We start from the raw sequence: 72089 nt of genomic DNA, 5'->3' as shown, positions 1-72089 counted from the left end.
TTGGTGTGTCTTGGGACCCACACCCTCAGGCCAGTGGTAGCCTCCTTCAGGAGAACTAGGATCATGTTCCATGTGTATGTCTACCTGGAAAACCCTCAGAAGTACTGATAACCTCAAAACCTAGCGCCCTCTCTCTGTGAGTCTGTGAGGTGGGATAAAGGCACCCAACTCAGAGGACTACTGTTAGGATTCATGAGGTATCACAGGAAAACTGCCTAGCTCAGAAGCCTATGCATAGTTGATGCTCAGAAAAAAATCTTTTTTCCAATATTAACCTCTGCTCCTGGTTGACTTTTACCATAATTTCTTATATTACAATCAGCTCATCAAGAAATAAAACAGCCTCACCCTGGGTGTTGAAGATGGTAAATAGACTGCACAGTTTTTGCTACTGGCTAGAAAATGATCGATTTTGCATCTACTGCATACAAAGCACAGCTTGGCTAAGGGTACAGGGAATGTCACCATATGCACTCTCCTGCCTGCAAGTTCTTACCAATATGTGAATGACTTCAAAATTTACAGCTCTATTCTCTATTTCACGACTAAGCTCCACACCTAAATTTCAAATTTCTTTCTAGACACAGCCACATACAAGACCAGTTAGCATCACAACTCTTCCACGGACCACCAATCCCCACCAAGCCTGCTTTCTTTATGTCCCTTATCCTGACTAACGGCACCACCATCCCACTGGTTTCCCAGGAGTACGACTTCTATCTTCACCCTTCACCACACCATAGACCCTTTAAAAATGCCACCAGAGCCAACTCCTGGGGTTCTCCTTTTAAAATACCTCAAGCATCCTTTATACCCCAACTGCTGTGCTTCACTCTCACATTATTTTTCTCTGGCCTATTATGTCAGCCTTTTCAATGGTCATCCTGTCTCAACTGTGACTTGATTCCAATTAATCTTATAGTCTTTACTCTCATTTGATCTCAATTAATTCTATAGTCTGTTCAGCATTTAATGGTTTGTAACAAAGGAATCATCCTAAAGCATAAAACTAATTGTGTGTTGCATTTGAACATAATTCTTTGCTCTTCCTTATGTCCACATCCTTTAAATTATAACTTTGCAGCTCCTCCATTAAGAGAGAAAGCCTCTTTTGCCATCCATTGAATATTCACTGGCCTTGTGACTTGCTTTGCCCAAAAAAATAAGTATGGCAAAAATGTCAGTGAGTGGGTTCTAACTCTGGACATTAAAAGACCTTGCTCACTTCCACTCTCTTTTGAAATCCTTAAATCTCCAAGTGAATAACCCATACTACCTACTGAAAGATACAAAACTACAGAGCATAGAGAAACGTTTTACTAGCTGATGCCATTCTAGACCATCCTACCCCCAGCCAACCTTGCAGCTGACCACAGATAGATGAACAAACTGAGCCAAGACCAGAAGACCAGAAAAGCCACCCAGCAGAGCCCAGCCCAAATGGTTAGCACTCAGAATCAGGAGCCTGATAACCGATTCTCGTTTTAAGCCATTCATTTATTTTCGGCTGTTAGTTGAGCAGCAAAAACTAACTGATACATTTATTCCCTTTGGCCTTGAGCTTGTGACATCTCTCCACTGAGATGAAAAGAGACTAAAATCAGTCTGATTTTCAAAATACCCCACCTCAACCCAAAGTATATCCAAATTTATTTTTCAAGATTTATCTCCTGCTATGATTTGGATATGGTTTGTTTGTCCCCACCAAGACTCATGTTGAAATTTGATCTCCAATGTGTTGGTATTGAGAGGTGGGGCCCCATAGGAGGTGTTTGGGTCATAAGGTGACTTTGCCCTCATGAGTGGCTTGGCACCATTCTTATGGTGAGGTTTTGCTCTTATAAGGCTGGATTAACTCTCTCAGGAATGTTTCTGCGAGAATGGGTGTTTATAAAATTAGAAGGCCCCATGGGTTTTGCCTCTTCACACATGTTTTTCCCCCTTTGGCCTTCTCTGCCATGTTTTGACTTGTGTGTGTTGCCAAGCAAGACCCTCATCGGAAGCCAAACAGATGCCACCACCATGCTTCTCATACTTCCCAGCCTGCAGAATTGTGAGCTAAATAAACCTTTTTTCTTTATGAATTACCCAATCTCAGGTATTTCATTATAGTAACACTAAATAGACATACTCTGTTTTTCCATTCCTTCTCCTACACAGCCATTATTAAACTAATTGCCAAATTTCAATCATTTTCCCCATAACCTTCTCAATTTTTGCATATTTGTTTATCCCTATTATTACAGGTTGAGCATCCCTAATCCAAAAATTCAAAATTCAAAATGTTCCAAAATCTGTAACTTTTTGAGCACCAACATGCCAGCATAAGTGGAAAATTCCACACTGGCCTCAAGCGGAAAATTCCACACTGACCTCATGTGATGGGTCACAGCCAAAACTTTGTTTGATGCACAAACATATTTAAAATATTGTATAAAATTTCCTTCAGGCACTGGGAATAAGTTGGGTATGAAACATAAACAAATTTTGTATTTAGACTTGAATCTCATCCCCAACATATCTCATCATGTATTTACAAATACTACAAAATTTGAAAAAATTCAAAATCTGAAACATTTCTAGTCCCAACAACTTCAGATAGTCAGCCTGTATTAATTTATTAATTTAGCAGTTTTTTACTGATTCCCATTATTTCTTTTTTTTTTTTTTTTTTTTTTTTGCTGGAGCAGGAAAGGGAGAAGAGAGATTCCATATTCTTACTTAAGCTTTTCTCTATACCATGCTAAGCAACCATAACTTTGATAGGCTAGTCACATTTTTGAACATATTAAAAAATTCTTAACTATAAAAAGAAAAATATAAACATTAAAATTAAAAAAGATGCCTATCCATGTCTTAGCCAGTACTTTCTCCAGAACATAACAAGCATTCTGCATTCTCTCAGAATTTTTAAAAATGTGTTTGGTTCTCCGTTTAGGTTGTGACCCAGTGTGTGACAGATACCATTTATAATTTTGTGCCCAATCAGTTATTAAATGTCTCTGAACTTCAGGTGGAGCCATAGTTTTAAGAACCTTGAAATAAAAATCAAGAAATTTGACTCCTGTGGGAACTTTTGCATCATGGATATAACAGAGTAAATGTTAGGAAAGACTACAAACAAAGAGATCAATTAGGAAACAATGTCATTAGTCTAGGAAAGAGTCTAAAGTGAGTGGTAAATGAGAATTAAAAAAAGAAAAAAAAAGGAAAAGTACGCTGTCTTGAATTGAACTAGGCAGGGGAAGAAAAAGTGACTTGTGATTGTTCTGAAAACAGGTCAGGGAAGGAAATTATGTGTGAAAGACAGTACAGGTAATTCTAGGTATTGTTGAGTTAAAGGAAAGAAAATCATGAAGGAGCTCAAGATCATTCCAAAATTTTGGTTGTGAAAAATACACTAGTGAAGTTAAAAGGAACGACAGATTGAGTAGACATTAAGGTGTTAAAGAGGTCAACAATGGTGAAGAGCTGTGTTTCATTTTAGATGTAATTTTTATGCTAGGATTTAATCCCAGTATTTAACCCGCAAGAAGATGAAGAAAGTAGCTTTTGAGGAGCATTGTCAGGGCAACTCCAAGAAGATATATTTTGCTAGGATGGTACGCCAAGTGATCCTGGTCTGATTTTGTTTTTCTTGTGAAATGATTTTGCATTTCTTCTTCAGTATCTTCAGCTTTTCATTGAAAGACTAGTTTTGTTTCTTGCTTCATTTTTGTTTATATTTAATCCATGACAGATCTATAAGCAAGAAATATATATGTAACTGATGTTTGTTCATGGAAGCCACTGAGAATCTGAGGTTGTTTGTTACACCATATTATTGTAGCAAAATCAGATTAATACACTACCTCTGGAAGAAAATAACATTTGCTTGAGTATGAGTATAAGAAAAAGGAGAAAGGGCTGGGCACAGTGGCTCACGCCTGTAACCCCAGCACTTTGGGAGGCTGAGGAGGGCGGATCACCTGAGGTCAGGAGTTCAAGACCAGCCTGACCAATATGGTGAAAGCCCATCTCTACTGAAAATACAAAAATTAACTGGGCGTGGTGGCAGGTGCCTGTAATCCCAGCTACTCGGGATGCTGAGACAGAATTGCTTGAACCTGGGAGGCAGAGGTTACAGTGAACAGAGATCGTGCACTGCACTCCAGCTTGGGCAACAAAGCAAGACTCCATCAAAAAGAAAAGAAAAGAAAAGAAAAGAAAAGAAAAGAAAAGAAAAAGGAAAGAAAGAAAAGAAAAAGGAAAAAGGAGAAGGAAGTCAAAATTTATTCTGAAATATAAAACTGGGTGACTGAGAATGAAAATGTCACTTCTATTGTATACTTATGTACTGCCATGTTAAAGACATGAAAGAAAAGATTCATATCTTTCTTTTATTAATTTTCTATGTATAGTTTTTTTATTTTTATGCATTTATAATTGTAAATAGCAGTACTGTTTTTGGAGGTTTCTGAATATATTGTGGGTCACATACCCTGCAGAGACTAAGATGAAAACCATACATGTTTTCTCCGGGGAAAAAAGACCAACAAATTACCTTTTATAAATCATCTCCTCACAAACCTAATCTGAAAAGAGAGTTAAAAAGGAGATAAAGAGGGAAGGCTTGTGATGATATTCTCCCTACTGAATGTTGGAACTTTCTTTACCTTTCCACACGTCCTCTGTCTGTAGCATTTAGATTGTGATCAGAGAAGAGTAGGTCTCCTTCTGTATTCTGAACAGGGCTATAAAAAGTGTCTTCATCACAGTTTGAAAAATGCCAACCAAGATCACTGTTTGAGAGATGAGTTAAGATATATAAAGCATTGTATCTAAAGTGAGCAATGTGTATAAAATGGCACTCATTAATTTTCAAAGCACTGTATCTAAAGTGAGTAGTGTGTATATAATGGCACTCCTTAATTTTCAATCTATTCATTAAAAAGTATATCAGAAGAAAAAGAAAAATTAAATTAACTTACTTTCCTCAAAATTGGAATACAGAGAAATATCATTTAATGGAAAAAATGTATTTGATATAAACTTACAGAAGTATGTCCATTCCAGATTAGCAATTATCTCTCCAAGACTACTCATGAAAGGAGCCAATTGGAGCCAGTATTAAAGGTATGATGATTTGTTTCCTTCGACTAATAAGACCCCAGGGCCTCCCACAGGACTCCTTGCAGCCTTCTCCCTCAAAGCCTTTCAAAACACAGAGTATAATATTAGGCACACCTCAAAGGAACAAAAAAAAAACGGAGCCAAAGCAAGATAAAGGGAATATGTATACAAATATCTCAGCAGTTTCCAGGTTGACCCCATCCAACAAGTATCCACTTGTTCTTTTGACCCTGGGAATCTACTTATAATAATTTTTACTTGAAAGGGGGGAGTTACATTTGAAGCAATATGAGAAAATTCTCAAAGCAGCAAAAATAAAATTGTTCTTTGCCTTGGCCGGCCATAATTACTTCATTGCTATGACATATGACATCATAGTTAGTCCTCAAGCTCGGGGGTGTTTCTAATGAGCTGGAGTTGGAAGGGTCCCAGTGGAATGCAGTGAACCAAAAGACCCACTGTTCTTCCAAATTCCAACATGATATCAGGAGGGAAAACAAAGGGCTCTTCAAGATTCAGAGGTCAACCTGTTCAGCATCGCATCAAAAGGTGGCAATAAGGCAAAAGAAGGTTTCAGGGCATAGGAAAAGGCCACTGTCACCTATTTCTACATCTAATTCAACAACAATGATACTGAATATGAATATTTTCAGTAATTTATGAGACCAAATTTGAGTATTTTGAAAATATTCTGTTAACTTGATATGTTATCACATTGGATCCTTGCCACAGGACTGTGTCCAAGGGAAAATTATTGGTTGCCAGTGCATACATACTATTTTAAATAAATGACTTTGTAATGAAAAATTAAAAACTATACATAGGGAAATAATGAAAACAGTGACAAATATGTTTATCCAGCACACGAGCGAGGTCCTTTTCTGCTCCCTTAGCACAAAGGACCCTCAGAGGCGCAGCCACCTTCCCGGGGGCCCATATGAGCCATTCACCATATACTCCCTTCTGGGAATATGTCTAATGATTTAGCCAATTTATCAGCAAGACAGCCCAGTGGCTAATGCCAGCATCAACTCACCAGAGGTCACAGAAGCTAACAGAAGCCTCTTCCATAGGGCAAAAGTCTTTGAAATGGACATGAGTATCTCTTTCCTAGTCCTATCACTGGCCCCCAATGCCCAGCTGGTTTAGGGTACTTAGACAAACTTCTTGCCTTAGAAATCTCCAAACAAAAATGACCAATAGTATTCAGTTTTTTAAAACACTCACACATTTCAGGACAGACTGATTCAACACATACCCTGCTACAAGAAGGTTGGAGCAAAGAGGAGATATATACTTCCTCTGGACTTCTCAGACATGCTATAAATGTTTTTTGGCAAATCCCAAGAGGAGATCACAATCATGGTGGAAGAGTTTAGTACAATTACCTAAAAAAGTTTTTTTTAAAGTAGAAAAATATAACTAGAACTATAAAAGATTTGAATAAATAACAGCTTTGACATAATATATCTGAATAAAGACTTTTATAGTCAACAAACATAGACTATATATCATTTTATTGTTATATAGTGAAAAATTTTCAAACACATGAAAGTGTAGAGCACAGGATAGTGAAATTTCAATGTGCCCATTAGGTGGCTTCAACAATTATTAATATCATGTAATCCTAATTTTCTTCATTTCTCACCAGTGACTTCTATCCTCCTCATGTTTCTCTCCCTCGTCCTCTTTTTTTCTTATGGAGTAATAGAATATATATTTTTTAAACCCTTGTGGTCGAATGGTTGCAAAACACAGCTCCAATTCTTCACACACCTACACATATCCTTGCTCTTTTCCATGTCACTTTTCAGTGCTGTCTCAACATGAGCAGCATAACCTTCCAACCCCCTGACTCTGAGCACAGATATGCAACTTATTTTAACCCAAACAATATTAGCAGGAGTATCAGAGAACTGAAAATGTGCTTCTGCCTTTTTTTGGTCTCTGCAATCCCATGAGGAAATTACTAATCTACCTGACTAGAAGTTGAATGTCCTTGTTATCCTAGCTGAGGCCAGCCTAGATCAGCCAAGAGCCACCCAGCTCCCAGACCATCAAACGATCCTAGCCAAAAGCAGCAGAAATTTCCAACCAACCATCCCTGGACTGTGAGTAGTAAGTGCTTATTGTTGCATGCAGCTGATAATTTGTGGTCGTTTCATCGCATTACATAATGGTAGATACCTGACACAGAACCTAAGAATTGTATGTATTATTTATTTTTTGTCAAAACATAAAAGGAAGCACACAAAAACACCACCCCCCCATACATACACAAAAATATTGGGTAGAAGATAGATAGATAATATTTTAATTACTCAAAAAAAATCACCTAACAAAGTAGATGTTAATATTAAAACAGAAAGTAAGTGAAAGAAGAGAGAACAAAGTAAGAGGTGGTAGTGCTGCCTTTTGAGCTTTGGGCTGGACAGAGGTGCTGGTAGCCTAAATTCAACTCCTGCAGGAACATGTGGCCTTTGCACAACCAGAGACAAGAGCTGGGGCCACTGTATGAGTCGGGGTTATATTTAAGGCCACTGGAGAAGAACGATTGACTGAGAAAAACAGCCACCACCCCACATACATTTATGTGGTCAACTGATTTTCAGTAAGGGTGCCAAGACAATTCAATAGGGGAAAGGAGTAGTCTTTTCCAAGCAAATGGTGTTGAGGCTACTAGATAGCCACCTCAAAAAGAATGAAATTGGACTCCTTCCACATACCATATACAAAAATTTATTCAAAACAAAAATCAAAATCAAAATTTTTTAGATCAAAAATCTAAATGTAAGATCTAAAACTATAAAACTCTCAGAAGGAAACATTGGTGCCAGGATTTATGACCTTGTGTTAGACAATGATTTCTTGGATATGACACCAAAAGCATAAGCAACCAAAACAAAATAAATAAATTGGACTTCATCAAAATTAAAAACATTTGTGCTTCAAAAGACATCATTCATAAGGTGAAAATAAAACTCACAGAATGGCAAAAAATGTTTCCAAATTTTATATCTGATAAAAGTCCAGTGTCCAGAATAAAAATATCTGGCATAAAGAATGGTTTAGTTATTATTTCAAGTCAACAATAAAATACAACCCTATTTTAAATGGGCAAAAGACTTGAATAGACATTTCTCCAGTGAAGATATAAAATAAGCACATGAAAAGATTCTCAACATCATTAGTCATTAGGGAAATGCAAATCAAAACCACAATATGATACATGTTTATACCTACTAGGATAGCTATAATCAAAGATACAGAAAATAACCAGAATTATCTGGGCTGTAGAAAAATTGGAATCCTTATCCATGGTTGGTGGGAATGTAAAATAGTGTGGCCACTTCGGAAAATCTTAAAAAGTTAAACATAAATTTTTAGCCGGGTGCGGTGGCTCAAGTAGACAATCCCAGCATTTTAGGAGGCTGAGGCAGGTGAATGACCTGAGGTCAGGAGTTTGGGACCCGGTTGGCCAACATGGCGAAACCCCATCTCTACTAAAAATACAAAAATTATCCAGGTGTGGTAGTGCACGCCAGTAGTCCCAGCTACTCAGGAGGCTGAGGAAGGAGAATCGCTTGAACTAGGGAGGAGGCAGAGGTTCCAGTGAGCTGAGATCGTGACACTGCACTCCAGCCTGGGCGACAAAGCAAGACTCTGTCTCAAAAATAAATAAATAAATAAAAATAAATAAGTAAAATAAAATAAGTTAAACATAAGTTTTCCATACAATCCAACAATTCTACTCCTACGTATGTACCCAAGAGAATTGAAAACATATTCACCCAAAAAGTTACAAGTGAATGTTCATGGAAGCATTATTTATAACAGCCAAAAAGTGTAAACAACTCAAATGTTCATCAACTGATAAACAAATAAACAAATGTGGTATATCCATACAATAGAATATTATTCAACCAGAAAAAGTAATGAATTATTGATTTATGCTACCACACGGATGGACCTTGAAAACATGATGCTAAGTAAAAGATGCTATACACAAAAGGTCACATATGGTATGATTTCACTTATATGAATTGTCTGTAATAGACAAATCCATAGATGTAGAAAGTAAATTAATGGTTGCCAGGGGCTCGGGAAGTGGGGAATGAGGTAATATGGCTAATGGGTACAAGGTTTTCTTCCAGATGATGAAAATGTTCTGAAATTAGACAATGATGGTGGTTGGACAACCTTGGGAATATACTAAAAACAATTGAATTAAAGCACTGTAGAAAAACACTTCAGTAGGATGTGTTTTATGTTATGTTAATTATATTTCGATAATAATAATAATAAAGATACATAGGAGATAGATTGAGTAGCTTCATCAGTATCTAATAGTAGTTCCAGAAGGAGCCTAGAGAGGAAAAAGCAGAGTCAATATTCAAACAGGTAATCAGTGAGAAATTTCCAGACTGGAGAATTACATTAAACCTCATCGGTTTAATTACATTAAACCACACCAGGTGTGGTGGCTCATGCCTGTAATCCCAGCACTTCTGGAGGCCGAGGCAGGCGGATCACTTGAGGTCAGGAGTTCAAGACCAACTTGGCCAACATGGTGAAACCCTTTCTCTACAAAAAAATACAAAAGTTAGCCAGGCATGGTGGCACATGCCTGTAGTCCCAGCTACTCAGGAGGCTGAGGTGAGAGAATCACTTGAACCTGGGAGGTGGAGGTTGCAGTGAGCCAAGACTGTGCCACTGCACTCCAGCCTGGGTGACAGAGGGAGACCCTGTCTCCAAAAACAAACAATAGCATAATAAGTGTTGAACAGGATTAATAAAATAAAATAAATCCATATATGCACATAGCTTGATGAAATTGCAAAAAAAAAAAAAGAGTAATCTTAAAGCTGCCAGAATAACTACAGATTACTTTTAAAAGAATGACAAAGTCACTAATTGCAACTTCTTAACAGCTCAAATAACTGCTTAGAAAATAATGAAGCACTATCATTAAATTATTCAGGAAAAGTCATTTTCAATAAGATTCCTATATCTAGCTAAGGCATGACTCAATAGTGAGATTAAAAAATGGTGTTTGTATAGTTCAAATAAAAATTAGTAAACTCCTAAAAGTTAAAATTCATACAGAACATATTATTTGGCCACATGGCAATAAAATTATAGATTCATGATCAACATAAGCTTTTTCAAGGAAACTACTTTAAAATTGGTTTTAAATCAGCCTTCTAATCAAAGAAGATATCAGAACTGAAATTATGTATTATTCATAATGAAAGAAAAGACGTATGTGACCAAAAAATGTACTTTTTATTATTTGTTATTCTTCTAAATATTCCCCACATAAGTCAACATAATTATATTTACATTTAATTGTTTCTAATTCACATCTATGTTACCTTTTTTTAAATTTCAATAGCTTTAGGAGTGCAAGTTGTTTTTGTTTACATGGATGGATTCTACAGTGGTGAAGTCTGGGGTTTAGTGCACCCATCACCCGACTGCGTACATTATACCCAAATGGTAATTTTTCATACCTCATCCTCCATCCATCTCCCTACCTTCTGAGTCACCAATGTCCATTATACCACTCTGTATGCCTGTGCATGCCCATAGCTTAGTTCCCACTTATAAATTTAAAAATGCAATATTTGGTTTTCCATTCCTGAGTTTATTTAGTTACTTCACTTAGAATAACTGGATTCCAGTTCCATTCATGTTGCTGCAAAAGACACTGTTTCATTTTTCTGCGCCTGAGTAGTATTCCACAGTATATACACACCATATTTTCTTTATCCACTCATGAGGTGATGGGCACTCAAGCTTATTTCATATCTTTGCAATTGTAAATTGTGCTGCAATAAACATAGATGTCCTTTTGATATACTGACTTTTTTTCCTTTCGGTAGTGGGGTTACTAAATTGAATAGTAGATCCACTTTTAATTCTCTGAGAAATCTCCATACTGTTTTCCATAGAGGTTACACCAGCAATGCATAAGCAGTTCGTTTTCACCACATCCATCTCAACATCTATTGTTTTTTCGCTTTTTAATAATGGCCATTCTAGCTGGAGAAGTTAGTATCTCATTGTGGTTTTAAACTGCATTTCCATGTTGATTAGAGATGTTAAACAATCTTTCACATGTTTGTTGGCCATTTTTACATCTTTTTTTGAGAAACGTCTGTTCATGTTGTTTGTCAACTTTTTAATGAAATTATTTTTTTTCTTGCTGATTTGAGTTATTTGTAGATTCTAAATACCAGTCATTTGTTGGATGTATAGCTTACAAATTATTTTCTCCCTTTCTGTAGGTTGTTCACTCTATTTTATATACGTATTTATAAATATAATGTATAATTATATATTATATATTTATAATTTATATAGAAATATATACTGTATATTATATAATATATAATTATATATAATATATTATGTATATTATATATTATATATTTAATATTATATTATATATTATATAACATATTATATAATATATAATTATCTATTATATAATTATATATTTTTTTGCTGTGCAGAAATTCTTTAGTTTAATTAGGTCTCATTTATTTATCTTTAGTTTTTGTTGCATCTGCTTTTGGGGCTTAGTCACAAGTTATTTCCCTTGGTCTAGGTTTGCTTCTATAATTTTTATTGTTTCAGGTCTTAAATTTAGAACTTTAATTCATCTTCAGTTAATATTTGTATATGGTGACAGATAGGGATCAAGATTCATTCTTCTGCATGCAGGTATCCAATTTCCCCAGCATCATTTCATGAATAGAATGTCCTTTCTGCCAGTGTATGTTTTCATCTGCTTTGCTGAAGATCAGTTAGTTGTAAGTATTTGGCTTTATTTCTAGATTCTCTCTTCTGTTCCATTGGTCTATGAATCTACTTTTATACCAGTACTATGCTGTTTTGGTTACTACAGCCTTGTTTAATTTAAAGTTGGGTAATGTGACACCTCCAGAATTTTTTGTTTCATTTTGTTTTGTTTGCTTAAGATTGTCTTGGTTATTCAGGCTCTTTTATTGATTCTGTATGAATTTTAGGATTGTTTATTCTAATTCTGTAAAAAAAATGACATTGATATTTTAATATGAATTGCATTGACTCTGTAGAGTGCTTTGAACAGTATGGTCATTTTCCACAATATCGAGTCTTCTAATTCATGAGCATGGGATGCCTTTCCAATTATGTCATGTATAATTTATTTCCTCAGTGTTTTATAATTCTCCTTTTAGAGATCTTTCATCTCTTTGGTTAAATATATTCCTATGTATGCTATTTTTTTTTGCAGCTATTGTAAATGGGATTGAGTTCTTAATATGATTCTCAGCTTGGTCATTATTGGTGTACAGCAGTGCTACTGATTTATGTACATTGATTTTGTAACCTGAGACTTTACTGAATTCATTTATTAAATCTAGTCATCTTTTAGAGGAGACTTCAGGGTTTTCTAAGTATAAGATCGAATCATCAGCAAACAGAGATAGTTTGACTTCCTCTTTCCCAGTTTGGATGCCCCTTATTTCTTTCTCTTTCTTGATTGCTCTGGCCAGGATTTACAGTACTATGTTGAATAGAAGAAGTGGTGAAAGTGAGCAACCTTGTCGTGTTTCAGTTCTTCGCAAGAATGCATTCAACTTTTCCCCATGAGTATGATACTGGCTGTGGGTTTGTCATGTATGGCTTTTATTATTTTGAGGTATGTTCCTTCTACGCCTAGTTTGTTGAGGGTTTTTATCATAAAATGATTGTGGATTTTATCAAACGTCTTTTCTGCATCTGTTGAGATGATCATATGGTTTTTGTTTTTAATTTTGTTTATGTGGTGAATCACTTTTTTTTTTTTGAGATGGAGTCTCGCTCTGTGCTCCAGGCTGGAGTGCAGTGGCACAATCTCCACTCACTGCAAGCTCCGCCTCCCGGGTTCATGCCATTCTCCTGCCTCAGCCTCCCGAGTAGCTGGGACTACAGGCACCCGCCACCACGCCCGGCTAATTTTTTGTATTTTTTTAGTAGAGACGGGGTTTCACCGTGTTAGCCAGGATGGTCTTGATCTCCTGACCTCGTGATAGGCCCATCTTGGCCTCCCAAAGTGCTGGGATTACAGGCGTGAGCCACCGAGCCCGGCCAAATCACATTTATTGACTTGTTCATGTTGAATCATCCTTGTATCCCTGGGATGAAATCCACTTGATCATGGTGAATTTTCTTTTTGATGTGCCATTAGATTCAGTTTGCTAGTATTTTGTTGAGGATTTTTGCATCTATGTTCCTCAGTGATGTTAGTATGTAGTTTTCTCGGTTTTCTTTTTCTATTTACTTCTATTTTTATTCTATATTTCTATTCCTACTCAATGTTTTTTCTATTTTTTCATTTCTTTTTATATCAACTTTCTAATCTGTATTTCTATTTCTATCCTATCATCTATTTCTCTTCTCTATTCCTATTTCTACTCTATATTTCTAACTGCATTCTAAATCTTTTCTATTTCTTTATGCATTAGCTTTACATACCACATATCATGCTCAGATGTAAAGAAGGAGGATTTAGTTAATTTGCATTATCTTTTTGTCCCCTCTTATTCTCCTCCAAGTATTTGATATCCATGTTCTTGCTGCTGTTGAGCGCTCTTTTGACTTCCTTAAATGTATCTTCCCCTACCCCCTGTCCTACTGCGGTTCCCTCTTGTCTCTCAGTCCATTCTCAGACTTGCCACGTTTCCACTCCTGCCCCTGCCGAGGTTGCTGCCAGCTTGTTCTGCTCTGGTCACCCATTTCCCCTCTTTTTGGGATGCCCCTTGTAGTCAGGCCTCTGTGCACATTCCTACATCCAGTTCTCAGGCTGCTGCTTCTGCTCTGGGCTATTGCCCAAAGCTCCTACTGGGCTGCCAGTGCTGGGGCTGTCATTGCCACTGCCCTTGTGAAGCTACCAGTGTTCACCTCTTCCAGCTGCACCTGGAGCTCTCATCCCCCAGAGGTGTCTTTAAATGTTTATGATTGTTTTCCTCAACACTCTCCTTTACTGTCATGCATACCTGTATCAGGCTGGTTACCATACTGCTTCTGTGACTGAACCCCTCCCTATCCTCAGATTCCATTAAGGAGTCTGGCTAATTTTGTCACAAGGGAGGAAGAAATACCTCTGCTGGAAGACTAAGGCAAGGGTCCTGGAACAAGTGACCTAACTGTTTTCAAAAAGTAAATGGTTGCAAAATAGTTGCTATCATGACTGAGCGTTCAATTTATGGAAATTTATCAAGCTCTACACTTAACAACTTATGCACTTTTCTGTGTCTATAATATAATCAAGTAAACTAACAATTATTTCAATCGATAGTTCTAAACTTATTTTTAAAGTTTAAAAATAATAAATACAATAGAATTCAAAGCTCAAAAAAATAAAAGTTAACATTCATAGACAAAAAAAGGAAAAAGAAAAAAGAAAACAGAATTTCTGTTGAGGCTGGGCAGATTTTGTCTCTCTCCAGTTATTTGTCTTCTTTCTACTTTTCAAAGTTTTCTACATTTTCTCTAATGAGCAGGCTTTGCTTTCTGTTTCTGGGTGTTTGTGTATACATATACATATATATATATACATATATATATATATATATATATATATATATATATATGTCTTTGTGCCTCCTAAGTGAGTCCTTGTATCCTCCATCTCTTCTCTAAACTGCATTTTTCGGCAGAATACTTGGGTATAATCACATGGGGAGAAATAAGAAGGACCTTGCACACAAAACCCATGGGTACACTTTTACTTATGCTTCATACTTTATCTTGAACCTGTTCCTTTTTTTCCTCTTCTTCATCTGTATCTTTCTTTCTGTCTTCATCGCCCTTTATTTCACTATTTCACTGAAATGAACTTTTTAACCCTATCTCTTGAATTGTTTCAAAAATTCCTGATTTTAGGCACTCAGTACATCTTCAATATAAGAGATATCTGGAAAAATCTGCTTACAAAATTTTCATAACAACTAAATGAAGCTATTAAATAAAAGATGTCTTCAGCTGTACCATGATAATGAATTAAGACCATTTGAACAGGGAGAAGTCTCAAAACATTTTTCATTTCGATTCAGCCTTAATATTTTGCTTTTATCAGATATCAACTTGGAGATAATCCTTTTAGAAGTTCGTCCATTGCTTATAACAAACCCAGCACAGTTTTAAACAATTCCCCTTTATCTGATGGAGTGAAGATTGTCAGAGATGGGCCCCAGCTGGGGCCCAAATTAGAGTAATTAAGAACCTAAGAGCCAGAGTACATTCCTATAACTTGTTTATTTTATTTGATGATGAAACAGTATTACTGGTGCAGAATTTGTCATACTTCTAGAAAAAGAAAGAGAGGGTCATTGTTAAAGGGCCATGTGTAACAGATATGAATGTCAGAGCCCCACAAAACAAGAGTAGACCATCAAACCATAAGATACATGCTAAAAAAGACATGTAATTTTATTTCTGTGATGAGACTGAAACCATTACCAAATAAGGAAATAGTTTATTAAAACTATCACAAACTATTTCTCTGTGGTCAAGAGAAACGAAGACAATTTGCAATCAGCACCAATTTACCTGAGGTTTCTTGAGAAACACTTATAAAGTCTGACTATTCTTGAAAAAAAGAGACAAGTTTATGCAATACTGAACTAAAATGTTTTGGGGACTTAATACATTTCCTTTTCTTTTTTGGAGACATCAAGTCACGCTTATAAAAATCAATTAAAATTAAATTTAAAGAAAACTCTCACAACATTCTATACTGTAACATCAGTATCTCCTGACTCAATATGAAGACAATATTTCATTAATAAGTATTTGGGTACTAAAATTTTTCAGTCACATCTCTGGATTCATTTCAAATGCTTTTCACAGAGACAGTCAATTGTCAGTGTATTGAGCCCCTTCAGGGGAGAAGCTGTCTCTTTTCTTGAAGCATTCCTCAGACTTCCACAGTCTCTTATAAAAAGTAGAAACCTTGTAAAAAGGCTACCAAATAACTTTTAAATAAACTATCTTTTCTGCACCAATGGTGAATGTAATTGATGACTTTACTTTTAGTCGATTTTACTTTGTTGATGACATGTTGTGTGGATTAAGCAAAACCAATTTGTCCTGGCCATTCACATACTGACAAACATTAGAAAGAGAAATTGATTCCAAAGTAGATAGTGTCCAGGAAAGCAATTCACATTATTATTTTACATGAGAGCATCCAAAACTCTCACTTAATAAAAGTTGAACTGCACTCTAAAAATTAGAAAGCACCTTGAGATATTTATTAACTCATTGAATTATAACATCCCTTACAGATAAGTATTAATACTCTTTATTTTAAGTTGCCTATCTTAGATTACACAGCCTTGGCAGCAAAGTAACACTTATAATGGGAATAAATACACCATTAGAGAAATTATCCAATCTCCCTTTCATATCTCATCTACCATTCCCCAAAGGTATATCTTCATTTCTAATTCTGATTCTTCTAAAGATCCCCCACAAAACTATCTAAAAATTATGCTTATTCTATTTCTTTATGCCATCAATTAACTCTCTAATTTAAACATGGTACTTCAGGTCATTAACAATGCCTCCTATCTCTCCCTTTCCTTCTAACATTTGATATTTATGTGGTTATTAATGCAGCTGCTACAATTGTTCATCTTACTTAGTTTCTCTTTGAGGTAACTCTAGTGTAACAGAAGGGAAGAAGGAGATGATGTAGGCAGATGAAGAAAGAATTGATTGATATCAGGGGAGATGAAGAAATTCTTATCTTAAAATTTTCATATTCTCTTTAAATTAGTATACCCGCATCGTTGTTTGGGATAAATACCTGAGGTTTGTTGTCTCATGCCAGGGAAAAGGAGGATGCGGGCACACAAGAAGTGACTTTAAGAGCAGGGATTTAATAGGCAAAAGAAAGAGAAAAAGAGAATAGCTCTCTCTCTTGCAGAGAAAAAGGGGCTCCTGAGTGGATCTTCTGATTTCGTGGTGAAATGCATGGGGTTTTATAGATGAGCTTGAAGAGGCAGTGTCTGATTTACATAAGGCCCAAAGATTGGTTGGACCAGGTGTGCCGTTTACATAGTGCCTGAAGAAGCTGGCAGCCCCACCCTAATATTTTATAATGCAGATGGATTCGCTACCTGGCCAGCACCACATTGCCTGTTCCTTTACTGTACACGTGGTTGACAAAGAAAAGGGAAAATGGAGCCTCTATGTTGAATGTGCCTAGCTCTCAGGTAGTTATTGGCACAGCTGCTGGCATTCACCTGTGCAAGCTTCCAGCTTGCTTATCTATTTCTGTAGCTCGATTTTACAGGCAGCTCTTTGTTAGAAAAGAAATAATTTGGGGCTGCTTTTTGTTAAAAGGGAAACCTTACCAAGAACTCTCTTACCCTCACTATCTTCCTAAATAATTTCTTTCTATGTCCTGTATCATTAGGAGATTAAAGTAAGAATAAAGAGGTGTGGTGCGGTCAGAAGCTTGAGAAGAGTTCAGCACTCATTTATTGAGCTCCTCCTTAGGGCCAGGTATACTGATAGACACTCCCAGCCTTGATTGGGGATTTGGGAGGAACTTCATGGAGGAAATTACTCCTGAGTTGACTCTTCAAAAATAGAGATGACTTGGGCAGGTGAAAGGAGAGAAAAAAGAAAACGAAAAAAGGTCATTTCCACCAAAGGAAGAGTTTGCACAAGAGCTTCAAGGGTGAGAAAGGAAGGAGCAAGGAGGCTTTGGAGAGCATATGGTCAATGCTGCTGGAAAGGTGGTCAGGGCCAGGCCAGGGGCACCCTTTTAGAGTGTGCTATGCATCTGCAATTTTAGATGTCTATGAGGTGAAGCCACTGAAGAATGATAAACAGGAGACATGCCCACTTTTTACTTTTTATATAGTTTACTGTGGCAAGAAGAGATATAACAGAAAGGGGAAATGGAGGCAGAAAGATAAGCTTGATGGCTTTTGTTATGCTACTGGTGAGAAATGGTGTGAAATGGAGTAGAAGGGGCAGGTTCAAGTAGTATTTGAAGACAGACTAGTGAGGACTAGGAGACTGATTTGACAAGATGTGATGGAATCAATAAGAAGGACAGAGATTTACAAGTAGCACCTTGGTGTTTGGTTTCTGTAACTGGATAAACAGTGATACCATTAACTGAAAAAGAGATTACCAAAAGAAATAAAGGTCTGTAATGGGTTGGGGGAAGACAGAGAATTGAGGGATGTGTTGAGTGTTCAAGAGGAAATGTCAAATAATTATTACCATATATAAACCTAAAGTACAAAAGAGGGGTCAGTTATTATTTTGAGGTGGTGGTTGAACCATGACAGTGAGTTCTACTAGGGAAAGAGGTTGAAGACCAGAACTTTGGAGAGATTCAACTAATAAGGGTCTAGTGCAGATAATAAGCCCATACTAAAATCTGAGAGAAGAACCAGGTGTTGCAAATGCCAGGGAGACCTAGAAATTAAAGAGTTACAAAGATGGAATGTTAAATAATGTCAAGTGAGTGCTACAGAAAGATGAAAGGGGCCATACAGAAGCTGGGGATAACTGTTATTATGATAAGTTTAGCAGCAGTGGAGAGGCAGAGCCAAGTCAGACCTTAGGATAGGGGGTGGTGAGAAGTGCCCACAAGATGAGGAAGAAGGAATTGAGGCTGTTTGGCAAGTAGTTTAACTGGGAAGTAAAGGAAATGATCGTATGGCCAGATAAATAGAGAGCCTTATTTGTCCAAAGAAGGTGAAATATACACTGATCTTTTGCTGAGAGTCAGGAAAATGCCTAATATCACTCTATTTTGGTAGGAGAATATGAGGTGAGGTCACCTACTGGGAGTGAGAAGGGGTGGGTTGGGTAAAGAATAGAGTAGTAAAGTCTTTGAACTTACTCACTGGAAGTTGAGAGACACTCTATGCAGAATTGTCTTGAGGTTAAAAGAACGATTAAAAATTTGACCTTTTGTTCTCTTTTCTATTTCTCCTTCTCCCTTCAGCATTTCTAGCTCCACTTTCTAACTGACCTACTTCCCAATTAGATGAATGAAAACAGTGATGGTACTGTCAATTCCAAAGTGGCAAACAAAACATTGCATGCCTTCAATATCACTAGACATAGATGTGGGAGGAAATCAAGAATTGGATAAGCCTGCTACAATGTGTAGATCTGGGCAAACTTGACAACAGTGCACCTCTAATTTCCCCTGTGAAAAACAGAAATAATGTTGCTGAACTCAGAAGACTGCATGAATTAATAGAGATAATATATGGAAAAGCCTACAGCACTACTTGGCTTATAGTGGACTATCAACAAATTTCATTTTCTTACATAGGAGGGAAAAATAACGATCAATATATCGAAATGGGCAGAAGAGAAGGGAATCATATTCAATGATGAAATAACAGGAAATAGGGCAAAGGAGTAGAAAGGGGGGCTTTCTAAGGAGGTTCTCATTGCAAAGAAAAACACATGAGAAACCAAGACAAAGATGGAGATGAATGTTTCTAAAGAAAGTTGCTCATAGTACAAAAGTGTGGAGAAGGGCAAGGGAAATACTCAAATATCATTAATCACAATCCTTGATGTCAGTCCCTCCGGGGTTCAGAGGAAAGAAACAGGCAGAAAAAGCATGTGTAGTCCTGTATATTATTCAAAAAAGCAGCTGCTCCTCAAATCTGGAAAGTCAAGACTCTTAAAAAAAAAAAAGATACTGGAGCCAAACAAGATCCCAGAAATAGCATACTTGTAGAAAACCACTCACTGCTTCTGGGAAAATAGATTTAGGGTTGAATTGAGGATAACATTGCACAATGAAGACTTGAAGAAAAAGGAAGCAGAACTGATTGAATTTATCTGGAAGGTTCCTGTCACTTGATTCATTCTCCAAATAACTAGTGAATACCTACTGTGTGCCAAACGCTGTGTCCTCTATAGGAAAACAATTTTTCTTTGAAGCATGTTTAAGTTTATCAAAACAGTTGTTTGTTTTATCGGTCTAGAAAACCACACAATTTTTAGGACAAAAAAAACAGTCTAATGTGAAATAACATTGAACTGGAAATCTTGGCGAGGCAAGAAAGTCATTACATCTCTGCCACTGACTAGTGGCATACCCGTAGTTAAACTTCTATGTACCTATATCTTTGAGCCATAGCCTTCTTCTTGTATCATAAATGCAGATGAATGTCTATTAACATCTATGGCATCTGTTGCAAATATATAAACAGGCTTCTCTTTGGCCAACATGATTAATAATGTATAAGATTTTTTTCTAAATAAGATGTATTCTGAGGAGAGTAAAAGCTAACACTTAAAATAGGGGAGATATTTGGTCATTGATTAAATTTTGTATTTCCTTTGGGATACTAAATAATGAATAAAAGATGGTGATTGTCATTTAAGGAGAAAGAGGGTTTCTATGAGATCAAAATTTTGCCCAACCCCATGCATTATTTAGTATTATGTCTCCTAATGAGATTTCATATCAACTTACTCAGAATCAAAGCCCTAAGTTCTAATCATGTTTTTAAAAGAACATAGAACCAAGTTAGTAAATTTACTGATGGCTCTCATTTATTATCTAGACAGTGAGTGAAAAGAAGATGGAGAGGAATTCGGATAGATTTAGATACATCAGGGGATTAAAAGTGCAGTGATTCATGAAGTTTGACTTGCTGGAACATCATGTTCATTAGGCATTTAAAGAGTGAGGGTATGGTGAGAAAATGGAGATGACCAATACAGATTATTGGTAGAAGAAGGAGTGAACGAGAAAAGTAGCTAGAGAAGAAGGATGAAAGGTCACAGGAAGGATTTATCAATATAGAACCTGAAGAGGGAGAAACTGAAATTCATCCTTTAGTTCATTGGATGTTTTACATCTTGGCTAATAAAGTCCTCTCTGGCATCTTTTAATGGATTAGAGTTCTCTAACAATATAATTCTCTCTGTTGACAGTTCACAGAAAAGAGATGTTGAATGTGACAGCTGGCAGTGCCCTGGCTGGCCAGTGCAGGTAGGATTACAGAATGACAGCACTGGGTTGTCTAGTGAGACTGAAGCTAGAGATAATATGAGAGTTACCAGAAGGCATATCTTGTTGAAAGCCTGCTTCTTCCTTGCATGTATTTCCTGTTGAACCTATCAACTCTCCCAGTGTCTCTACTTAATAAAGTCTAATCATCCTCTGATGGTTGGATCTGGCCAATGGCCAGGGTGAAGCCCCTCAACCAAAGACCTGAAGGAAGAGGGTAGTGAGGTTGAGGCATTTATTCTCCCAGTTGTTTACCTGGGGGACCACCTTGGGCTGGCTGCATCCCTTGACCAGAGGTCACTGCTTCTCTCAGGTGAACCTGTCTCCACAGCCTTGTGCTTCTAAGGTCTAGGAGTGATAGCAGCCTGGTTACTAGAAGCTCCAAGATACTATACCACCCCTTGTCGGTATTGTCAGCCCTTTATATAATCCCTTTATTAAATCCTCTGTTTAGTTATCTATCACAGCATAACAACTCATCCTGAAATATAGTGGCTTATAATAATAATTATGTGTTAGTTCTCACAGTTCCTGATGTTCAAGAATTTAGGAAATGTTTGGCTAGGAAATTTTTGCTTAGAGTCTCTCATGTGGTTGCAGGTATATGTTGGCTGGGGCTTCAGTCATTTGGATGTAGGATGCACTTCCATGGCAGTTCACTCACTCACATGGGCAAGTAGGTGCTGGCTATTGATTGCGGCTTCAGTTTCTCTCCATAGGGATTTCTCTGTGGGGTTTTTTGAGTGTGGTACCTGGCTTTCCCCAAAGCAATCACATATACCAAAAGAGAGAGACAGACAGGGGGTGGCGGGGGGAGAGAGAGAGAGAGAATGTCACACTGCCTTTTATGGCATCACCTCTGAATTGATGGAGCTTAACTTCTGCATTCTATTCATCAAGGCAGTTAATTCACCGAGGTTCATGGGAGAGAATACAGAACCTTCCTGTTGATGGGGGAATGCAAACCACATCATAATGGGATCATAGGATGTTGATATACACATAGTGTGGCCATCTTTGCTAAATACAATCTGCGACCTGCTCCTTGAATTATCCTGATTTGACTCTGCCATTTCTTTTCTGCTGGTATTCTGCAAGATGCAGTCGAGATCATTGCAGGATCCCTCCAGATCTAAAATTGTAAGAATCTTCTGAATAATTGAACAATTGCCTAAGCACCAGCCAGATGAAATGGTTAGTTGACCCAGTTGGGGCAAGCTGAGCAGAGACCAGGTTCCTGGGGAGCAGCTCTGCTTGCCAGTGAAGAAATATTGTTCAGGGAGAGGTACATTTTAGGTCATATTGGCCATTTATGCAAACGACTAACATCAGGCAAGTGTGTGAAGTCAATTAAGGTATGCAGAAGAGCAGGAATCAAGAAGATAGGCTCTTGAGTCAAAAAGAACTAGATTTTAATTCTAGTTCCATCACCTGTTTGTTGTAAGATCCTGAGCAAGTTGCTAAGCTTCATCAAACGTCAGTTTTGTTACCCTTTCATAAAGATATGGTCAACCTACCAATTTGTGTCAGGCAGAGTCTAAGCAAGAAAACAGAAATTACTTTACATATTTACAATAAGGGAATTTCTTACAGAGCTTTTGTCAACAGATGGTGGAGAAGCCAACAGAAGATATTGAGGAAACTCAGAAATTATCAACCACTGAAAACTGGGGAGAAAGAAGAGGTGCCCCCAGGAAAGCTGTGGGCCTGTCTGCCACAGCAGGAGTTTCAAGAGAAAAACAGTCATGCGTCAACCTTAAATTCACTCTCTCTTCTCCTTTATCCTTGCCTCACAAACAATAATATCCATGAAATCATGGGCTTAAAACATAACATTTTTTCCTATTCTAATTAAAATAAAGTTATGACTTTTTAAAATAAAAACTTTTCTAATGCATGTTAAAACAACTACAGAACCTTTAATATGAAAATATTTGGGCCAGGCGCAGTGGCTCACGCCTGTAATCCCAGTACTTTGGGAGGCCGAGGTGGGTGGATCACCTGAGGTCAGGAGCTCGACACCAGCCTCAACATGGAGAAACCCTGTCTCTACTAAAAATACAAAATTAGCCGGGCATGGTGGTACATGCCTGTAATCCCAGCTACTCAGGAGGCTGAGGCAGGAGAATTGCTTGAACCTGGGAGGCAGAGGTTGTGATGAGCCGAGATCGTGCCATTGCACTCCAGCCTGGGCAACAAGAGCGAAACTCCGTCACAAAAAAGAAAAAGAAAATGTTTGTCTCAACTTTGGAAAGAATTGTGACATTTAAAGTGCTTAGTATTAGGTACCTGAAGTAAGCATTCATCCATTAATAGGTAGCTGCTATTATTATTATTAATTATTGCAAATAATAATAATAGCAGCACTCTCGGGCAATTGTGAAGCCCAAGAGTGCAGAATTAGGCCCTGATTGTGGCTCTGGAATAGCAGCCAGGCATACTAAACACTGGTTCTAAGCATTTTTTAAGACAAGGACTCAAGTATAAGTGGGTCTGAGAGAGAAACCCATGGAAAATGGAACAAAGATTTAGTCTGGGTCTCAAAAACAATAGAGAAGCTCACTTTCTAGAAATGAGCAATATGGTTGCATTAGCACTACTTCTTCCACGGTCCTGAACCCCCAAGAACAAGACTAGTTCTGGCTCTTGAGTGGAACTCAAAAGTGCATATGGGCGCAGGAGACCATCCACAGAGAAGGGAGAAATCTAGCCAGAAAATCCAGCCAGTCAAGACATTCACCACCTCGGTGGGAAATAACTACGAACAATTTTGACCGTGACTGTTTTGTAATCAAGTAAAATACACTTTGAGAGGTGGACGAAACCAGATGGAACAGAATTAGCATGTGGACCTCATACTGCAGAACTGGCTCCTCCAGACTGGGCTACCTCGCTGAGCCTCATTTGCCTGTGTTTAACATGTGTGCACAGGAATGTTTGGAGCAAGGCTAATAGTCCTGGGACTTGTTCTTGGCATAATGTGTTTAACAGGCAAGAAGAAGAATCTGAGAGCCAACCAATAACCATTACCAAGTCCACTTTTCTTTCTGCTGTCTATAGATCGTACGTCCAACAAAGTGGGTGCTTTAAAATAACTGAAGTTTTAGGATTATTCCCTCTCATCCGAAACAAGCATATGCTGCGAAGAGTCTCCATCACTTTAAATGCAGCATGAAATAGCATCTAACTATACTTAAATACTAAAGAAAAGATGATGTCTTAGAAGGGATTAAAACTAACAAAGGCATAAAAATGGGTATACCATTCTGAGACAGGGACACATCAGTTGGTAAAAAGGACTTTAAGACCGTATTCATTAGAAAGGAAAAAAGGTCAGCATCACATGGAATGAGAAGTGCCCTTTCCAGGGAAACGCCTGAACCTAATTTATCTTGCTTCACTAAGACAGGAAATGCACTACAATATTCAGGATGGGGGGGAAATGACAATTTAATGATTACAGAACATCTTTCACGTTCCGTGGTAATTGAACAATCTCAACATCAAAGGCAGGGCTGGTAGCCTTTCAGAAAATGGAACGTCATTTTGCTTTCCTTTTCACTTTTTACTGCATCAGTGAACTTTAGCCTCTTCTCTGGCTTTATTTTTCCATTTTCATTTAGCATTGACACAAAACAGACCTGGCTTTAAGTGTACCATGCAAAGTAGTAATTTATGTTGGAAACTTTAAATGGATGAGACAGAACCACTTTCGTATCTGTTACATTTTAATGGCATTAAATATATCCAGCTGAACAAAGTTCAGACCTTCGCTGTTGCAGGTGAGGGTAGTTTGACATAATAGGCACCCTATTTCCCCACCCACCTCATAAAGGGGAACATACAAGCTGTCATGTCTAAGGCATGTCATCCTCCCAAATCACCAATTTTCTATCTATAATGCTACCAGCACCACTGAATTTTGGAGCTTCCTTTATATCAACAGTTCTTTATATTTTCCCCAAGCATGGTCTGCTAATTTTATGGGGTAGTGAGACCGTAATACTGGACTCAGGGAAGATTATTCACTTGAGACAATGGTAAATTCCCAATATCTTTGCTTTTCTAATATTGAACAAAAAATATCTTATTTAAAGAAAAATTCTCACATAATGGAGTTTTAGTGGTAACAAACATTTCTCTTTGGCTGTAACTTGATAAGAGTGCCTACAGAAAACTGGTATTGATTAAATAATGGTGATTAACAGGTGAAATTGGGAGAGGAGGTGTACTGGGGTTTTATGTTTGTTTGATTTTTGTGGGTTTTGTTTTGTTTATACCATAATTAACCACAAACCAACACAGATTTTGCAAATATTTACATTGCACACGATGAAATTTTGCCTAAGGATGAAACTAAAGTGCAGTCAATATTATGGAATTCATGAGGGAAGTTTGGTAGTTGCCCATCTTACCAATGTTCAATCCAGGATTTCAGCCCTCAATTCTTCCTACCTGCCCTCTACCTCCTTTCGAAAGGGGCTTGAAATCAGCATCTAGCAGAAAAATAGAACAAGGAAAGACAAATGTTTCCCCAGATTCCAGGAAAAAGATGGCGGACTTCCTCCCCTTCCTTTGTGATATTGTGAAATTGTGGTTCACTCTTAAGTGAGAGAAAATAGCTGCTTGTTTTGCTTATTTTCCTTTTTGGAGTTATAAGCCATTTGATGTTGAGAACCACTTAGAATATCATGATTTGGGATTTTCCTTAGGACTAGAGTGCCTTCAGTGTAGAAAACCCTTTTGACTAATTTTCTAAAAGCAGTATGAAAAACAAATGAGGAGCTGACTGCTTAACCGGTGGTCTAGGATTTTAGGGAAAGGAAAGTAATGAACACTCTGAGGTTTCCTTCTGCACTGCTCAATACAGCTTGCCAGAATAGAAAAGCTGATAGAGATTCATATACGATGTATCAGTCAGCTTTTGCTGTGTTAATGCTACCTGACAAAAAAACAAAATTCATTTAATTTAATTTATTTAATTCATGCTCACGGATCTGCAGGTAAACTTGCTTCAGAAGGAGTTAGTTGGGCTTCTCGGCGCCAGACTAGACTTCCAACTTTGGGTCAGGTATAAGTCTTGTTTCCAGGATCCAGGCAGAAGGAACAACGACTACTGGAAGCAAGATCTGGTAACTCATAGTAGAGACCAGAGCTCCAAGAGGACTGATGGAAACCTGCAAAACCATTTCAGGCCCTAGCTGCTAACTGGCATACTATCACTTCTGCTTAAATTCTTCTGACCAATGCAAGTCATATGGCCAAACCTAAACTCAACAGGGGAAAAGAACATTCTACCTACAGGAAATCCATGATAAGGGCTAGAGGAAAGACAGAAATATGAACAAATAATACTGTTTAGTGGACCTGGGGTTTGTGCTCTATTTCTCCTCCTCATGGCATTTTATTTCTGGTATTTATGGATGGATTCCAGAAGATCATAGGAACCTGCAGAAATAGTTCATGGAATTTGTGCATTTATATATTTTTTTAAATTCTTCCAAACATCCTTCCTCAAAAGGAAACAAGAACTTCAACTTCAGACACAACTATCTTTAAGGCTGAATGCCTGTAGAAGGCTGAAAAATCCCCACTCCCAAGATATCAGGTCCTAACCGTTGGAGCCCATAAATCTTACCTTATTTGGAAAAAGAGTCTTTGTGGATGTGATTAAATTAAGGATTTGGGCACAGAGAGATTATCCTGGATTTTCCAGGTAGGACCTAGATATGAGTACAAGTGCTCTTATAAGAGAAAGACAGAGGTGAGTTTACACCACATACAGAAGACGGAACAATGTGAAGACAGAGGAACGTCTTGGTGGGATGCAGCCACAATCCAAGAAATGCCAGCAGCCACCAACCAGAAGTTGGAAGAGGCAAAGAATGGCTTCTCTCTTAGAGCCTCCGGAGAGAACACAGCCCTGTACACACCTTGCCTTTAACCCTGAGAAGCTGATTTTGGACTTCTGGCCTCCAGAATTGCGGCAGAATACATTTCTGTTGTTTTACCATGGAATACTATGCAGTAATAAAAAAGAATAAAATCATGTCCTTTGCAGGAGCATGAATGGAGTTAGAAGCCATCCTTAGCAAACTAATGCAGGAACAGAAAACCAAATATCACATGTTCTCACTTATAAGTGGGAGCTAAATGATGAGAACACATGGATGCAAAGTGGGAAACAATAGACACTGGGGTCTGCTTGAGGGTGGAGGGTGGGAGGAGGGAGAGGATCAGGAAAAATAACTGATGGGTACTAGGTTTAGTACCTGAGTGACGAACTAATATATACAACAAACCCCCATGACACAAGTTTACCTATGTAACAAACCCGCATGTGCACCCCCAAATCTAAGATAAAAGTTTAAAAAATAAATATTTTTAAAAAAAAGATTAAATTAAAAATGGAATTTCTGTTGCTTTAAGCCACACGTGTGTGGTAATTTGTTACAGCAGCCATAGGAAACTAACACAATGCCTTCCTTTAATTGTTAACTTCTTTAAAGAAATTTAAATATTCAAAGAGAAAATATTCAGTCAGATTAAATTTCCAAAAAAGAGGGCACAAGCGATGCCCTCAAGTTCCCAGTGTGATCACAGGTCGATAGTTAATCAGCTGTGCACATGACCTAGTGATCTCTGTCAATTTCATACCGGAAGATTTTATACATCTCTACGTTACACTCTAAGCTGATTGGTCCCCTTGTTAGAATTACCAGCAAGGAAGCCCACAGGAGGATAGGAGGGTTTTTAAAATTCACCATCTCTCAATGAGATGACACATAAACTTACTTAAGTGGCTAAAATTAAAGACTTATGGTCTGTGTGTGTTGGCAAGCAGGTGGAACAACTAAAACCCTCATAGATTTTCGGTGAACAACAACTCTGGAAAACAATTGGCCGTTGCCTACAAAGTTAAACATAGCTAAGCAATTTCACCCTCAGGCATTTGCTCAAAAGAAATTAAAACATATGTCCATAAAGAGATTTATACATAAATGTTCATAGAAGCCTAATTTATAAAAGCTAAAAAACTGAGAACAACCCAAAAATCTGTCAACAGAAAATTGGATATATTCATATAATAGAATACTACAGAGTAATGTAAAAGAGCAAAATACTGATATATGCAACACAGCAGGTGAATTACCTCTGTCCTGAAGGAGTTTCAAAGTGTCCTGTGGTTTCCAGTGGATACTAGGCTTAATCCCTGGGGTGACAAAATAATCTGTATGACAAACCCCCATGACACTGGTTTACCTACATAGCAAATCTGCACATGTACTCTGGAACTTCAAAGTTAATTAAAAATGAAAAAAAAAGAAAAGAAAATGTTAGCCTGGGGCATAAGTTTGGATATTTATATTACGTTGAGTGAAAGAAGTCAACATAAACATAAAAGTATATACTGTTTGATTCCATTTGTATGAAGTTCTAGGAGAAGGAGGGTTAATCTGTAGTGCTAGATATCAAATCAGTGGCTGCATAGGGCAGGGATGGGGGGCTGGCTACAAAGGAACATCCGGGAAGTTTCTGGCTGATAAAAATATCATATATTATGGGAGGGCACGGTGGCTCACACCTGTAATCTCAGTACTTTGGGAGGCTGAGGTGCGAGGATTGATTGAGCCCAGGAGTTTGAGGTTACAAGGAGCTGTGGTCATACCACTGTATTCCAGCCTGGGTGACAGAGTGAGAACCTGTATCTAAATAATAATAATAACAATTAATGTTATATATTGTAATTTGTGAGACAGTTGTATACATCCATCAAGCTCATCAAACTCTATATTTAATATTTAATATTTTATTGTATATAAATTATACTTTAATAAGGTGATTTTAAATCTCATAATTAAATGGGTAGTCACCAAAGCTTTCCAGAACTTTGACAAGGAAATGAACAATGGATGATTTGTTGCTCCATGACTTCTCCTTCCCGCACTATGTTAGACATCAACTGAGGTTTCGGGAAGTGAGCCCTTCCATTCTCTATTTATCCTGCAATGGACAAACTGTGGAACACCTATCTCAACTTGTTGGTGTAGCAGTGGTAAGACAGCCTTCTTCTGAATTCTATGCTTTCCAGCCATAACCAGAGTTTTGTGTTATCATATATACTCAACAGAGGTCCATAATTAAGAATCCCTTGGGAGAAATTTCCAGAAAAAAACAAAAGGAAACGAAAGAAAACCAAAACACTATTTTGAAGCCACCGTGCAAAAGAATACATCAAAAAAGGCAGTTAATAACTTTATTCAGAAAAATCAAGACAGAGAGATAGCCTGGTCTGGAAGGCATTCAGTTCAGAAACTTAAGATTAGAGACTTAATCGTTTTTCAAATATATACAAGGTGAGGGGATAAACATTCAATATATTTTGCAGTAGCTCTTCTGTCTTCCACTGGGAAAAAGAGAGCCCAGGCTTAAGGAAATTGCAGCTAATATTTTACATGGATTTATTTTATACCTGTTGTCTTGCAGTACAAGTTACCACCACTGAAAAACAGAAGAAAATGGAGAAAAAAAGAAGAAGAAGAAGAAAAACCCAGAGATACTTCTTCCAAAATTTACAGTCTTACTATTTAAGACTGGCAAAAGCAATTTTTGATGAAAGAAGTTGATCCCAAACTGTAGCCTGTTTGAGAATTACCTGGAAGGCTTGTTAAAACCTGTTAAAAGCCCAGCCCCAGAATTTCTGGTTCAGTAAGTGTGCTTCTCTCAGAGGTCCTCAAGTGATGCTTATGTTGCTGATCCGGGACCACACTTTACAAACCACCATGGTAGGTTAATGGGCACTGGTTTCCCTAACACTAACTCCTCCATTCCTCTTCTTTCCAACCGAGATGGTAACAGGCCCTTCTTTGTAATAAAGATTAGGCAATAACTCCCTGATTTTGAGACACAGAAGGAATTGCTGAATATAGGAAGGGGGCCTGCCATTGTTGGAGACTTCTAGTTCTACAAGAAACAAGTTTGGCCTCTGAAGACAGACTGTAGATTTGTGAAGAGTATTCCTGCAGAAACCCCCTCTCCCAGCCACAATTCACCAAGAGGATGCCTTCTAATCTCCAAACCCTTGAATGATGTAAAGAATACAAAAACAGGGGAGGGGAGAAGGTCCCACTGTAGTGGGAATTCTGAATATTGCTGAGAAAATTGTGAAAGTAGATGGAGATTATCTGGGGAACTCACAGATGAAATTCTGGGTGGCTCCGTGCCAGAAAAAATAACCCATTACAATTAAAAACAAGTTAAATCAAACTGTCTGGGCTTAATTGAGCCTACTCTGAAAGTTTCTCTTCAACAAACATGGTGCTTTCAGTAGGTGAGAATGAAATTGTCCAGTCCCTTGAAACTAATTTAAACCCCCACCTCTTCCACCCTTCAGGCAAGGGATACAAGGCTTTTTCTGAGTGAGTGGATGTTGCAAAGTGAAGAGGACAATTCCGGGGATTCAAAATATCACCCAACTCATACACAAGGCAATACCTACTTGTAGCCAACCAATATCAGACTTTGTTGTAATTGCAAGGGCTAGTTCCATGGAGATGCTACAGAACTAGCAGCACATATGTGATTGCAAAACCTAGTGCTGACATTGTACTAACACTCATACACACACAACTCTAGAGTAATGTCTGAAAACTAACTTGGGACAGTTGGGAAAATGGTTTCCAGAAAAATCTCAGGAGACCTGAAACATCTATGCAGATAATCAGTACCTACCACTTAAAGACTTATCTTATCCTTCTTGTTCACGTCTTATTTCTCTTTATTGTTTTCAAGTCCTGCTTTATATTAATCCAACGACATCTGTGCAAAGGAGTCAGAGGAGTCATAGGGAGTGAAAGGTGGCCAGGAAGACAGCAATGCTCAAAGGCCACTTGGACTCGGCTTGAGCCCACATCTTCCCTGAGGCCTCTATTCACGCCCATTCTCCTTAGATTCTGAGCACATGCATGAACAGGCAGACAAACGCTAAAGGCCATAAATAAGCTAAGATTAATAAAATTTTTTAGAGGAAATGGAGAAGAGTGAGAGAAAGCTGCATGTCTTCAAAATCAGAGAAGCAAATAAACAGAACTGTTCTGCCAATGTTTGCTTTCCCCTCTGGCTGTCAGAGGTTGCAGCCCAGGCCTGAACTTGCCGGGACGAGGGTGGCTCTTGGTGGCTCAGCCTGTGTCCAGGGGATTTGTCGATTAGTCACAAACTTGGTCTCCCTGTGTGTCTGAGAAAGAGCCATGACTCATCTTGACAACTGTCAGTATATTACCTCAAATGGGCACAGGGAGAGATGAGCAACCTGGTGCCGGAAAAGAACACAAAAGGGCTGATGCCACTTCCTGCAGTATTTCAAGGTTTGGGCTAGAAGAGTTTATGTGGCAAGAATGCTAAGCTGGGAGCAGCCCCGCAGAAAATGACCGCGTCAGCACACTCAACATCCTGCCATTCAGACGTAAGAACGGGCGATGTTAGCTCAGAGGACATGAAATTTATTTCCATAAATAAAAATGTTATGTTTCTTCACATTATTCACTTTCCCCAAACAGAAATTCACACTTCAAAAAATTAGCTTTTGGTTTTAGAATTCAGTCAATTCTGCATACTCGACTCTAATATTACGATTTTTAAAAATGTACGTCTATGACCCAGCAATTCCACACTTAGGCATATTCCCAAGAGAACTGCGTATATGTGTTCACTGGAAGATATGTATTAGAATGGCTCTAGCAGCATTATTCATAATAGCTCTAAATTGGAAATTCTCCAATTGCACATCAACAGTGGAACGGATAAATGATTAGTGTATATTCATGCCATTGAACTACTACACAGCAATGAGAATCTATAACCACATACAATGATATGGATGAATTCCATAAACACAGCTTTCAGGAAAAGAACCCAGACACTAGAGATTCACCACATATAAAAATAAAAATAAGCAAAACTAACCTATTCTGCCAGAGGTCAGGAGAGAGATTACACTTGGTCAAGGTGGAAGGAGAGGAAAAGTTTCAGGAAGGAGGGGCTGAAAAAGAGCTGCTTCTAGTTCTCGATGTTGGTTATACATACATTCAGTTTGTAAAAGCCATCAAGCCATTTGCTTATGACAATGTCACTTCTCTGCATGTGTGTCATACTTCAATACAAAATAAGTACATTCATGCAAAACACCTATTCAGTTGTCTTTGTCAAGATTTGTAAACTAGAATGTGAATGTAGTAAGCAGTGCAAATAAATGCTGGGAAAATTTGCCACATAAACTATTCTGCTCCAATTGTCACATCAGTAAAATGGAGCAAAAGGACACGTAGCACACAGGGTTAGGTCCCTGCACAAATCATTGTCCTTTTAAGTGTCTCACACTGGCGAAGGAGCATCTTCTATCATAAGCTCCGGGAAGTGATGCATCTTTTTGCCATCCACAGAAAAAGGAAAGGACCATGTGGTATAGTATGTCTTCCTCCCAAGTTTTCCTAGGGAAAAAAAGCTACATTTATCATGAATGTCTCTTTCTTCCATCCTTAGATCCCACTCCAAAGATTAAACGTAATCAGGGGAGACATTCAATCAATAGAAAACTCATTTTGCCTAGATAAATAACAAATGGGTTAACTGAAACCCATAAATCATTGCTTAAGCCTCAGCCAAAATTGATCAGAGAAGTCTTTTCCCAAAAAGGAAAGCTTTCTTCTCTTTAAAGGGAAGCATGCTCTGGATAACAACAAAACTCCTTGACTAAACCTTCACATGAGGATGTGTTTCTGTAGAGATAGCCTAATGGAGTTGGTAAAAGGCCCACTATCCTTTGATAAGAAGTTCCAGGACTAGTGAATCACATGAATTATTTCAAGTCTCTATAATTAAAAACTCCACATAATTGAAGCATACCATTTTAAGCAAAAAAAAAAATTTCACTTTAAACATGTTAAATGAAAATACCTCTAAATTATTTCAGGATTGATATTCATTTGCAAATATCACCTGGACATGAACCCCAAGGCATTAAGGACTTTTTGAGTTCAAAGCCTTAAAGGTGGCTAATCGAGCCAGGGCAGGAGGCAATCCTAAGGTTCTTTAGGCTATTTTAGCTCTTGAAAGAAAATCAGTGAAAATCATAGATATAGTGGCCATGTCTTCCAATGCTGACCAATTATTGCCATAATAAGTAGCTATAAATAAATATAAGAGGTTGTCAACTCCCACATTTTCCTTCTATAGGTGAAACAGAAGCTAACTGGTGAGCTATCCAAGATCATTCAGTAAAGGGTGGCAGAGCAAGAATTAGAGCAAGGTTTCCTAACCTCCAAATTAGCCTCCATTCTGCCATAAGACATGGTCTTTCCCATGAGTCTATGAAATATTTTCCTGGACCCAGAGTGCAGAGCAGGTGTTCCCCTCAGCCTGCACTGTGGGGTAAAGAAAGAATAATGCTGGCAGAACTGGCAGAAGTGGACAGGGGGAGAACCACTATACCCCCAGACAGAAAACCAATGCAATTCTCAGACACATAGACCTCTTCATTTAATGAAAATGGATATTTCATGAACTTAGCAAATAACTGGTTTTAAAAATCAAAGAGTTTAATTTTTAAAATTTTTATATCTCAGCCTTGGGATTCTGATATGTAAAAATCCAAGAATCTTCAAAGATAGAAAACATGTACAGATATCATTAAAATGGCAGAACTCAGAATATAGAATCATGGAGCAGTGATCTCCACCAGCCCCTCAGCTAACTGCAGCTGCAAGCATGATTCTCATGCTCTCTTGAACCTAGTGTTCAACTAGTGACCCAACTTCCTCACTCATGGGGAAGGGCCATCAGCAAAAGGCACTCAGGCATGGGGGCCTGAGAAAAGATCCCACAAACTCAAAGTCATGTGAGAGACATTTCATGAAAGGATTAGGTGGGTTACCCCTGGCTTTCTTCCCCAAAGTTTATCAAGACTGATAATAAAGTAAATGCATTGTAAGCCACACATACAAGTTGTGGAGTGAAGGAAACAGAGTGACTTTTTTGTGTGTCCTGTTTTATAGGCTTTAATTAAATTATTTGTGGCCTTGGATTGGGAGCAGGACTTTGCGATTATTTTTTAATAGAATGAAAATTTATGTTGGGGCCTCTTTGTCAAAAATCACTCCTGCTGATAAATAACATGCCACACAATAATAAACTCAACATGTTCCTTTAAATTTCTACCAAGACAGACAACTTATTGGTACTTAGAAACCTCCCTGTCTTGGCTTGAACCAGGTTTATTTGATATTACACTAATTATACTACAATAAAAGAGCAGAGGCTAACTGCTGCAATAAAGTACAATTTGTGTTCAGAAACTGTATTTTTAGTTAGCATTGTCCTCACAAGGCTTATTTTTCAGAAGGAGTCTCCTGAATCATCCCATAAAATGTATTAAAGTCTTATTTTAAATTATTTTAAAGTTTCTTAAATCTTATTTTACCTGTTAGCTAGTGGTGTATCCCAAACCATCCCAAAACGTAGTGTCTTTAAACAACAACTATTTATCTAGCTTACAATTCTGCAGATCAGCAATTTAGGCTGGACTCAGCTGGATGTTTCTTCTTGTCTTGGCTGGGCACCGTTATGTGTCTGTGGTCCCTGTGGTAGTCTAGGCAATGGTGAGACTGGAAGTTGACTGTCTGTTGGCCGAGGCAATGGAGGTTATTGGGCCGTGGGTCTCTCATCCTCCAGTGGACTAACCAAGAGGGAACAGAATCTTTCAAGACTTCTTGAGGCCTAGACTTAGAATAAGCACATCATCACTTCTCCCACATTCTATGGTTAAAGAGAATCATAAGGCCAGTCCAGAGACAAGGCTAGGGAATTAGATTCTATCTCTTCAAACGAGCAGCCACAAAGTCTCAATTACCAAGAGTGTAGATGCAGAGACGGCTATCAATAGGGACCAAAAATGCAATTAATATTTCACATTTTAGTCTCAGACAATATTCTTTTTTCCACTAATTATATAGTTACTTAAGTAGTATTGAAAATAAGTTATCAGCAGAACCAGTTCGCTAGTACATTTTTCAAAGATTTTCCATCTTCCATCTATAGGTGGGCATATAACCATAATCAAGTTACGATTTTATATTGAAATCAAAACCGTTTTTCCTAGAAGCATTACCTCAGCAGACCTGAGACTACTGAGAGTAGAAAAGGATTGTCTTCATGGCATCTGCTAGAGAGCACTTAGTAGTCACTCCATAAATGTTGATTCGTTTTTTTACATAAGTGGCAAACTCCTCTACAGGAAGGAACTCACCTCTCTTCACATCCTATTTTCCACTAGTATTTTCCTAACATTTCTTCTTCTCTAAATGCATGTATTAGTAGCTTATCTTTTAATAGCATGTATTAAAAGCTAATCTGTTTTATTCACTCATGTAGTAAACACATTATATTACACAAGTGCATTATACATACACAAATCTTTTGTCTTCTTGGTCTTTTTTGTGCTATCAAACACTTTGTTCTGACACTAACTTCTTTCATGTCACTCTTCCATCAGGCCTGCATATCTCCCCTATAGCCTTAAGTTCAGGGAGTCTTAAACCTGGGCTGCAAACTGATATCACTTGAGGTGATTTTAAAAAATGCTGGCCAGGTGCAGCGGCTCACGCCTGTAATCCCAGCACTTTGGGAGGCCGAGGAGGGCGGATCACGAGGTCAAGAGATCGAGACCATCCTGGCCAACATGGTGAAACCCCATCTATACTAAAAATACAAAAATTAGCTGGGCATGGTGGCAGGCGCCTGTAGTCCCAGCTACTGGGGAGGCTGAGGCAAGAAAATCACTTGAACCTGAGAGGCAGAGGTTATAGTGAACCGAGATTGCACCATTGCACTCCAACCTGGTGACAGAGTGAGACTCCATCTCAAAAAAATAAATAAATAAATAAATACTGATGCCTGCACCCCAACCCCAACTCTCCGGTTTGATTGGTCTGGGATGTGGCCTAAAGGATTTTAGGCCTCCCCAAGAGACTGCAATGTGCAGCCAATGTCCAGAACCATCAACTTTTTCTTATACATCATCACTCACTTAAGAAAGACTTTGATGACACCACCCCCACCTCTCACCCTCAAACCCACTTCTTGTCATGTGCTCTGGTATCACACTTCTTTTCTTTCTGGAAATTATCGAATGTGATAGCTGGGATCTTGTGTTTATTTAAGTCTTTATTTGGCTGTTTATTTCCCAAGGAATACTTTACCTTTTGTTCTGCATGGTAACACCTACAAGTACAATGGTAGCTAGCACATAGGAGTCATCCAAAAATCACCTATTCAATGCATTATCCTAATGCACCGTAAGAACACAATTTATGAATTATAGCTTAAATTTAAGGAGCTAGGGCAGATGTCCTCAAACTTTATCCTGAGTAAGAATAATCTGAAACAGCCACCCCCAACCTTTTTGGCACCAGGGGCCAGTTTCATAGAAGACAATTTTTTCATGGATGGGGTTGGGGGAAGGGGGAGGTGGTTTCAGGATGAAATTGTTCTAGCTCAGGTCATCAGGCATTAGATGCTTATAAGGAGCACGCAGCCTAGATCCCTTGTGTGTGCAGTTCACAATATGGTTCTTGCTCCTGTGAGAATCTAATGCCATGACACCACTGATCTGATAGGAGGCAGGGCTCAGGCAGTAATGCTCACCTGCCCTCACCTCCTGCTGTGCAGCCTGGTTCCTAACAGGCCACAGACTGGTACTGGTTCTTGGCCTGGGAGTTGGGGGGAACCCCTGATCTAAAAAGTCTGTTAACACATAGCTTGGCTGGGCCCTATCCCCAGAGCTTCTGACTCAGAAATTTGGGGAATAGCCCCAAGAATTTGAATTTCTAAGAAGTTCCCAGTTGATACTGATGCTGTTGGTCCCAGGATCACAGTCCATGGACTTTGTCAAGAGGCAACAAAACACATGTCAAAATGTATGGCCTGTAGCACCAGACTGCCTGGTTCAACTCCTAGCTGTGCTGCTATGTGGCATTGAAAAAGATACCCAGTCTTCTAAGTGCTACATTAACTATGTGGCCCTGGGAAAATGCTTGATCCATGAGTGCCTCCATTTCTCCACCTGTAAAATGGAAACAATACCAGAAATTACCTCCTCAATTTCTTAAAAGGATTAAATAAGTTAATATTTACAAAATGCTTAGAAGAGTGCTTGACAGGTAGGCAGCACTACATAAATATATTAATGTTTAATGTTCTAACGGATACATCTTGATAACATGCCTGAAAAGTGACTTTAAAATTTTAATCATACATGTTAAATTAAAAACAACCCCCATACACAGAGAGAATCACTGTGGCATCTGAATCTCAAAGTGTGATACATCAAATTCATAATCATCATAATAAATACCTCTAATTGACCACCTAGTCTGTGCTGGCACTTAACCAAGTGTATCTTATTTTAAATTTCCAAAAACAAAGTAGTTGTTTTCAATTAAAATCTGAAGAAACTAGGGCTCAGAGAGGTAGTGACATTTGAGTAGCAGAGCTTGAAAATTCCAGAATTTAGGTATTAAGAATCTCTCTAGAAGTGTGCAACAAGGAAGAGAGTTAGATCATGTATAATTCAGAATTCTTTCAGTCACAAGTAATAAAAAACCCAATCAAATTGATTTGAGCAGAGAATTACTGGCTCATGTGTCTAAAAATTCTAGGACTTCCTGCAGGCTTCAAGTACAGCTGGATCCAGCGATTCAAATCTGGATTTCATGCTCTCTCTCATCCTCCCCTGCCCTTATTCTTTTCCTCCCTTTCTCTCTCTCTCCACTTCCTTCTCTCTTGGGCTCTCCTCTCTTTCTGCTAACTTCACTCTCAACTAAGCACCTCCACATGGTGACCCCCAACAGACCAAGGTTCACACCATCTTTATGGCTAATGATCACACAGAGTCTTCACCACAATTCTAGCAAAAGTTCTGGAATTCAGTTTTACTGAGCCAAGCTGAATTTCATGCCTTTGACAAACCCATTGGCTATAGTCAAGGGTATAAGACATGCTAATTAAGCTGGCCTGGGTTGTGAGTCCACCCTTAGGGCTGGGGAAGTAACCCTCTGGGGGACCAAGAGGACTTATTGTTGAGCAAGCATGACTTCCCAAAAGAAAACCAAATAACTGTTAACCAAAGAAGGAAAATGGGTGCTGATTTCTGACATTGTGTCCTGTGTCACAGGGGACATTGTGTTCCTCACAATGTCTGTTGCTCTCCTGGAAGGCCATTGGGCTGGAAGTCAGACAATCTGGGTCTGGTTATTTTGACTTTGTCAAGCCTATCATTTTCTCTTGGCTTTATGTTCCTCATCTATTCAATGAAGGAGTTGGCTTGGAATTCTAGGCTTTCCCTTATCAGCAAAGTTCAAAGATTTCTATGTACATATGTCTTCTTGGCCCAACCTGAATGTAAACAAACATAATCATTTTTTAATACTGATTGAAAGAAAGAAACTAAATGAGCCTGGGAATCACAAGAAGTGAGCAAAGTAGAAAGATGCAGAGGTGAATTAGTCAGAGGAATAATGCTAGCAGCAGTAGTAGCATGTTTGTACACAATAGGTGAGTGCTAAGGCAAAAGTAGGGACATTTGGCTAGCAGTATAAAGGCTGGAGGAGATGAAGGAGAGATGCGTCAGTAGAGAAAAAGCTTCTGAGAGAAAGTGATGCTTGAGATGATTCTTAAAGGAGGAGTGGAAATTGCCTTGTGAATGGAAATGAATGGGGCATTTCTAGCAAAGGGAACGTGAGGCATGGTGGTGTATAGCATGGCCAGGAATTAGAGCCTGTGCAGTAGAGAGCTTGGTGAGAGACCTAGCTGGAAGGTAGGCTAAGGGCAGACCATAGAAGGTCCAGCATGCCATATTGGGAAGTATGGACTGTATTCTGCAACAGAGGATGGGAAAACAGCAAGTAGGGTGGTAAGCAACGGTGCCATGTGAAACACTATGCATAGCTTATCAATATAATCCTTACCACAGTCCATTAATCAAATGGATATTTATTATCCCTATTTTACAGATGAGGAAACTGAGGCTTAGATAGAGTTAAATAATATTCCCAACTGCTGGAATGTTGGAAGCATGTTAATGGAATTGGAGCTCTTAACTAGATCATTTGATGAGTTCAGTGTTGTATTTCTACCATTATGCCCTTGACATCTCACCTGTCTCCCATTTCAGAGGATTCCTGCAAGGACTAGATTTAGATCTCAAAAAGCAGGGATTTGGATGTGATTGGCTGAAAACATCAGCACTCTTCTTAGTGTCACCCATAACACTCCCAATATTTTCAGCAGTTAGCAGTCTTCTTCAATCAGCTCAAAAGAATTTATTTTTAACTCATGATAATGTAGTGTTTGTGAAACTTGGTTAGTAACTAAGAGAGACACCCTTGGCAATTTCACAAAGTGTCTAACTGGTTACTTCTGAAAACAAGTCACTGAGCAAAATTTCTGGAAAGAGGGCAGGCAGTCTTGGAGAACAACTACAACTCCAAATATAGAAATATATTTAAATCAAGTAACTTTTGTAATTGAACCAATGGACATAGGCCACCATGTGAGCTTGCCACAAACCATTGTTAGGGTAAAAATTTCCCAACTCTTTGTTAAGTTCACAAATGCTTGGGCTGCCTAAGAATCTCCTGATTTAAATTCAGATTTAGAAATTAAAGATGACAATCTTCTCACAGCCATGGGCATGAAACCAATTAGCTATCAGGTTTGAAAAGCTTAACAGACTAATTTCCTCTTTCCTTTCATCAAAAATTAAATTTTTTTAAAAAAGTTAATTCAATGTTTCTCACTTAATATCATGTTGTCACCTACATTTGCACCGCCAGGATGTGGGCATAGAGGTCTGTCTTACCCATTTCAAAAACACAGCAAAAGGCAGCCTCTCTCAAGCCATTCTTTAAAAAGAGAGGATTCTACTTAAAGTATTGATTCTGTATCTCTCAAAAGAATCAAAACGATTACCACAGTAAAACTTAATGTCCCAGCTCCAAGTATGTCTTTTACAAATTGCTCTTTAATTTGAGATGTTTTATAACAGAGCAGCAAGATTTGCAATACAGGGAAAGTATAAGAACCTATAAAGAATTATGTAATCACTATGTCCTGTACACGAAGTGTTGGTTTTGGATTGCAAACAAATGTTCAAACTCCCTTGGAAAAAAAAAGAAAGAAAAAGAAAAACAACAAATTGTGGGGCCAAGAGGATGAGTGGATCGAGTGTCAGCGTTTATGTTCAAGCAGCATGGATTGGCTCCAGCCTGAGGTTAACTTAGAATTAAAATGGAACTGGTGGTCTTGCCTTGGCAGACAAGAGGTTATAACAAATCTATGACCACATACATACAGACACCACGGTCGCCAGCTAAACCACACACATGTGGCACACTCAAAGAGTTTCAGTGAGGCAGTTACCAACACAACCGGGATCCTTTTTCTTCCCTTTCTAGGAGACAGAGCAAACCGTAGCCTCTCACATAGCAACTAAAGGAACCTACCTCATAGTTAACACCCAGAATTTAAATTAACATTATTAATGGCTAGAGAAAGTTCACCCTCAGTAGAAAGCAACCTATGTATTATCATGCAATCATTTACCTGCCTAAAAAAGTGATAGTGAGTTTCCAAAAATGCACTATCTTCCGGGCTGTTTACATAAAGACTTCTTCGCTTTTCTTGAATCTAATGAGTAAGCATGTTTCACACCCTCTGGGTATCTATTTTGGAAAGTCAAACTCATTGACCACTCCTGAAGCAATCAAGATTCAAGACACCACTAATTAAAGCTTCACAGAGGGAAACCACATGCAGACACTGCTGTGTTACTGAATACTCTTTACAAAGCAGGAGAGGTGGGAGGAAGCCCCACCATGAATGGGAGGCCAAGGTCAGGGATAGGGACAAGATCCATCATGGCAGTCTGCCAACATGTTCACATGATGGGTCCCAGATTATGCTGGGCCCTGACAATTAATTCTTGTATTCACCAAACAAACATCCATAATAATAATAAGAAAGTGGGCTCCAAGTTCTTGATAAAGCTGAATAGGGGATCACACTCTACCAAGACAAGAACAGAGGAATTATGAAATGTTCAGAGGGTGGTCTCACCTGTGCTGTTCTATCAGAATTCTGTACCATTTAACTGGTTTTTCCTTGGATCATGCAATGTATCAGTTATCCCTTGCTATATAACAAACTACCCCAAACTTCCTCCCCTAAAACAACAACCAAAATTATTACTTACAAGATTGTAGGTTATCCAGGGAGTCTTGCTCATCTGAGCCAAGCTCAGTTGATCTTGGCCATGCTCATCCACAGCAGATCAGCTGGAGATTGGAATGGCCTCACTCTAGGTGTGATGGCTGGGTACCTATTGGCTTGGACAATGGAGGTGACTAGGCCATGTAAGTTAGTCGTAACTAGGACTCATGGCGTTTTTAGCATCCCAGGAGAGTCAGCAGAGGAGTACAAAACCTCCTGAGGACCAGACTTCACTTCTTCTGCATTTGATTGGTGAAAGCAAGTCGCAAAGTCAAGCCAGATTCTGTGTACAGGGACATAGACTCTTCTTTCTGAGAGTTGCTGCAAGATCACATTACAAGGAATGGGTTACAGAAAAGTAAGATTTGGTGCCAATTTTACCATCAACCGACCACATCCATCTAATCAGTGGTAAAGTTAGGAGAGAATATTTCCATTTCAACTTTTCAGATTCTTTCTACTACCCAACACCAAGTTACAAAAACTCCAACCCATATTTGATCCAATAGGCATCAAGAAATATAGAGTATGCTGGCTTTAGGGTTAGACTCTCTGGCTTGTTACATGCTTTCAGCATTTCATCAATGTATGACTTTGTGTAAATTACTTAACCCACCTATAGCCTTCATTTCCTCATCTCTAAAATGGATTTAATAAGAAAGCCCAGCTCTCAAGTCTACTACAAGGACTAAATAATATACATGATGTTTTGAAAAAGTGATTGTCACTTAAAGTGCTCAAAATATACATATCATCATCATCATCGTCATCATCATCATTAATATTGACAAAATGAGCTTCTGCTCCATTTTTTTTTCTCCATTCACGTCTCTCCCTCCATTACAAGGCCTGGAACACAGATCTTTCTCACCTAACATCAAGCCAACCCTTTTCTTTTGCCCTGTACAACATATCCCCTAATTTTAATACATAAACACAAACAGAAAAGAGACCAGCCTTCCCCTACCATGACAATTTTCTGGACAGTTTGTGCACTTAAATTCCCAAGTCAACCTTCAGGCCTGGGGGTTGCCTGCCAGGAGCTTCTTGCCACTTCCCGTAGCCTGAACTCTAAGGGCCTGGGGTTTGCCTTGTTTAACTGTGGTATCATCTGGGATTCCTCAGGCCTGGGAGCTACACTTGGGCCAAGACATTTGTGGCCTCTACTGGCTCAGAAATCTGTTCTTCCTTGCTTTCACTCAGAAACTCTGTGTGTGTGTGTGTGTGTGTGTGTGTGTGTGTGTGTGTGTGTATCTGTTAACAACCCCTTCAGAGTGGATGCATCTGGCACATGTACTAACACAAACTTCATGATTTGGGGGAAAAAATACTACACACATTCTGCTATGGCGAGGATAATAATCAGAAAGCCAATTTCTATGTAGATTTGTTCTAGAATAGCCTTATCTTAAAATCATAAACACAAACTCAAATAGAATAGATACAAAAATAGTTTTGTCTTTTGCATCTCAGTGTAAAAACGTCCCACTGATTCGGATGCACATTAAAATTTGAAAAGCACTAGAGTAGGCCAATTCTTCCCCAGCATCTGAATACTGCATAATCACCTGGAGGGCTTGTTAAAATACAGATTTCTAGATCCTGTCCCTAGAGATTCTGATTCCACAGATCTGGAAATAGTCCCCAGATTCTGCACTTCTAACAAGCTCCCTGATGCTGCCAATGCTACTTTTCCAGGAACCACACTTTGAATTGTGAGGACCAATACCTTCATTTCACATTTGGGAAAATGAGACCTGGGAAAAATGAATAGATATGGGTGCTAACTAAAGAGCCAGTGTCTTAACAGTTATACAGAAATTGAGACGGAACCCCAGGTTCAGTTCTTTTTTTTTTTTTTCCAAGCATTTTCTGATGGCTGATACTGCTTTCAGCTGGATTTGCATCCTTTTTCCTCCTGTTACATGACTTCGATATTTTCACCTTTGCCATTTGACCTGTGAAATTCTTTTCAGTTTCTGACAATTCTGTTTCATTTCCTCACTTTAAACTTAAATTTTATTTCATTCTCTGATTATTTTTAATCTTGGCAGAGAATTGAAATATTTTGCTCAAGTAATGTTTATTGAATGGAACCATCTTCTATTTCTCTCTTCTTTCTTAAGTCCCCTATTTTGGTATCCTTAGTCCTTCATACTTCAAACAGGTATTCATCTTTCTCAGAATCATCCCTACTGATCATCTAAATACTCTGCATCATCATCATCTACATCTGCAACATCTATATTATCTACATTATCTACATCTGCATCATCTATATAATCTATATCTACATTATCTACATTATCTATATATACATCATCTATAGCATCTACACCTGTATCATCTACATTATCTACAACATCTACATTATCTATGTCTACATTATCTATATCTAAATCATCTATATTATCTATATCTACATCATCTACATTGTCTACATTTACATTATCTGTATCTACATCATCTATATCTTCTAAATCTACTTAATCTACATTTTCTACATCTACATCATCCGTATCTTCAACATCTGTATCATTTACATCTGTATCATGTACAGCAGCCACAGCAACAGCTGCTTTTACTGTACTTTCAAGATACTCACTCCTTCTGTGGACATGAATTAGTGACTTGAAAGGAGAGGAAAATAAAAACTTGACTTTGAGGAAACAGTTTAAAAGTCTGAGGGAAACAAACAGAGGTGACAGCTGAGGCACTAAATCACTTTCCATTTCAACCTACACTTGCCACTGAACACTGAAACTCATGGTTCAGAATTTTAAAAAAAGTCAAAGTTGAAGAAAGCCACACCTGTAAGACTATTTACCCAATAATAACTGTTTGGGAATAGTTTAATCAAAAGATATAGCTTAAGACATTTTTAAAGCAAGATTCAAAATGCTTTAGTGCATGTTAGATGGGGCTCCAAAACTTAGAGGTTCTAATTGGTTAAGTAAGTATCCTCCCTGTCCTCCCTCAGAGCTTGATGTTGCCACTGTTGAAAAGGTTTGTGTCCTCAAATAGGGGACAAAAAAGAAAAAAGAAAAAAAAAACCCTTATGGATAGGGTTACCAGATTTGGCAAATAAAAACACTGAACTCAAAGTTACATTTGAACTTCATATAAACAATGAATGATTCTTACCATAAAGATCTCTCATATAATATTTGAGGTATAATCATACTAATAACCATTTTTTGTTTAGCTGAAATTCAAATGTAATGGACAGTCCTGTACTTTTCTGGCAACTCTAAGAAAAGCCAAGACAATTTTACCAAGATGAAAAAAGGTAAGTCACAGAGTCAGAGAAGGAATTTAAAATTAATATATTTGGCAAAAGATGGATTTTCAGCATACATAAAAAAAGTTTACAAATCAATAAGAAAAAGATAACACAGTTTTTAAAAAATGGACAAAAAATCAGAATGTGCACTTCCCAAAAGAAGATAAATTAATGGCAAAGTCAGAAGGTGCCCAACTTTATTGTTCATCATGAAAATGTGAATTCAAACTCCAGTGAAATCCCACGTATGCCACCAGAACAAGGAGACTATGCCAAGTGTTGGTTAGAAATAAGAGCAAATAGAAGCTTCATCCTGTGCTGATGAGACTTAAATCTGTGCAACCACCCTGATAAACTGGCAGTATTGATTAAAACTGAGCACGTGCCTATCCTGTGACCCAACCATTTTACTCCTAGGTACATAACTAGCAGATATATGCACACTTGCTCACCAACGACATGTTCAAAAATGTCCGTGGAGCATTAATCATAACAGCCAGACCTGGAAACAACCCAAACACCTGCAATGGATAAAACATTGTGGAATGGAATAAACAATCTGTGGTGTATTCCTATAATAAAATACCATCTAGCAATGAGAATGAATAATCTACAGTAAAATGCTACAAAAATGGATGAATTACAAATGTGCGTGCACGCACACACACACACACACACAGAGCAAAAAAAGACAGACACAAAAGAGCACATACATTATGGTTTGTAACTAGTCTTAGGTGCTAGGAGTCAGAATAGTGGCTCTGGTAATCTGAGCTTGGGAACTTTGGAGCTGGCCACATTCTGTTTCTTAACCACAAATTTGCTCTCACTTTGTGAAAGTCATGGTGCTGCACACTTAGGATCTGTATCCTTTGCTAAATTTGTTATACTTCAATCCCATTTATCTTATTACCTCTAAAAGACATGATCAAGGGAAATACTGGTACCTTCTGACCTTAATCAGGATTGTGTAACAGAATCAATATCATTTTCATCATAGCAATCATCACCGTAATCATAATACCTCATTATGTGAGAATTACCGCAGGCTGAGCTTGGTTTTAGATATTTTGTTTACACCATCTCACCTGATGTTATTCATCTTCACATAGCATTTGCCATTATTCTTCCACTTTTATAGATGAAGACATGTAATCTGAAAGAGGATACATGGCTTATCCAGGGAAATACAATTTTTAAGTGTCCAAGCCAAGTTTTGAAATCAGGAGCTGATTCAGGAGCGGAAAAAGCAGGTGCTCTTTTCTCTATAGGAGGTCACAGTTAGTCTACAAAATGGGGAAACTTTTAAATTTCCTCTCTCTCATTGTACTTTCTAAATCCAGAGATGGTGTAAAACCTCAATAGTCAGTCTTTTATGCTGAGAAACATACATGTGCCTTCTGGATTTAATCCAATTACCTAGAATTAACTGACAATTCCTACAATCAATTCCCAACTGAACAAAGAGGAAAACTAAAATCCCCCTCCATTATTTCAGCTATCTTCATAGCCAAGTATCTAAGGAAAAAAATAACAGACTTTAACACTCAAGCAACAAGACCTCCTATATAGTTTCAACAAATGCACACCCACTTCACAAGCTTGCGTTCATGCATCCATAATACAAGATCTTTTTGCTAATGCTTCTCAAACTTTAGGATAAGCAAGAAATAATGAGAGCTTGTTTAGACAGATTTCTGGGCTCCAGCCCCAAGAGACTCTGATTCAGTAGGTCTGAAGTTAGCCCTGAGAATCTACATTCCTAACAAGTCTCTAAGCGATACTGATGCCGCTGGTCCTTGGACCACACTTGGAGCAGTACTGCTTTATGCCAACATAAACAATGTGGAAAAGATGCTCACATGGTTTTGTTTAGAGACTGAATCTTCTGTCTTGCCACTGACATCTATGGCTACTACCTCAGGCTAGGTCCACATGACTGTTTGAGAGGCAACTGGCCTCCCCTCTCCTACTCCAAGCTCTGTTTTCATCATCATTAGCATCAAGGCCGCCATTGTGTCCGTCACAATGGGATGACTGGCCGCATGGCTTCCCCAGGGCCTGAGTTCTGCTTTCCCTTTGTTCTACTCTAAACTGCAAGACCTCTAGGATCCAAATTTCTTTACAGAATGTACATATTTATTGCATTTTGGCTTGTTTTATGCCAAAGAGGAAAAAAATCTAAATCTGTAGGAATTAAATCCATGTCTTAGAGTTTCTTATAGTTTGTTAAGTTTGCTTACTGTTTATTCCCCACATCTGGGCATTTTGAGAAGAGAACAAATGCTATGCAATGTGGAAGGTGAAGAACCCCACCCCCACTGCCTTCATGGTGTCCTAAAGCAATTCTGAGCTTCCTCCTTCACTTTCTACTCATCTTCAAAAACCCCAAGGCAGGTTTTCCCCACACCCACCACAGATTATGAGCTCCATCAACTCTCTCCCCAAGAGTTTTGAGGCATTCTTGGTAGAAAATCATCTGTGTTGAAGGATGTGAAGAATAAGCTTCCTATGTCAAGAAGTAGCTAATTATATCACAACCTAGAAAGCATCTAGGTTAGGGAGCGAGACCTTGTCTCTGTCTCCCTGTCCCACAACTAGTTAAACACACAAGATATCATATGTGGGGCGAGAGATCACCAGACCCTCATTCTTTCTTTTAGCTGGCTGTGTCATTCTAAGGGGGACCACTCAACCATCTTCCTCTTCACCTGTAAAATAGAGACTTGTTTTAAATGATCCCCAAGATCTTTTCATCTCCAAGAGTCTGCAAACCCATGAACCTACAAACAAAAACCAAAGGAAACACCCTCCTTTCCAACCTACTCTTGGCACAAGTGGTGGTTTTTCAGTAGGAAAATGAAGCCTCATGATGTGTGAGTCACAGAGAGATGATGAGCCAATAAAAGGTCAGGGAAAAGAAATAGAGGACGGAAAGGGAAGATACAATGCACCATCAGAGGAGAAAGTGTTTGGGATTCTTTTCTCCCTCTGAAGTCCACAGAGGAAAAAGCAACAAAATCTACCACTGGGTTAGCCAACAATAATATCAATCAGAAATCACTTAGTCCATTTTCATATTTCATTTCTACAGTAGCAAAAGAAAGTAGCCAGCTTCTTTGCAGGGGTACATGGGTAGGTAGCATCCATTAGCTCACAGAGACACACCCACCCTTCAAACTCAATTTGGCTAAAATGACTTTTTTTATAAGAACTCATGAGAAAATGGTTGACTTCCAGCCCTTATGTTATCAGAATTGTTTGACGTTGAATTACATGGGCCTGGACTATAAATCTTGACTTTAGCCTCAAATGCAAGGCATGTGATGTGTCTGGGAACCTGCTGTAAGAAAGAAATTAGCTGTAAAACAAAGTAAAATGCCTGTTCCCATGGGAAGAACCGGCAGGACTGCTAATAGATCATGGCTCGTTTGGAAGACACTTGTTCCTTTGGTCAAACAGCAACTAATATTTTCACTTTCCACTGCCTTGAACAGGAAATATGGTACTAAGGACCAATAGACAGGGCAAGGCATCGTATTAATTACACGGTCAGTAAACATTTGCTCACCCGTGTTTCCTAAAGTCTGAACACTTCCTGGTTGGAGCTTAGCGATGCTACTGGCCTCTGTTAACTCATTTTACTCTTGCATAAATGTCTGGGAAGATAAAGTGCATTTTCAGAAAGCCCCAGATTGAGAGGAGGATGGGGGCGCAGGGAAAGACAGGCCCTCTTCCACCTAAAAATGTTGAGAGCAGCCCTTGTTTGCAGCCTGTGCTGCAGCTGCCATTGCCTACAGCCCCCCTAAGGACAGGGTGAATCTGAAGGCAGTGACATGGTGAGGTGATTTGATAGCCTTTAGAATTTCTCATTCTACTTTTTGGGGAGTGTATGTCAAACAGTGGTTCAGATTCATTCTAAAGAAGGGATTAAAAAAAGCAAGACATCTTAGGAAAGACAGGTAAGTGGCAATCACATTGGCACACCTGCCATTTAAACTGCTCTACCTGTAATTCTCTTTTCTGCGGTAACGGCAAAGGATGGACAAAGGCCACACCCACCTGCAGCTGCTCCTTAGAGCAATAGTTCTCAAAGTACAGTCCCCTGGGCTAGTAGCACGGGCATCCTCCCAGGAACATGTTAGAGATGTATGATCTGAGGCCCCACCCCAGGCCTGCTCAGTCAGAAACCTTTGGCGTAGGGCCAGCAATCTGAGCTGTAACAAGTTCTCCAAGTGATTCTGGTACCCACTAAAGTCTGAGAATTCCAACCATGTTGAGATGTTCACATACCTGCTGTATACATGCCATCCCGGCCTGAGATCAAGCTCTCTGCTATGAGCTACAAGGCCCTCATGACCTGACTGCGACATACAAGCTCCAGTCACAAATGTCACCTTCACCTACCTCTGCTAGGCCCAGTTTGTGCCCTCCTTGAGGACTTTTCCTGCAACCTGCTCATGCTTTGCTCTTTAACTCATTCAGTTTTTTTTGTTCAAATGTCAAACCATTTGTAAAGTAGCTTCCACCACAGACACCCTTTAAGTATCTGCCAATAGATACTGTCTAGGATTATTCTTGCAGCAGCTTTCCAAGATGAGCGATCATATTTCTCATGAGTTTGTTTGTACATTTAGGGCCCATACTCCCCAGAAAGAATGTAAAGCTCTATTAGTATAGGCACCAAGTGTTTTATACCTACTCTTCCAATATATGCACTTCCCATGTCCAAAACGTTCAGCGTAGGCCAGACGTGGTGGCTCACGCCTGTAATCCCAGCACTCTGGGAGGCCAAGGCGGGTGGATTGCTTGAGTCCAGGAGTTCAAGACCAGCCTGGGCAACATAGAAAACCCCATCTCTACTAAAAATACAAAAAAATAGCTGGGCATTGTGGCACGTGCCTATAATCCCTGCTACTCGGGAGGCTGAGGTGGTAGGACCACCTGCGACTGGGAGGTTGAGGCTGCAGCGAGGCAAGATTGCACCACTACACTCCAGCTTGGACAACCAGATTAAGACCCTGTCTCAAAGAAAAAAAAAAAATGTTCAGCATAGATACTTTCTTCTCCCACCCCTTCTCAGAACCTATTCTCACTCACATTGTTATAAATAAATGCAAATGCAGAGAAGAGAAAATATTTACATTAGGAATTTTTTAAATTCAAATTTCAGGCATCTTTCAATAAGTGCTGTCTAGCCTAGTAAATGTTTGGCAAGGTCAAGTGGGGCCCCTAAAATACTATCCCTTAGGCATCTAACAAAGGGCCTATAATGTTTTCCAATAGAGGAGCTTATAGAACAAATGTTTCCTTTATCCCAAGCAGAAGATTGCCTTTGCTTTAAGAAACTGTGTCTGTTAAGAGCTAGATAGGCAAGTCATAATAAAAATTCAGAGCCTATACTAACTGCATATCTAATTATGGAACATGTATTTATACTTTCTATCTCCCTTTTATCTTCATATGTGTTTCTTAAAGCTCAACTTTGAGACAGAAATGTGAATTTGAAGAGGTGTGACTGAGGATTCTGGGGCTCAGCCACAATACGGCAGGTTATTTTATTGGTCTTTCAACAAAATATGCTTGAATGGCGTTAATTTTGCTTCTGTAATGGCTTAAATGCATCCAAGAGGCATTAGAGTCACTCACTCTTAGCAAAGATGGAAGAATAACACAGATGACAGTGCGTTTAGAAAGAGGCAGACAGTGCCCGTGCTGGCTCCAGTCCTCTGTCATCAGAGATATGAGCTCTAGGTTGGCCGCTGAGCATTAGCCCATGTAGCCTGAGATGAGTTCATGGGGCTGGAATTCAAAACACTAACCAGCTGTGGGAACCCAGTGAGAAGCCTGTCACACTGAATGGTATCCAGATTAGAGCTGTGAGAATTTGGGAAAACCCTCCTCGCTAAATAAGTGTACTTCTTCATCTTCTTTCTTTCTTTCCTTTTTAAGTTTGCAATGTTTGACACAACCCTGAACCTATAGCCATGCATATTAACAATGGAGAAAAGGCAACTCTAAAAATGTTTGTTAAAGTAACGAGGGGACGTCGTAAGACTGAGTGGATGTTGGATGACCTTGTAATTATAATTTTTAGGTGTGATAATAGCATTAGGTTTATGCAGCAAAATATCCATAACTCTTTAGAGATGTGTAATGTGGAATGTAGGGGTGAAATAAAATGACACTTGGAATTTGCTTTTAAATAATTCAGAAAAAAACAGAGAGGAAAAGGAATAGATTAAACAAGTGTTGCAAGCCCTCAGTAATTGTTGAATCCGAAGTGGATTGTGAGGGTTTAAAAGAATATTCTCTCTCCTTGTAAAAGTACGTTTCAAAATAAACATAATAAAATTTATTATAAAAAAGGAAAGATAAATAATGCTAGACCAAAGGAAAAGTTATTTTCTCAGGAATGTAAAAATGCTTTTCCAGCTAAGGATTTTTCTCAAGGCCAGCCACTGTCAAATAAATAATCCACAAATTCAAAAAATGATAAACTTGTGTTCTTGGGTTTTGGAGTCTTAAGGACTCCCTTCTATGATTTATGCATTGATAGGAGTAGGCAGAAAAACTTCAATAAATGAACCAGAAAGTGGAAATGGCACATTACTTTATTTGCTACTAGATTGTCAAATACTGTCCATAGCATTGGCCATAACGCGAATAGAACAAGATAGAGATTTGGGGTCCCATGTCTGCTTCTGTATTTTTTCCCATGAGTCCCTGTCTGACTTTCAGTGAACATCTTTATACTTCAGTTTCCACATCTGTAAAATCACAAGGTTCTACAATGTTAGAGCTAAGGTTTCTTTCAGGCCTGAAAGTAAAACTTCCAGATTATATTAGTAAATCTGCTTCAGTAACATGGGAGATTAAAAAAAAGGTCAAGTTCTAGATATGAACTGGCAAATCAGGAGACCGCAAATTTATTCAGCCCTATTGAATTCTCAACACAGAAAACCCAAGTGTAACAACCTTTGCTCTTAAGAAAGTCTGACTGGCAAAAGAAATAATATAGAAAATAAACAGGTTTCAAAAGAGGTCCTAGCCTCAGCATAATTCTATTAAGAAAAAAAGATGTATTGCCAACTAAAATATTTTGTGTGTTTCTAACACTGAGAATAATGGATATAAATGGCCCTTATTTATGCTTCAAAAAAGTTCAAAAATAACTTTTATTTCCTTCACAGTGATTGAAAACCACATGAAAACATGTACTTCTAGTGAAATTAAACTGTTTGAGATAGGAGAGTTAGGAGGGAAGAATGACATTTACAAGACCACCTAAACCATTTTCTATTAGTCTCTGAAAAGGTTAGCAGGTGTTGGCTCTACAAATACATGACTGCTTTCACAAAGATGCCCTACGTGGGAGCAGCATTTGGCGTACAAAGCTACGGCCCATTTTATTCTGGGGTCTTGCTTTTGGCCACGTGGTGCCTTCCATAGTTTGCCACTTCTGGCTCTGGGTTTGAAATTTGAGGTTAATAAGCCACACATGACCAAGCATGCAGGACTACAATCACTGTTCGGAGACACTGGGACTGTCCTATGGGGAGAGTCCATTATGCAATTTTTTTAAGAAAACACACAAAACATTGATTATGTTACCAAAAGATTTCTTTCAAAAACTCATAGGTGCCCTAGATCTCATGTTTCCAAAAATACATGTCTCTTAAATTTACCTCTTCACTTAGAATCTGGCCCTTCTTTTTTCATTCAGATCCAACCTATTTCCTTCTAAGAGCAGCCATGCAACACTGGGGAATGGTGCCTGAGCAAGGGGGAAAACTGCATGTTATTTTAAGGTTATGAGAAACCTTGCAAAGCAGAGAGAGAATTTTTCTCATCCCAGTGTATTCTAGTAGCTTAGCTGTCATTTATTGCAGAACATGAAAACACAAAATGATGCCATCTATAATGGGACTTACAGCAAGTGTTTTCTGGTCTCAGAAAATTATCCTGTTTTCTGGTCCCATTTTCTGGTCCCAGAAAATGATCACTTTTCTTCTTAGAAGGTTCTTAAGAAATTTTTCTAAATTCTAAATTGCTACTTTCTAATCTCCTGAGACCAGTTCTTTTCTCTAGTCAGAAATGTTTCTCCAATTTGTAAATGAATGTTACTGAAGGGAGTAAGATGCAACATATACACATGCATTCATTCTAAAGTAATCCTGTGACAATGAGCATGATTCCATGTGGTTGGTCATAATTGTATTCAAGTCCATGTCATTTCTGTATTGGCGACATTTCATAAAGGTTTCAAGCTCCAAAATAAGTATTTTGGCCGCCTGATAGAAGTCATCTATTGAGTCTCTATAGTTTTACCATCAAGTCTACAATAAGGAAACACAGTCTGTTTTCTGAGTTATCTAAATCAGAAGTTCTCAATCTTGAGCCTGCATCAGAATCACCTGGAGGACTTCTTAAAATACAGATTCCATAAAAAGTTAAAGAATAAAAATACAGATTCCTGGTGCCCACCTCCAGAGTTTCTGATTCAAAAGTTGTGGGTTGAGCCAGGTGTGGTGGCTCATGCCTGTAATCCTAGCGCTTTGGGAGGCTAAGGTGGGCGAATCACCTGAGATCAGGAATTCGAGACCAGACTGGCCAACACGGTGAAACCCCATCTCTACTAAAAATACAAAAATTAGCCACGTGTGGTGGCGCACTTCTGTAATCCCAGCTATTCGTGAGGCTGAGGCATGAGAATCGCTTGAACCCAGGAGGTGGAGGTTGCAGTAAGCTGAGATAGATCCACTGCACTCCAGCATGGGTGACAGAGTGACTCCATCTCAAAAAATAAATGAATAAATGAAAGTTGTGGGTTGGAACCTTAGAAATTATATTTCAAATAAGTTTCCAGGTGAACGCTGATACTGATGTTGCTGATTTGGATATCACACCTTAAGAACCACTCATCTAAATATATGTGGCATAGATGTTTCAGTAACAGAAAAGGACAATTACTCCATTCTCAGCAATCTAAACATTTTGAGTGGCCCAGTAGGTAAGAAAGGAGCCTCCCCTACCCATTTTGGAAACCAAATCTCGAACAAGCCTTGGTATAAACAGAATCACTTCAGGTTTGAGCTCAGCGATCGCAGAGTGCAATCAACTCAAAATTAGGGGAGATCTTGCTTAATATTCAGTCTAAAAAATCTTATTTGGTCACCACATAATTCTGGTTTACATAGGTGAACAAAGCATCAAGAATTTATGGGGAGAGTGGGGAAGAGTGCTGTAGTTTTCACCCTCCACCTCCACCCATCATGACTGTCATTAGCAATATGACAAAGTATCTAAAACTCTCTGAAGTTTCAGGGTTGATGTAAAGTCCCATTGACGTGACCCTGGAAAGTGAGGTTCACCACCTCGGCTGTGGCCGCTGACCTCTGTGGATAATCAGTTTCATTTCTATTACCTCTGGGTCCTTGGACATCCTCGCTGGTCCAGGCCTCCTCTTTCGTCACTGGGCCCTCTGGTTGTCCCTCATACTAAGGTGATGATGACACCAAGAATAAAGAAGTCTTTCAATAGTGATTTCCTGTATCTCGCTTATCCCAGCTCAGAAAAATCTTGCCATTCAAATGAACTGGCGTCATGGATGGAGTAGAAGAAGGGAGGGAGGGGAGAGGGAGACGGGGCAGGGGGAGGGGAATCCCTTTCAAAGCTCTCCCTGTGAACAGAGGAGCCTGGAGCAGGAAGAGGAGGAGCCCAAGGCTGGCTATTTTTAAGTTGTAATGGGAGCCTTTGGTCCCCTCTCCTCTTTCTCTCAAGCCCTTGAACAAGTTGCCAAAGGCATAAATCGCCCAGGCAATTCATTCTGGCTGCACTTCCTCCCTACTCAAATTGGCAAGCAAGTGCATGCAAAGCCATGCCCAGGGCAATTTGAGCCTTTCCCTCAAAATCTGCAACCTGCTTTCACAAAGTTGTCTTCCATCAGGATCAAAGCATCGCCTCCCAAATTATGTTGCTCAAGGAGGGATTTTGGGAAAAGACAACACCACAGCTTGGGGTGGAAGCTAAGTCTTGAAACACAAGAGACCAACATGGCTCCTACTCTACCCATGACCACAGGGGAAGGGACCGAGTAGTCACTTTGGCTCTAGTGAAGAAGTAGCAAGTTCGTTAAGCACACAGATGGGCATGTTGGCACCTCTCCTGGTCTCACTCTGGAGGTCAGGGGAGGAAATCACAGCAATGACTGTGCCAAGCCAATTGGAGGAAAGAGAAAATTAGCCCTGGGTTGACACAGAAAAGTCTCAGACAGGAGAAAGGCAACGCTCAATTTACCCTTCTGAGCTACTTACTCTTGGTGTTAAAAGGGGTGTTATCTGTTCCAGGAAAGACAACTAATGCCTGAGTTAACACTTGTTACCTCTGTATTATTTTTAGGCTCTTCCATCACACAAAGGAGAGCAGGGCCTGCTACACTTCAGGCTTCAGACTGCACTCAGTTTTCTCAGGTTCCCCTGCACACAAAGGCCCTAAATAATTTTCCATAGAGACCTGGCAAGGCCAGGTAGCCAGATCTCAGGGTGGCCGCTGAACCTGGGCATGTGAGCTCAGTTATCTGTCCCTAGCAGGATCTGTATTATCACCCCATTTGATTTTCCCATCCAATTGGTGGTCTATTCCTGCTGAAGCAATACTTAACCATAAGAAAATATATATTATATCTATAATTTATATATATTATATATTATATCTATAATTTATATATATTATATATTATATATAATATATATTATATATTTAATATATTATATATATTATATATATAATATATATAATATATATAATATATTAAATATATAATATATATTATATATTATATATATAATATATATTATATATTATATATATATATAATATATATATATAATCAGCATGGTGTGGTCAATCTAAGAAAAAATGAATAGTTCCAAGACCCAATCATTGTCTCTGGTAAAAAATGTCAGTGCATTAGCTGGATATCCACATTGAGAGGCCAGCACTGGGGACTTCCTGGGATATATTCACCTGTGTCTTCTTAATTTTTGTAGAGAAAATGCAGTTGTCACCTGCAACACCTGGGAAGTCTGAAAATGCCCTTGGCAATCAGTCTGATCTACTCAAAGAAGAGGCCTCCAGTTGTGCTTGTCAAGGGCAAGGCCATCAGACTGCCCAGAATTATGGGAAGGTGATGCAACCAAAGACACTTGAGCCCACTCCTGCCCCAACAGCCTCCCCTCCCCTGCCAGTACCAGACCACCGCCAGGATTGTTTGCCATAGCTGTACTCTTTAATATTCCTTCACATCAATTTCTTCTTGCTTAAATCAAGTCATTGAAAAAGAAAACAATAAATCTTCGTGGGACAAAGTGGAAATAGAAATTTGGAAACTGAAGTATATGAGAAGCTCCAATAGAACATAGCAGAAAATAAGCAGAAACTCTTCCTGCCCTAGACTCCAAGGCTGAGGCCTGCTTCTCTCCCTTTAAAAGGGAGACTCGCAAGAGTTAGCAAGGCGATGGAGATGCATTAGCAGGAAATGGAGATTGTCTATCTAATCAGAAGAAAGGAAAGAGATGGAAAAGGGATCAAAAAGGCATCTCACAATTGGGATTCAACGTTATTTAGCTCTGGTCTGGGTCAGCATCCCAAATAAATCATTTCAAGAAATAACTAAGGCTATATTTTTCAAACTCTATTTTAGCCATGACCCACTGAAAAAAACAGGTTGTATTTTGCAGATTACACACACACACACACACACACACTTACCTTTACAAATTGTAATGCACTCTGATGTTTCTTGTTCTATCCTATTTGTTTTTCTAAAAAACACTAGTTGTGACCCATATGTGTGTTATCAGCCACAGTTTTTAAAACACTGCCTTCAACCTTGGGAGACATTGGTTATACCCACATCCCTAACCCCCATTCAGTGTAAAAATCCCCTCCACACCATTCTCAGTTATCCTATCGTGACTTGTTCAGCACACCCAATCCCCGTTATTCAAATGCTCTTCAGCTTCCTTTCTTTACCACTGAAATGTATTATCTTTCTCCCCTGAGCTAAATTGTGTCAATTCTTTTAGCTTATGAGAAAATCAGATGTCCCTTATATTTTATTGTTGAAAATGCTACATAAATGCAAAACTGACTAAATTTAATCTTGACACAGCTGGGTATCTGGAAATTTAAATACTTTTTTCCTACTGCTTTGGTCCTCACAAATAAATAGGATACTCTAATCAAGCATATCTGTCACTGATGTCGGTGATGGGCATAAAAGAAGAAATAGTGATTTTCCTTCCTCCTGATAGACTACCTCCACGTGCTTACAAGTAAAACTTGTCCGCCATGGGAATCGGTATGCCTCAAAAGTGAGGCACATAAAAGACACGTTGGACTGGATGAGCCGTTTTTGTGCAGCCACTACTCTGATCATGTGCCACCCTGGGAGAAATTATACCGTGCATCATTGCATCATTGGGCTTGCCAACAGCAGGACTGAAAATGAGGCGTATCCTGGAAAAAAACAACTTTCTTCTGACATAAAATCCTGGAATAAGATCATATCCCAGGATCTTGTAGTTTCATCACTTAGAGAACAATGTCAGAAACTTTCATCTGTGGATTTTGGTTTTCTGCTTTGTAGAATAACAAATGTAGTCGGATCTTATTTTTAGATTCTTTTAATTGTATACCATTGTTCTCAATTCAAAACTCCAGGCATAAAATTATATCATATTAATGGCAAGACAATGAAATTGATTGTAATCCTGCATTTTATACCCAAAATAACTTCAATAACAATAGCTAACATTTCAAAATCGAATTATGTGCCATGGACTTTCCTAAGTATTTTCTTGGCATTTAGCTCAATTAATCCTAACATTAACCCTATGAGGTAGTGTAACAGACTGAATGTTTTGCATCCTCCTCAAAATTCACATGCTGAAATTCTAGCTCCCAAGGTAGAACCTTTGGGAGGTGATGAGGTCTTGAGGGCCAAGTCCTCATGAATGAGATCAGTGGCCTTACAAAAGAAACCCCAGAGAGCTAACTCACCCCTTCCACCATGTGAAGACACAGCAAGCAGGTGCTGGCTATGAGAAAGCGGGCCCTTGCCACACACAGAATCTGCTGGCACCTTGATCTTGGACTTCCCAGCCTCCAAAACTGTGAGAAATAAATTTGTGTTTATAAAGCATCCCATTTAAGGTATATTTGTTGGAGCAGCATAAATAGATTAAGATAGGTATTACTGTTATTGCCAAGTTACAGAAGAGGAGATTGAGGCCTAGATATATGAGATGAATTTCCCAAGGTCATGCAACTCATTGACAATTTCCCAGGTCATACAACTCGTTGACAGAACCACAGCCAAACTTAAAACCAATATTCTTAACCACCTTTTTGTATTGTTGAATTCTCTCACAAGTAATTCAACAAAGACCCTAGTATTAGGATGGAAGAATAACAAGGCTTTCAGAGGAGGACTCAAATAGGTGGTAAAATGATTTAATAAGCACAACAGTATAATGATTAAGTGGATGAAACAGCTTTGACAAAAATCTCTATTTTCTGTAGGTTCCCAGAGGACACCTCCATCAGATTTTGTCCCTCACCCTCCTTCTCCCACTAACAGACAAGAACATGGCTGCCTTCAAGTGTTTTAGGAAAGTTGTACTCAAAGTGTGTCCCCAAGATGAGCAGCATCACCGTCACCTAGGAACATGTTAGAAATGCAAACTCTTATATCTCACTTGTTTTAATACAGGTTTTATTGTTGTTTTGGTAAGGTGGGGCCAACAGATCAGGAGACCACTGGCACTGAAAAGACAGTGTATTCTGCACAGTTTCCAAGAGAAGGGGCCACCCCACACCATGGACAGGGCCACATGGGAAAGATCTGGGTGGCTCAGGAGGCAGAGGGAGATGGGAGAAATGTGGACGAGAGCCTTGACTGTGGTTCCCATGGGCAGGAACTGCCAGGAAGAGTAAGCAGGCTTAGGATTGAATAATTCCCCCAGGATTTGGGGTAAGGGGGTTACCCCTAGTTGTTTGGTCCCTGGCCCTGGGGAGATTAGGTGGATAGCGGCCTGGAGTGTGAAAGCCAGACAAAGGAGGTAGGTCGGATGGGGGCTCTGAATTGGTTGGTTTGCATTTGAAAGGTGTGTAACAGGTGAGTTGTTCACTGCCTCTTGGAATCGACAAACCCTTGGAAGGGTAGTGACCCCAGGATCAGCAATGCCCCAAATGTCAAAGCATTAGCACCCCAAAAATAAAAGACGTAGCTAGTACATCACTCTAGATTGCTAATTACAGCTTGTGGTCCACAGTTTTAGAATTTACTTTCCCACATTTTACATAGCACAAGCAGCTATATATATGTTGTACATACCTGAATTTTTCCTTTCCTCAAGAATTAACAACTTTAAAGAAGCTTTCTTTAAAGACATTAAATACATATGAAGACTTCAAATAATACTATGTATTTCTTTATGTCCCCCAAACAGCTGTGTATCTGAATTAGAGTTAAAACAGCCTACGTTTTCAATAATAAATAGTACACAGAGGCATTCCAGTATACCCTTCAAGACTTGATGCTTAGCACTATTCACAATAGCAAAGACATGGAATCAATCCAGGCACCCATCAAGAGTGTACTGGTTAAAGAAAATGTGACATGTACACCATGGAATACTACACGGCCATAAAAAAAACCACGAAATCATGTCCTTTGCAGCAACATGTATGCAGCTGGAGGCTATTATCCTAAGCAAATAAACACAGAAACAGAAAATCAGATACCATATATTCTCACCTACAAAGGGGAGCTAAATATAGGGTACTCGTGGGCATAAAGATGGCAACAGTAGACACTGGGGACTACAAAAGAAGGGAGGCAGGAAGGACGAAAGGATTGAAAAACTGACTCTCGGGTATCATGCTGAGTACCTGGGTAACAGGATCAATCATATCCCAAACCTCAGCATCACACAATATATCCAGGTAACAAACCTGAACATGTACCCCTGAGTCTAAAATAAGAGTTGAAATTATTTTTTTCAAAAAGAGAAAATTAATATTAGGTAAAACCTAAGGCAGTATGAAGAAGCTATGCATTTTAATTAATAAGAACATATCAATATTGGTTCACTCATTGTAACAAATATACCATACTAATGTAAGATCGCAATAGAGGAGGAAACTGGGTGAAGAGGTATATGGGAACTCTTTGTACTATATTTTAAATTTTCCTGTAATTCTAAAACTTGTTTTAAAAGTCTATTTAAAAAAAATTTTTTTTAAACTTAATGCTTAATCGTCAGAATGATCAGAAAGCTTTGGAGCCAAGGGCACTAGATAACCTTTTTGAAGTTTTACCTCAGAAAACTTCATTCCATTGCTTTTTCTGGAATTTTCCATTAATTTCTGAAGGACCTGCTTCTAAGCTTGGTCAACAACAAAAACTGTTGTTTCATGTATATTGGGAAAATTATAGAACTTAACTGTTTACGACCAAAATTTTTATTTTGAATCCATGCTTTGAAAATAGATTGATGTTGAAGATGGAAAAAGATGACAGATTTGGAACCCAGTCCTAGTTGTGCCTTATTAGTTGTATGACCCTGGACAAGTGAATAAGTCCCTATGGGATTTGAGTTCTCTCTCTGTGGTGCCAGGGTGTTGGATAAGAAGATATCTCAAAGCAAATGTGCCTCATCTGTATCTAAAGGCTTCTCACTGAAAAATTCCTTGAAGAGGACAATGCTTTTACTATGGTCAAATATAAATGAATTTTTCTACCTGCTTTAAGTTCCAAAATCCTAAGGGCAATTGTTATTTAAGACACCCTGGTCTACATGTCTGTGTATCATAGGAGTTCTCAATCTCAGTTGTGCATCAGAACTGTTTGGGGAAGTTTTTAAAATGTCAGTGTCTGGAATTGTTTCCCAGAGATTGTTCTTGGATCCATCTCAGGCATAGGAATATTTTAAAGCTCCCTGGGTGATGCTAATGTGCACTCGGCACTGAGAGGCACTGACCCATAATAAGTGCTGGAGCATTCTTTAAATCAGGAGAGAACACAGGTTGGTTAGTTCTACAGGTATTGGAATACATGGTGGGTGAGTGGGGAGGATACTATGAGTTTGGCCTCACCCATGAAAAGAGAGGAGTTGATGAGCAGATAATGATTTCATAAATTATTCTATGAGATGAGGAATAGGACACAGTAAGTAAGATCAATATTCTCCCCTCTGCTGGTAGGAAACAGAAAGGGTATTTAGCTTCTAAAGTCCTGGGAAAAGCACATCTGCCAGACATTAATGTTTTCATGAAAGGTAGCAGAGGGAGCTCATGAAAGTTCCTATCTATATGGGAGTTTGCAGGCAGCAGAGAGCCTGGAAGGGATGCCAGAGCAGGGGAAACACCCAGGATTGTGAGCACATGTGAGACACCAAATGGGACCCTTGGTTCTTCCAGAAATGCTTGCCAGAGGAAGAGGGGGATGAGATTTAGGTAGGTTGAATTTTTGGATTACGCAGTTGAAGTGTTCATGGCCTGAATTCCTCACCTTTCCTGTATCCACACCCTTTACCGTGCAATCTTGCGCTGTTTTCCCACTCTGTCTCTGAACCGTGTGATGTAGTTTGGCAAATGGGATGTTATCAGATGGGATGCAAGCAGAGAGCTGAAAAAAATCACTTCTGCCTTACTACTGTCACTCTTGCCATCTCTATGTTTGCCATGTGAACATGTTTCCTACATGTGCAGTCAGTTCACTGATCTCAAGACATGTGAGCAAGCCCAGCTGAAGCAGATAGACCCGAAGGTGACTCCCAATGATTCCTACTTCCTGGTGTCCATCAGTTTATGCAACCTTCTCCTCTTGAATGTGGGTGAGGCCTGTGACTTGTTTCTAATCAACAGAATATGGCAAAGGTGATAGGATTTCACTCATATGATTACATTATTTATATAAGACCATTTCACTAGAGTGGCTCTGACACTCCAGCAAGCCTCAAAGAAAGAAGCCACATATGAAATGTGGAGAGGCCCGTGTGGCAGAAGGAAAAACAATGTGGAAGATTTTAGGAACTTAGAGCCTCAATTCTACAGCTATAGGAAACTGAATTATGCCAACAACCAGAGTGAATTTGAAGCAGACCCCTCCCCAGTTGAAACTCCAGATAAAAGCACAGCCTAGCCAGTACTGACTGGAGCCTGGTAAGACCCAGAAGCACAAAACCCAGCTAAGTGTTACCTAGATTCCTAACCCACAGAAAGTGTGAGATATAAATGTGTATTGTTTTAAGGCACTAAGTTTGTGTAATTTGCTATGCAGCAATAGATGATTAATACACCAGCCAACATCAGAAGAACCAGCCAGCTGACCCACAGCTTTATGAAGTAAATAAATGCTTGTTGTTGTATGCCGCTGAGTTAGGGTGGCGCCAAGTTGCTCCCAATTATGTCAGCTATGGCCATCCTAGATGAGCCAACCTCCAGATATATGAGCAATCCAGCCAAGATCATCAGAGTAACCTACCTAAGCCAAATATGACCACAGACACATAAGACCAGCTAAAATCTGCCAAGTCCAGCAGAGATCAGCCGAACCCCACAAACTCATAACTTAACTATAAATGCTCATTTCCGTATGGGACTGAGGTTTTGTGAATGTTACACAGCATAATTGTAGCAATAGACAGCTGATGCAGTGACAGTGAAATTTAGTTGTTGTTCCTTTAGTACCCAAAAGACACATGACGATTCTGGAAATTGGAAACTGATTGTAATATAACATGACAAAAATAGCATTAATTGTAACTTATGTCAATGGAGAATTCTTGAAACCTTTAGTCAGTCATACCTAAGACAAATATCCTTGTCCTGGGACAGCTTGAATACCATTTTCTTCATCATTTTTTTATTTGTTCGTTCTATTTCTCCCACACCTATCTCACTAGAGTGATCAATTTTTTGTACCCAGTTCCCAATACTAATTACAGAGAAATAGCTGCTTTTAATTCTCAAAGTAAATGTTTTATGTATAGACATATGCTCACACAAACACACGCACTATTGATTGAATATCCAGGGTTCTTGCTACTGCTCCTTATATACAATCAATACCGTAATTTGAGGATTTTGCTTTTTCAACACTCACGGTAAATTTTGATCTACTAGCACCAAGTATCAGGAAATGTCAGATACTACAAGGTTATAGACTGTTCTGTGACCTCTGTAGTCTCTGGTTCTTTCACTCTCTCAAATGCATGCACACATTCTTCATTATGGCAGCTGAAGAGAGTGACACCCTCTGAACTTAGTGGGTGAAGAGGAATTTCCAGGTTCAGTCTGCCCTGAAAAAGAACTTTATGATATGGATCAATGACAAACCTAGACTACTTCCTGTACTGAAATGTTTAATCTTTACCCTGATGCAGCTGCCCTGTGAGTCATTTTAAATTGTTTCAAGCCCTTTATAGATATGGACTAAACTATCCATCCTGCGGTGATTACTCCCATAAAAGAAGTTTCCTTAAGATGCAATGAAACATCAGTACTGGGGCAAGGGGACTTCTGTGCTGATTTTAATGGTATTTTTGGTTTGCCTTACCCACCAAAACGGCTACAATAAAACCATAGTCAATATTAAGTTTCGACAAGAATGTGGAGGAAACTGAAAATCTGATTTACGGCTGCTTGGCATGTAAATGGTACGACCATTTTGGAAAGCCGTTTGGCAGCATCCAGTAAAGATAAAAATGTATGTACAACTTAAAACTCAGCAGTTATACTCCAACAAAATGCATGGATATGTTCACCACAGACTTGTGCAGAAAAGCTCATAGCAGCACTATTTCTAATAACCAAAACTAAGAATAACAAAAATGGCCATGACACTCTAATGGGTAAATAAATGTGGTTTATTGATACAATGAATTACTATCAAGCTATTACAATGAATGGATTGCAGCCCACACAAAATGACATGAATGTACTTTACAAACATGTTAATGCATGAAGTCAGACACCAAAGATAACATTCTATGTTATTTAATTTATGTCAGATTAAAAACATAGGCAAAATTAGTTTATGGTGCTAGAAGTCAGAACAGTGGTTACCTTTGGGGGAAGTGGGTAGTAGTGACTGGAGGACAGAATACTGAGGGGGGGGTTCTGGTGATGATATTGTTTCTTGGTCTGAGTGTTGGTTGCATGAGTGCGTTGAGTTTTGAAAATTCTTCAAGCTATATACTTATTATGCTTATTGTTGTCTTTTCTCTGAGTTACATTTTAATACAAATTTTATGTTTTTAACAACCCCATCAAAAAGTGGGCGAAGGATATGAACAGACACTTCTCAAAAGAAGACATTTATGCAGCCAAAAAACACATGAAAAAATGCTCATCATCACTGGCCATCAGAGAAACGCAAATCAAAACCACAATGAGATACCATCTCACACCAGTTAGAATGGCGATCATTAAAAAGTCAGGAAACAACAGGTCCTGGAGAGGATGTGGAGAAATAGGAACACTTTTACACTGTTGGTGGGACTGTAAGTTAGCTCAACCATTGTGGAAGTCAGTGTGGCGATTCCTCAGGGATCTAGAACTAGAAATACCATTTGACCCATCCATCACATTACTGGGTATATACCCAAAGGATTATAAATCATGCTGCTATAAAGACACATGCACACATATGTTTATTGCGGCACTATTCACAATAACAAAGACTTGGAACCAACCTAAATGTCCAACAATGATAGACTGGATTAAGAAAATGTGGCACATATACACCATGGAATACTATGCAGCCATAAAAAATGATGAGTTCATGTCCTTTGTAGGGACATGGATGAAACTGGAAACCATCATTCTCAGCAAACTATCGCAAGGACAAAAAACCAAGCACCACATGTTCTCACTCATAAGTGGGAATTGAACAATGAGAATACATGGACACAGGAAGGGGAACATCACACACTGGGAACTGTTGTGGGGTGGGGGGAGGGGGGAGAGATTGCATTAGGAGATGTACCTAATGCTAAATGACGAGTTAATGGGTACAGCACACCAACATAGCACATGTATACATATGTAACAAACCTGCACATTGTGCACATGTACCCTAAAACTTAAAGTATAATAATAATTAAAAAAAAGAAAAAAAAATTTTTCGCTACTATGAGAATGCATCTGATTCAGTATAATCTGCTATAATTCTCCTTTGGTAACTTCAAGTCCATCTAGTTAGCTACTGACAAAGATCCTACAAAGCAATAGAAAAAATGAAATTATATTTCTTTTACCCATATCTGCTTCTGTACCAAAATAAGAGACTTCTGCCCTTGATGGAGATTTTGACAGCTCACCCGTCATGCATGTTAACCAAACTCATGAAACCAACAGCTTTAATACAGCTTCAAGGGATGAAGGGAGATTTTCTATGACGTGATAATGCCTTATCTTGTAAAGGTCACCAGGGAAGGAGATTTTCCATTCTATGTTGCACAGCATCTGTCACTACCTCCAAAATGGAGACAGCAACATCTCAGTCCAAAGCAACATAGCAGGAAAAGAAGACAAACCTGGACCTAATGAGAAGCAACCAATGAATCCATCATAATTTACATATTTAGCAGACTTGAACCTCCCAGCAACTCCATGTATCTGGCAAATGGTCATTTTTCCCATTTCACAATTGAGGTAACAAAATCCTAGATTTTGCCAAAAAGTCACGCAGCTGAAAAGTGGCATAACTCAGTGCAAAGCCAGCAACCAACGATCCACTTCTCCTTCTCTTGCCAGGGCTTCTCATATGAGCCAAAACAGAAATCATATCTACACTGTTGGGATTACTCTTGAGCACCAGAGATGATTCTTTACAATATTGATGTGATAAATTTAGTGTACCTGTCCAAGCCACAATATCATGTTTCTATTTTAGAACTCAGGAGTTGGGAATATGGAAGCATTTCCTCTCTGTTTACCTAGACCATGGCCTACATGAGAAGAGAACCATTCATTGAAAGGGTCCCACAAATATTTTGGAATATAAACTTCCTGCATAAGAAATGCACAAAAACCCATGGATTTACCATATTAGATTCTATTAAAATGTTCTGTAATAACTATATTCTGTAAGAAGAGAGACAACCCAACACAGGAAAATAGAGGCCCAAGGGAGGAAATATTCAACAATATTATTGAAATGTTAAAGAAGTGGTTCCTCCTGAACCAGCAGGATCAGCATTTGTTCAAATAGGAGGTTATCTGACCACATCCCACAGACTAGAAACAGAATCAGAAGCTCTGGAGGTGGGGCTCAGTCATATGTGTTTTAACAAGCTGCCCAGGTAATTCTGATGCAGTTAAAGCTTGAAAATAACTATGACAAAATAAATAAAGCATCAGGTAAAATATTAGAAGTGCTTAATGAATAGTACAACATGTCATCCCAAGTTGAAAAAATAAAAGAGAGCTTATCATTCCATCAGAAGGAAAACACAACAAAACAAAAATAACACATGTAAGCAATAATTTATGAGTAAGAAGAAACAAGTTCCAAAACAGTAAAGGCAAGTTTGGGAGGTGTTTTAAAAACAGATTTTTGCTCACATTTTTATAATTTCTAGTTGTAAATCCTTCATAAAATGATTCAGAGGGACGAAATTATTTGGCAGGAGGTGCCTTAAATAGTAACTTCAGTGGACATTGGTGGCTATACACTACTTGTCATTACATTTCATCCCAGTCTTTTTTATTTTCGCATCTTTTAATCCTCTTCCTCTTACTCTTTCTTTTTCCTCTCCTTAGTGAGGACTTTTGCCTGTCAATAGCAAGCTTAGCATAGTTGACTGCCTTCTGGAGTTCCTCAGGTTAAAAATGTTGACATCGTCCATTAGATACCCTAAGTAGGAAACTAATATCTACCCACCTCAACTGCAAGTGTAGCCGTTAGAAAAAGCCCATCTGACTTTATTACAGTATTTTAAATAATAATTTTCAACTCAACAGAGCATTGCAAAGTGTAGGCTGCTTTCAAATACAAGTTCTCTTTAAGAAGTTGCAATCATGTCAAAGACAAGAATGCTGTCTTTATATTTCTAATATAAGACCTAGTACATGGGTGAACTCAATAAAGAAATCATTCAATTAATATAGGTGATTTTTCCAACTACTCTGCAAGGGAAGCAAAGCAACTATGCTCATTTTAAGGATGAGAAACAGGGTCGGAGAGGACACAGACCTTACCTTATGCACCAAAGGAATACTAAATCCAAGCATCTATGACTCAGGCCTATGCTCATTACACCACCAGTTATAGCTATAAAAATAAAATCGTTTACAACAGCATTGAAGGAAATGCAAAGCAATTGGCTTCAAATGCCCGAAATGGCTTCCCAAGGCCATGAGCAGCATGCTATGCAGTCCAGCTGGGAAGTCTATCTCACTGACCTCTTGCACCAAGGAATTCCTCTGGTTTCTATTTCTAACTTTTTCAATTGTGCAACTCTGTTCCTGGGATGGGAGATCTGTTAAAATGCTTGAGAATGTGTTGCCCTTCTCTTGAGTTAAACCATCAATCTTTGGAAAAGAGACATTTCTCATCAGCAGTCTAAGTCCTGGGCAGAACCTTTGGGCGGATATTAAACAGGCCAATAGACTAGAACTTCATAAGAACAGGATCACCCATCATCAAAGAGAGAAAAGAAGCAAAGCTTGCTCGGAGAGTGACTGTCCCAATTTTAAATAGAAAAAAAAAAACACTATAAACACAAATCTCAATAACATAGAAATAACCAAACCAGTGGACCCCATAATAAGGAAAATGTATTCAGAAGACCTGATGTGAGGCCCAGGAATTAGCATGTTGAACTACCAGTACAACTGTTTCTAATGCAGACTCCATGACTACCCTTGAGAAAAACTAAGGAAGTGAGGTGTATAATAGTCTACATCTAGGTCCAGACTAAAAACCAAGCCAAAATCCTCAACATGTATGGCAAACGTAACATGGCAAACGTAAAGAGGACCTTTGACACCTCAAATTCTTCAATGTTGCCTACTTAGTTGACCATAATAGTTTTCCTTCACCTTCTCAGCACTGTGACCATCTCTTCATTGTTCTCACGTCATTCTTAGTCCCATCTCCTAAACTGCTCTGCACACCATGGAGGTGGGTCCTGCAGCCTCTGTTTTCCAGGCTTCTGTACCAGCTGACTTCCACTCACATTCACCCAATGAGAGATGCTGGCAGGAGGTTAAAGAGCAGAAAGAAAAGAGAGTACAGGGCATTTCCCCCATCCTTCTCTGTCATAGGCAATGTCTCAGGTAGCAACTGTGCCTTCTCCATGGCTCTGGTTCTTGTCAGAGAGGCAGCTAAGGCTCCTGCTTTTGCTAGGTGGGCTTAGCTTCCAGCCTCAGAGACACTACCTCCTTTATGCATCTAACCTCAGGAAAGATAATGGCATCCTGCTTTTGCAAATCCTCGCATTTCTTTAGCAGCTTCTATTTGGCGTCGCAGATGTTCCAGCAACTATGTGTCCAACTCTCTGTTTTAAATTTTTCTGGTTTCAGATTAGATCAGTTTCTGTTCTCCTGAATGACTCCTAACTGATACCTAGAGCAGCTTTATTTCAGCCAACTTGGGCATCAATCTTGGACTCCCCACCACAGCATTTCACAAAGATGTGATGGAACTCTCATCCTAACATCCATCACCTACTATTCACCAGTTGAATCTGGCAATGTGGTTGGCCAGGTAGGTTATCTCCTTCTCTTAGCATCCCATTCTCATCTCTCCTAAAGCTCTGAAATCAGAGACAAAACACACCCCTGAGTTTTAGCCTGTCTTCTTTGACTGATTCTTCCTGTGCCTCATATCCCCAGAATCTGATGTCTAGGAATCAATTGATAAATTCAAAGTGTATAATGACTGATGCTTTTGCATTTTACTAGGGGACTTCAATGTTAATTCCAGAATGTGGTTGAAAGGAAAATTTCAACAGGGACTAAAGGATAAATATTTTAGTACAAGAGACATCTTTCTGAGGCATCTCAAATTATACTCTGTGGGGAGCTACCTGTTATAGTTAGCAAAGAAAGGGATAAGTCTAACCTGGGTTGGGAGAAGGAAGAGTGGTGTGAGGAGGAAAAAGAGAAACTGTCCAGCTACTAAACATCAGCTGACCTTAATCGAGTACTTGCCATGTTCAAGACACTGTGTTAAGTGCTGTAGGCATATTATCTCATTTAATTCTGACATCACCATGAGGTATGTATTAATATTTTTAGCAAATAGGGGAATACAGCATAGAAATTAGTTATTTGCCCAGATAGTATCCTTGCTAAACCGAAGAGCCAGGATTCAAGATAAAACCACAGGGCCTGCACACCACATCACCTCCTGAAAGTGAGTCAAACCAAGAAGAAATAAAGTTAGAAGTAATAAAAGCTATCATGTTATTACTAGTGGAAGATAAAACACACCTTCCTTTTCTCTTTCCTTTTTTTCTGAGGTTTTCCTGATTGTCTACATGTATAGCACATGCTGTGTGTGTTTGTTTCAGGAAAAGCCAATCACTCAGTGATGAGGACACTACAGAGGCGAGTGGCTTCAGTGGGGAGACAGCATAATTTGCAGCATGGGAGGGATCTGTCCTGTTATCACAGCCTGGTGGTGATTTTTTCAGTCTTGATGACTTTGCAAGGCTGGAGACATGCTTCCTCAGGAAGAGGGAGAGTAACAGAAACATTTCCTCTCTCTGGAGACAGGATTCAGCCAAAGCATGGTAATGAGGGAGGGACTTCGCTGTTGCACAATTTAACCCCTGGCTCTAACAATTACAAATTAATAACCTAAAGTATAACTGGCATGTTCTATTCACAGAAAAAAATAATAATTCATTGAGTAATTTATGCAGCATTTACTTTACATGAAAATACCAAGGAAGACACCAAAAAATTAGTAGTTGATAGTAAGAACAAAGAAAGATGTACTAGAAAACACTGCTGTTTCTGATTTATGCTCTTCTCTAAAACACAGATGTGGGTGTGTGTTTGAGGGAGATGTATTTGTCTAAACCCTTCTGGCAAATTGACAGCAAACCCAATTCAACAGGCATTAAAAAAAGTGGGGCCGGGGGGATTTTATTGTCTCAATAGCCAATATCTTGTTTCAGGAACCGGTACCTCTAGAAACTCAGATGATGTCTTCAGAACATCTTGGAATCAAGGACTTTCTTGGTGAACTCCTTTCAAAAAGGACCTCACCACCACAACTCGAGGTGACAAGATAGTGCACTACAGCCCCAGACCAATTTCTTCTCCTTTTAGCAATGCCGGTGGACAGACAAGACCACTTATACCACCTTCCTCCTTGACTTCCTTCCATACTTCCTACACCACCAGCAAAAGTACTGAGATTCACTGTAATTGGACACATGTGGGTCACATGTTCATCTAGTGAGCGTGGGTCACATGTTCATCTAGTGAGCCTGGGTCATGACATAACCACCATGAAACATGGGGGCAGGTCAGCTCTAATCAAATCACATGACCTGATTGTGAAGGAAGAAAGGTCTTCAAGAAACATTAATACTTTTAACAGAAGAGAGAAGAGATTCTTGACAGAAAACAAGAGCAAATGTCCAGACCACCAAATGGGCAAAGGTTAACAAAATATTTTTTAACTGGGTGGGAGAAGAAGTTATAGTAGCTGACAATTATTTTTGAAGGGAGGAACACAGAAGGAAAGACAGGAAAAGAGATTTAAGGGCAAAGAAATCAAGTAGTAATTAATTTATTCATTTATTTACTAATTTAATAATCATTTGAGTCTCTAGCAAGATGTAACTCCTTCTATGCATAATTTTTTTTTACCTTTTCAACTAATTCCAGGGGATATTTCCAACCCAAGGTTTACACATAATAAAATATAGGATTTCAAGTTAAAATGTTTAATAACATGTTAAAAAGGAGTGTTCTGGTGAAATATTAAGTGATTTCAGTTCTCCTCAAATGCCCTGCTCATTCCTTCTGCATTTCCTTCCCATACTTAATAGTATTTAAAAATAGTATTTAATAGTATTTAACAATAGTATTTAATAGTGTTTTTTTCAAGAACCATCCCCAAAATTAAGTTGAATTAGTTTTCTGGCAAGAACTAAAATTCTAAATCTTTAGAATTGTTTAAACATTTTTGTGAGAATTACTGAAATGTCTAAATCTTCTCAACGTTTTAAAATTATTTAGACATGAAGGTATATATTTCACGTACGTTTCCTTCATTGAGTCAAAGTGTGTGGAGTAAATAGCAAAAGAAAGGGGACACAGGAGAAATACACCTCCTCCATTCTGCATTTGTTCTACATTTCTCTTTTGTACAATATCGTTTGTGTCTCTAAACCTCAAGCAGCTCAGGGCAGTACTGTGTCTGTTTGTTTTGGCACTGCCAGAGTTATTATATGAGCCACTTTTGCTTGCTGAGTTCAAGGAACAATAAATAATAATAAAGAGAAAGGGCAGTTTGATGGCATGACTCTGTGGAAGAGGGGAGGTTGTGTGGCAGTTGCCCTCCAACTGTAAAACTCAGGTTTCACACCAGTTACAGGACTGGAGGTAGAATAAGCAAGAAGGGAGTAGACTTCACTTTCTTCTTTTTAATAACACAATAATATCATGATGTCTTGAAAGATAAATTGATGTCCATGAACAAGGTGTTCAAGTGTTTCTCTGCCTGGCCACAGCATGGGAGTGGCAGTGCAGCAAAGTGAGGGTAATAGCACCAACACACACATCAATTTCTGTTGGCAGAAAATTTTGCAGCCAGGATCAACCATAGAGAATCATTTTCACTGAAAGTATTTCCCCTGTCATATTACCTTAACATTCTTCTGATTCACAGACAGCTAATTTTACCAACAATACAGAATTTGGAATGACTCTTCTCTGATTAAAAAAATCTCTATCCTGAGCTAGATTTATTAATTTCTTAAGCTGCTCTTATGGTACAATCTTATGCAATATCCAGTGAGAACCTCATGCCTTCAAAATGAAGCATCGAGAGTAACAAGGATTTTTTTAATAACCCCTTTCAGACTGGCAGGATGCCTCCGCCCTCTCTTCAATAGGTTTCTTTAATGAGGATCACTAATGACCAGTGAAAATGTTCATTGCACAAACTGCCAAGGGTTTGGGGATCTTTCAATACGTGATACAGGTGATCAGTATATCTTCGTTATGTGGATGGTGGGGGTAGACTTGAAGAAGACACATATTGAGAGCGCACTCCTCTTCTGGCTAAAA

The 72089-nt window shown here is 38.8% G+C and overlaps 1 long non-coding RNA gene across 1 annotated transcript; it reads right to left on the bottom strand.

The window, feature by feature from the left end:
• Nucleotides 1–36353: 36353 nt before the first annotated feature.
• LOC107969895 (uncharacterized) lies at nt 36354–46732 on the bottom strand. The gene is made up of 3 exons (XR_001712027.3): nt 46622–46732; nt 41460–41797; nt 36354–37271 (listed from the first exon to the last, which is right to left on the bottom strand). It is a non-coding gene; the product is annotated as an uncharacterized LOC107969895 (long non-coding RNA).
• Between the last annotated feature and the right edge of the window lie 25357 nt (nt 46733–72089).

This window comes from Pan troglodytes, chromosome 21 (assembly GCF_028858775.2).
Source record: "Pan troglodytes isolate AG18354 chromosome 21, NHGRI_mPanTro3-v2.0_pri, whole genome shotgun sequence".
Lineage (NCBI taxonomy): Eukaryota > Metazoa > Chordata > Mammalia > Primates > Hominidae > Pan > Pan troglodytes.
The sequence above is the reverse complement of the archived record's forward strand: the minus strand, read 5'-3'. Positions and strand labels throughout refer to the sequence as shown.